The sequence below is a fragment of the Chelmon rostratus genome, chromosome 19 (assembly GCF_017976325.1).
Source record: "Chelmon rostratus isolate fCheRos1 chromosome 19, fCheRos1.pri, whole genome shotgun sequence".
NCBI classification, from domain to species: Eukaryota; Metazoa; Chordata; class Actinopteri; order Chaetodontiformes; family Chaetodontidae; genus Chelmon; species Chelmon rostratus.
In genome coordinates this window covers 4911406-4982314 of record NC_055676.1, presented here as the reverse complement: position 1 = coordinate 4982314, position 70909 = coordinate 4911406, and the positions used below count along the sequence as shown (strand labels likewise).

General features: G+C 42.4%; 1 protein-coding gene across 1 annotated transcript; it reads right to left on the bottom strand.

The window, feature by feature from the left end:
• Positions 1–14541: 14541 nt before the first annotated feature.
• LOC121623038 (ephrin type-A receptor 5) lies at positions 14542–70459 on the bottom strand. The gene is made up of 19 exons (XM_041960161.1): positions 70360–70459; positions 64247–64311; positions 55024–55744; positions 40696–40851; positions 40228–40566; positions 31847–31971; positions 30370–30459; positions 30114–30183; positions 29922–30024; positions 27127–27194; positions 26395–26520; positions 25601–25786; positions 24536–24597; positions 21507–21574; positions 21265–21406; positions 19803–19952; positions 16629–16822; positions 15204–15368; positions 14542–14653 (listed from the first exon to the last, which is right to left on the bottom strand). Exons 1-19 carry the CDS (start codon positions 70457–70459, stop codon positions 14542–14544), a joined length of 3042 nt encoding a protein of 1013 aa, XP_041816095.1.
• Between the last annotated feature and the right edge of the window lie 450 nt (positions 70460–70909).

The window sequence follows — 70909 nt, the reverse complement described above, 5'->3', positions numbered from 1 at the left end:
GGTTAGGCGGATGTGCCTGCAGGGGTGGCGCAGCATGTGAGTGATGTCTGTACCTGGGAGCCCTTACCGAAAGAATTCAACATAGTAAAAGGTGTCAAATAACTATAGATTTCAAAAGCTTTTCCTAAAAATGTATGAATTATGCAGGGGGATTCACATGAATGCTGTATGAACACAGTTAACACAGTTGTTATTCATACGAGACTCAGCACTATACTGTGCTTTAATGCTAGCAGACTCTTCATTTAGGTGTCATGGTGATTTAAAGTGACAGTGTTTGACAAAAATACATATCACTTTTCAAACAGTACAAATATGTGGATATTTGTGCTGATGAGTTTATTTATGAGCATATTTTCACATATATTCACCAATGGCTGGCCAGCGCACACCCCCTAACCGCCCACCCTCCACCCTCGCTGCCATAGGGACCATTAGTGGAAACACCATGGGGACACATAGATAAAGCCTCTCAACGCCAGAGTACTGATCTGTAATCACAGCTGTCTTTTAACAAGGAACAAGACAAACGAGGCCCAGAGGACTGTTTTTTTTTTTTCCATATATTCTACAGCGGTTTCTGTTCACTCAGTCTTTGTGCTGTTGAGAATAATTTGAACTTTTTGTAAAATATCATTTTTAGACTTCAACTTCATTTTTTTATTCCTCTGTATCAATAGCCAAAAAAGAGGCCATATTTACTCAGTATCTAAGTAATGTGCCAGCATTTGAATAATTAATGAAGTGAAGTCAAACTTGCTTGCAAAAATGGTTAAAACTCACTTATTTGTGCCATTATATACAAGCCTTTGTTGATAGAGGATCAGGCTCGGAGGATTTCGGCCAATGAGGTCAGGAGGTTTGAAATTGCAGCCCCTGTATTTGGTCCTATCATGGTCTATTTTAAGTTTTGCTCTGTGTTAAAATTTGTTCCGTCTTGCCTTTGGTGTCAGCGAGCTGATAAAATATGCATGGTTTGGACTTTTCACCTTTCCGATTTTTATTCCTTGTATAAATCAAAGGAAAATGGAGCCTTTTATGGTTGGAGCTCATCCATGTTTGATGTGCAGCCAGGAGGGAGACCTAGATAATAGAAGCTATCAGAGACATACAGCACTCTGTGTGTGTGCGTGCGTGCATGTGTGTGCGCGTCCTCTTTCGGATTCTGTTTCATTCCCAGGCATTAATGGACTTCAATGTATTACGACATACACTTTCCGAAGGTCTGACACAGAGCTAAACCGGTTCATGCAAACACACATGCCCACGGACGCATGTACATGCCTGTGTTTAATAACTGTATTCACAATCCGACTGCAGTGAAATGCAACAACACGAGATGGAATCAGCCATAATGAGATCAAGCCGTCGGGAATTTCTGACAGATGTTAAAGCAGACAGACGCTTGAATTGTGCGCTCTAGAATGCGCTCCTCTTAAACTTATACATCATTCATCCAGTCCTTATCCATTCAGACAAATCATCCATTCAAAGTATCTCAAACATTCATTGATTTTTCTGTCGGGGAGAGTACAAAATAAGACGAAAACACCTCTAGGCCGATACCACTAAGGGGAAAGCACAAAGTGATCAAAGTCGAGCGAAGTGATTCATCATCAGCTTGGGATGATGACTGATCGCCTGCTGGGATTGTCTTTATAGAAGCTTCACTCATATCTCTATCTGGGCGTTTCGTTGTAGCCCTCAGCAGCTCACTCTCGCTGTGGGACAAAATCAATAGTCATTTTAGAAACATGACTTAATAATGACTTATTACACACTGTAGTGAGCACTACTCTTGAAGCAAAGGTCAGACTGAGAAACCATTCCTCTGAGATTTATGGTCATATGGACTATTTCATATTAGCCAAATACATACGTACATATTTTATTGAATCAACATCAGCATCACCTTCATTATGAACGTACCTGCAAACTGTTTGCATTTTCTTTCATTACAAAGTTTAAGAGTTTTATCTTTAGGCAACTATAACCAATAAGATAAATTGAGATCAAGCGCTTTTAAGATCTGGGAAAAGATTGAAATCAATCCATCGATATTACACATCAAGTTGTGAGCTAGTAGCTCAAGGCCACATTAGCTGCTACTAGCATAACACACCTGAATGCTGGACCCAACGGTTGACAGTGGAGTTGCATTGTGGGTAATGTAAGTGCCATATTTTGACAAGGAAGAAGAATGAGTGGAATAAATCTTTGGTGCAGCTGCATCGATTTTGATCCTTACAAAAACAAACAACAAAAAAGAAAAACCCTTTTCATCGTGAGTGAGCGTTATAGAAGCACAAAGCTAAATCAGAGGAATATTCCTTTAAAGTTCATGCCCAGTCATACATAATTTAGTTTATTTTTTTTGCCCTTAAGATATTTGTGCTGCTCCCAATAGAATGGAGGTGAATGGAATTTCTGTTGTGTTGCTGGAAGCATTGAAAAATGACCAGCTTATAAAAGGGCTATTTCTTCAGTAAAGAGTAATTCCAACAAAAACAGCTTTAACAAATTTCCATTAACCTCCACTGAAATTCTGTAGTGGCAGACATTGAGAAATCTCAAAACCTGCACCCTTAAAACTATCTGCATGGTTAGATACCACAAAAGGTAAAGTTTCTAGAGATCTGAGTGAACCAGTTACTTGAAAAAGTCAGTGCTTAGTTTAGGTATAAGATGCAACATGAACCCGGGCCTCAGGTGTTGAAGTGGCACACTTTGTATGTTCAACCTCCAGCAAGCGTTCACTTTTTCCTCTGCTGCAAGAGTGTCACGTTACTCTGTGCATTAGCGAACAATGTTTACCGGTCAGTTTACGTACTTCACAATTCAAATTCACTGCATGAAGGCAGGATTAAACCGAGAGCAACTTCATCACATAAACTGTATATGATTCATGTGTGATACTGAGCAAAATACTTGCAAATGTGCTACAGACGTGCGGGGAGACTAACTGAGAAAGAAAGTGCGTACCCAGGTGATGCATTGCAGCCATTAGTGTGTCTATGCAGAGCACAGTAAATATTAAGAAAAATGGCTTTATCAGGCATTCTCGCAGTTATTAACTGCAGTTTATACGTACCTGAGGAAAACTACACATTTTCAAATCATGTACAATAGAAAGTGGTGCTGGTCCTGGTTTTTCTATGACATTACTAGGAAAATGTATTTTCATGCAGAAAATACAGACTCGCTGCATTACATTTTTGTGCTCTATTGTGAGTTGAATTTTGATTGAACTCAGATGTTCAGGATGTGAGCCTGCTCGCATTCTGTACCAGCGCTTTCTGGGATCAAAGCATTTGTTGTTTGCCGACTTGATCTGTGTTTACCGGAATTACATGGAACTGATTGGCTTGTAATGAACAGAAATCAACCTCATTGCAATCCACCGCCCGGATTTAACTCACGTAAACTAATATGAATTTAATTAATCTATTAAACAACGTGTTTATGCAGATTTCTGCTTCCAAATGACGAAGACCAGGATGAACTACTTGAACTATACGAAAAAAAAAATCTACCCTTTAAACTTTTTTTTCTGTTAAATGTTGTGACATCTGGCCTTACCCTCCCTCAGGATGCTTTCCGAGGGTCTCTGCTGCCGTTGCTGCTGCTGCTGCCTTGCATTTCTGTATGCAACATGCTTAACCCAGTCAGAATTATGAGTAAGTACACTGTGCAAGCATCACAGCGAGGGATATCACATTAATAAACAATGTTATGTGGCTTCGCACGTGGAAGCGGCAGTGTTGTGATGAATCCGATATAAAGAAGAGCAAAAACACCCCTAATGAAGCCTCCAGCCCAGTTATTTGTTGGTGTTTTATTGTAATTGTCTCCTCCCACCCTGAAACAGAACATCCTATTTCCAATATAAGACCAGCCTTGCCATTCTGCAGCACTAACATTGCTGTTTTCATCTGGATCGCATTTTATTACTGCACATTACCTAAACTCTAAACCTGCGTGGGCAATTCACCAAAAATTGAATTGAATCATGCAGCTGTATAACAGTAAAAAGTAAAGAGACTCCATTTGTAACATGCATCCCCAGCTCCACACACACACACACACACACATTTTGTGATGCACAGTGCATGCGCACATTTATGCATGGCGAGGCTGACCATGGAGAATGTATGGCAAGCAGACGGTGTGGAGGATAATTTCCTTCCAGTAGGTAATGTCAAAATAATTATCAGACCAGACAGCTCAGTGGGCAGGCAGCACCTCTTCATTATGGAGCAAGGTTGAGGGGGGGCTAACAACCTCCAAATGTGGCGGCGCACACCACACAAGGTTTGAAGTGAAACTCTTCAAATCCTTTTCACATTTATCCGCAGTTTGTCACTGCTCTTTTTTTAGCACTTCTCTTACATGATCCTTTCATGCTCACAAGGGTCATGTCAAGGCCGCGTGGCCCTCGCTTTCCGTCTTCTTGTCGAGTGTTCACTTTAAGGTCTTTTTTTGTTGAATGACAGCTTTCCCCAGCTAAATGTGTGTTATTTGCACATCAGTCATCTGTGGATGCAAAATATATATCACGGCCACTTTTGTCTCATTTTTTGGAGCTGCCTCTGTATTACATATTGGGACCAAACAACCAAAGGTTGCAAAAACCCTGTTTTGAAAAAGTATGAAGGTTTATGATATGTTTATGATGAAATAGAAATATAATTACTTATGTTGCATTTTCGATCACTGGTCTGACAACAAGATGACCAGGATTTATTGATTTGTTGTACAGATCTGACATATTAGCAATAACTGTGACACGTTCGTTTTGCATCACTGCATTTTCAGGAAGTCATTGCACATGATTTCATCACTTAACATGGGAATGGGTTAGTGAGCATTCAAGAGAACCGTGAATGAAATTGCAGCTGATAAAGATGCTCGATTTAGCTTTTACGGAGAACGTAGGAACAAAGAGCGCGTTCCCAGCCAAGTCAGTTAAAAAATGTGTGTGTTTTTGTGTGTGTGTGTGCCAGAGTGACAGACCTCATTAGACCAGAGAAATAGCAACTGTATCTGTGTGTGCAGCGTGTGCGATATACTGTAGTTGTTATAAATATATTACCTCCCTGCTCTCAGGTTCATCCACTTTCATCTCACCTTGACTGACCTTCCACACACACGCATGGCTGCACACACACAAACTTAAGCACACGCATGGAGCCATTGCACCAAAGGGACTTCACATTAGGGACATTTCTGCTCATATGATTGACTGCTTCGAATGAAGGACCTTGGAAAAACATCTGGGCAAGTGACAAATACGTCCCTCTGGCTGCCGTTGTATGAAGGAGACAGATACTGTGGGCGAGAGAGAGAGAGAGAGAGAGCCAGTGTGTGTGTTGAGTTATCTCCAGCGCTACACAAAGGCCTGCCAGACTACTACCGCTGTCAAGGTTTCTGTGTGTGTGTGTGTGTGTGTGTGTGTGTCTAAATGTGTGTCCTTGCCAGCCACTTGACATCACACAGCCCTCTCATGGCAGGCTTCTCGGATCAGTAGCAGAATGGATAAGGCTATTTACCGGCAGCTTATTTGGTCCGGGTCAGACCTCCTGTTACAGTTTAATGGGTGTTGAGGGTGGCTGTTACACGAAGGCGAGCATCTTTATCTGGCCATGTGCACCTTGTGCTCGCATCTGCATGAGAAGTGATTTTTTTTTTTTTTAAATTACATTTTGACAGCTAGCAAGCCATGACCTGGACATACTTGGAAAATACATTTACTTAATGAATTTTAAAAGTGGAACTTATATCAATGGGAATATCATCCCCCAAAACACATTTAAGAGCTCTTTTTAATGCTGACAGATGGCATTTTCTCAATCAACTGATTGTATGCTTCAGTGAGTGTGCTATGTCAGCAATGTCTGGAATTATGGATACAATTACATAAAATGAATAAATCTTTCCAAATATTCTCAGTTTTTAAGTTACTCTTCCTAAAGTAAAAAAAATACTGCATTCCACAGATACATATTGCAATTGAGATTTTAATGCAAGGGAATTGTTCTAATTGGCTAATCTACGCAATCGGCAATCGTGGTCACACAAATAGACCCACACACACACACAATCGCCACTTCAGCTCGGAGAATGACTCCTGTCTGGGAAAACCAATATACAGTTAAGTGTGAGGTGGTTGTAACCCCACAAAGCTTCTAATTTCCCTGCAAGTTTCTGCATTTTTAAAAGGCTAGGTCAAGTCTGCTTCAAAATAGCATTGCCATTTTAAACACCCAACCGACTATAAAATCTGCACCAGCGCCAGCTTTTGACTGCAAAGTACACCCTGCAGCCCTTTCCTGCAGGACTCTTAAGATAACCTTTTTTCAGGCAAAAAAAATTAGCATAAAATGCCACCAGCAGCCTGCCGAAATCAAACATCAAACACAAAAACAGGTATATGTGAAGATAAGCATACAATACAAGCACATACAAGAGAACCGCATTCACATGTCCACAGACATGACTACATTCTGACATACTTACACAAAAAACTCATAGATTCAGAGACACCCACATAATCACACCTAAACTGACAGCGAAGGTGTTGCTGAAGGTCATTCATAATGATTAAAGAGGCATCTCCGCAATGATTTTCAAATGACCCCCGGGACGCCTCGACCACTGACACCTCTTCAACAGAAAATTACTTTATCGCGCCCTGGGACACCTGACTTTAGACTGACACAGTGACGGTCTAGACAGCCAGACAGTTAAGACAGGCAGAGAGATGTAAAGGCAAACAGAAAGCCAGACAGGAAGCCCTAATGGTCACAAATTGAATGTCATGCAGATATGGAGATGCAGAGCCACGTAGCAGACAGGCAGAGCCGGCCGAAACAGTGAGAGGCAGGTATGCAAAGACATGCATACGTGCATACAGACAACCAGGCTGGCCCAAAGCGAGCAACCCGTCCATTCATTTGAACAATCCCAGTCAGCTCCAATGGGAATACGGCCCCCAGCATGCATGCGCACACACACAGACACACACAGAAACATTCCCTGCAGCTCTTTTCTTCAAGCCGCTGATATAGAGGTTTTGTAATAGCCACGCTGATGGTGTGATGGCTAATTTCACCTTCATATGCTTTATGTGCGCGTGAGTGTAGTAATCACCTTGAGCCAAGCAGGCAATGGATTCCCCCAGAGATCAGGTCTGATTTGACATCATAACACACACACTACCACACACGGCCATTTGGTGCAGATATTTACATATAAACTACTGTAGCACAGTGTCACCTTCACACATGATTCAAGGTTATCACAAACATCATGAACAGACGGGTGAATTAGGGATTTCTTTTATGTATTACAAAGGAGTTTAAGTGAATCAGTGTCTATTGCAAACCCTGACATGAGGATTTAAAGAAACAACCATTCACCACATTCTGTATAAGACTTTGTAAACAAAATCAGATATACTAGCAATTTAGAATACATTAATTGTTAGCGAGCCTTTCACATATTTGGCTCTTTTGTAAGAGAGGGATCACACAATATCACGAGCTGCTGACATCAGCAGCTAACGCGGCTGACAGACGCACCATTGCCAGGTCTTGCATCATCAGGATTTAAAACACCATGCATTTTACAGAACCTCACAGCTCATTATCACCATAACCTCGTGATGAACTGTATTCCGCTGGATTCCGTTGTCAGCCATGATGCATCATTGGCCAGAACTTTCACCAAATAGCTCGACACATGGACGAGGGCCGTGCTAATTAGGGTGGCTTTCCTCTTAAGAGCGGTGTTTGATTTGCTTCCCAGATCAAAAAACGTCCCCGTGTTCATTTATCCATCGGCCTCCATCTATCCCTCCCCTCCTCCCTCCCTCCCTGTTTCCATCTAGACTGAAAGAGAAAAAACTGCTAACCAGCTCCCTTGTTACCCTGACAATTGGTATCTCAACTAATAAACCATGTCTAATTGCATTGCTGGGAAAACATCTTTCAGCAATTACATTGTTTGGCTAAAACACAGTAGCTCATTACATACAAACCAAAAAGGGAAGCAAACACAGACAAAGACAGATCCTAACGAAGTACATTACAGCAAAGTTCACAGCCTGTAGTTTGGTGTATAAACTGGTGAAGGTGTAAGGCAATAACAGTAAGAAGTTTCAACGTACACAGCCGGATCCATGAATTATTTCATCACTAGCTGATATATCACTGCTGAAATTGGAGAGTAAGTGTTTGTATTTCCAACATTTGCCACTTTCCATAAGGTAAATGTGAAACATGCATGGCTTTGTCACATCGGTAAAAAGGACAAAGAAGCTACTACCATTCTAGCGGCTCCCTGAGGCTGTACTTACTCTGTGTTAATGCTGTCATGCTCACAGATGAGATGAGGAGATATTTCACTGGATAACTGAACATTTTGACCTGCTGGTTGCACCAGATGAAAGGTCAGGGGATCCCCAGAGGCAGTAGGATTGGGCCTCTGGAGATGGTGAATGCCTGCACACATTTGAATGGCAATCTATCTTATAGAGTCGTGGACCGACAAACCGAAACATCCTTACAGCCAGCTGCTAGCACGGCTAAAAACAGCTAAACATGTGACGTAGCAAACATTTTTGCATTAGTAGAACATAAGAGCCCAGATTTTTAGGTCATCCTAAGCCCCGATAGCGCTGCTACATATACAATAAAGCAATAATCAGTGAAGCCCCTACCTTTGGATGCGTTGTGTCATGCAGTGGTGGATATACGACAATGGAAGCTATTAAGAGATTTTTAAAATGTTTTAATGCAAAAATATAGAATTTGATAACACTACAAAAACATCAACACGAACATAATACATGACAGTCTCAAAGACAAACCAATAGCACATCAATAGCTAAGTATTTTTACTGTGCTTTCAAAGAATCACAAAAACAGTTATTCAGTTGTTTAAAACCTTATGTGTGAGTTACTGATAACATGATCGTCGTCTTTGACCTGGGGAAAACTCCATAGCCACATACCTGCTTTCTTTTGTTGACACTTTGAGTGAAAGCTGCACATTTTACCCGAAGATCAATGCATCATGAATAAATGTACCTAATTTCCACTTCCTGAGAAGTTAACTGTACAGTTATGAAGTGGGCAGGGCCATTGGTAACAGAAGTATTTTTCCCCATAGCAAATTTGCATTTGACAGTTTACTTATAGGAAAAATCTTAATGTTACATAACACACATACCTTGTACCGGTTGTTTCAGCTCACTCTTGTCAGCTAACTCGCCTCATTGCTTGTTGCCATGACAAAGGTATCAGCTAGAGATGTGAAATCAGTTCAAGCTTAACATCTCTGCAACCAGGAACAAGAGGTTTTCAAAGACACCAACACTATGTTTTCCATCATTATACACTGTCTTAAAACCATTAAGATGTCAGTGCAACCTTCTATGGTAGTTATATCCCCACACATCTGTGTATGCACAAATGATTTTTTTGCTATTAATATTAGGTATTGCTTTTGTACATTTGCTAGAATTCAAACCTCCTATCCGACACTTTATGCAGTGCTTTTATTACAGAGCCAATTGCAACAAATCCAGCGTGAGGTTGTTATGGAAATTTGTGTATATTGATGTGAAAAAATTAGATTACCCTCTTCTGGAAGTCAGTTTCAAATAACAAAGTTGTTGATGCAGATGTTACATCAAACCTATTATGTAACTTAATTTGACACTAAAAAATTGGCTGCTGCATAAACACTTCACTGCATGGCTGATGGAGTCCCAGCTGACAGTCATTGGAGAGTAACAACACATCAATAAATCTGGTCTCTGCTGGTTTGCGCTGCTTTGTTTTCTTCCTGCTAAATGAGAAATGCTTGATAAGAGACGGCCAGGAAAGAATCACGCCATTGCAACAGTGCTGAGAATAAGCCATATGAATTACTGACCATGTTTTGCACAGCAACACCTATCAGCTAAACTGTATATTTATTGTTGTTTGCAATGACAATAAATCAATACCTGTTTTCACACTTTTGTACTTAGCAGTGGTAATGCTAAAATGCCACAAACACTCAGACAAAGTGTCTGAAGCTGAAGTCTGTTGACATCAAGGGCTAGTGCTATTGACCTTTGCACAAAATCATATCATCCCCTCACTGTCCTGAAAGATTTCTGTCAAACCCTGTGCTTTCGTTCTGAAGGTGTATTGTTGTGCCATACACAAGAAAACGGTGCTCTATATCAACAATGCTTTAGTTTTCCATATATATATATGTATATATATATATATATATAGTTTTGATTTGTTTCTAAAAATATTACCAATGCTTTGTGCTTAACTGTCAAATTCTACACCATGGGAAGCATTGAGAATATGAAGTGATATTATCATCTTAAGGGAACACAGTAATTATAGTAATTATATAGTAAATAATTAAGAAAAACCTTGATACTAAAAAGTCAGTCACCTATAGACATTTTTTGTCAAACAAAAGGGCAATAGATTGCTCATAAAGTGCAAATTAAATTAGTTCCAACATACACATTGTCTGACATTCTTCTTATTGCCTGTAGATATTGTTGGCAAAAGTAAATACATAAAAAGTCGGGGCACAATTGGGGCATAGTATTTTGGCAGGGGAGGAAATAATGGTGCTTGAAAGATGAGAGGCACTTGTAAGGGTGTACTCTTCACCAATTGTTCATGCCCCAGGCATAGGTTTTAAATTGAAAATCAAGCTGAAAAGGGTGGTTGCAAAAAGCCAATACTATGTATTTTGGGCAGGATCAAATCACTGTGAAACTTCATCAAACGCTTACCGTATTCATATGACTGAGGAAGCTGTAATCGAAAACATGCTGGGTGGTAAATTAAAAGCACCCAGCACAACATACTTTCACTGTACATGCCTTATATTGTTTAATATAAAAGATGCACCATACTACTGATGCATTCCCCCGCTAAGTTAAAGATCTGCATAGCCACAATAGTCTACATAAGACTTGGTTGAATTTTTGAAGACAAGAATAAGACCTGTTTTAATTTAAAAAAAAAGCACAATGTGGCTTAAAATGGTACAAATCCACAAATGTAATGCTAAATGGCTGCTGTTTCCCACGGCTAAAGGTACAATGTGTAAAAATTGGCCACCTGCTGAAGGTTTCTCCAAACACATAAGGGGGCAGCATACCGCCAGAGTTACTGCGAACCGGGCCTCCCAGTGAACACGACTGGAGACCAGAGGAGGCCAGTTTGACAGAAAAGAGGGTGCCAAGGTGAGTTACAGGGGCTCCAACCAGAAACTTGAATTCAGAAGATGTGGTGGTGTATTTTTCTCTTAAATACAGAAAATATGTGTATAAATATTTCCTTTACAGTATAAGATTCATCTTACACATTGTACCCCTAAAAGTAAAATATAGTGTATTAATGTACAAGCTGGAGCCAAAACCTCCAAAGTGATAAATGTAGACTAAAGAGACAATGCAGATGTTTATCGTCCAAGCAAACTTTCACTCTGGTAGAACATTTCCACTTTTTAAAACACATGGAGAATAACACTTGTGACCTTCGCCCACTCACTGTCTTTCATGGGACCTGTCAACAAGTTTGGTCTTGGTCTCGAAGGCAGGCGGAAAAGCTTAAATTCCACAAGTGAGGTGGCTTTCTACCACCGAGGCCTTTAACTTTGACTCCTCTCGAACTCAGAGGGACGTCCGAGTGTTTAAAAGTAAAACATGTTTTCCAAAAAAGTGAAATACCCCTTTAAAACCTTACATTCTTCTTATGTGCTTTTCTATGCTTTTCATACAGTCAAGTGATGCCACCTCTTACAAAACTAACTTTACAATCTCATTTCGTTTCCACTCTTACGCCCAAGCACCAGCAGTACACTGTGTACAACCAAGAAAAATACTAGCATGTCGCAGACGATATATATATATATATATATATATATATATATACTGTCAGAATTCAGTTCCTGCTTAGGTGAACACAATGGTGAAAAGGGTCAAGTTTTAGCAATAAAGCACTGAGTAGCAATGTATAACATACCATACCAAAGAGAAGTAAAGCAAGGGCTTGATCATTGACATCATTGTATACCTTCAAACCATACCAGAAGTTCACATATCAATCCCTGTGCACACTTCTCCATCTTTTCGAGACAACAGAGTACTTATTGCTGTCTCATTTAGGGCCGCTGAAAATATATCTAGGTCTTGCATTAAAAAAACTTGAAATGAAACACAATCACCAACAACATAACATGAATATCTGATAATTCTGCATACCCTTTAGGGCACCCTTATATGGGGACAGATGTGCTGGTTGCCCCCACCATGACAGTGGCCCAGGTCTAAGTAGCAGGAATGCTGATTTAGAATATTTGTCACTATTTACTAATGTGTACTACTCTGAGATGCTTGATCAATACCAACTGGTCCACATGATGGTAGACAGAAGAACAATGCTCCCTGCGTTAAATATATAATACACTATATACATGAAAGACATGTAGGCAGAGCTGCTCAGTAGTCCAAGAGAGAATATTAAGATGAAACACAAACTGTCTACATCATTTTTGCTCATTTTTTAAACAAGTATAAATAAATAAATGATTATCAAGTTGATCAATATTGCCTCCTTATTTTCAGCAGTCCTGTAAGAGTGAGGTTTATTGTGGTGTGGCAGACGTGGTGGAGAGAGACTCTGGTGAATTGAACAAAATGCTGAGGGTTTTCTGCGGTACCTGAAGGTCGTTGGTTATAAGTGAAGGCTCCATGAAAATCTGTGCACTCTTGAGTGAAGGCTGCATTGGGATCCTACAAGAGATTCCATTAGAATCTGAGCCCAGGCTCCATTCGAAGATCGTGAAACAGTCCCGCTAGAATCTGAGTGATCCTTTCCATGACAATCTGAGTGGCTGTTCCATTATTACATGAACACATGTTCTATCAGCATGGACTGAACTTTCCATGAATTCCCATGAAGGAACTATTTGGATTGAGTTGTTTCAACTCAATCCTATTGGAAGTGCCTTTGAGCATGATGTTACATTTCCATTCGGACCTGTGAGACTGTTCCTTCTGAATGTCCAGCGATGAACATGCGTGAGGGTCCATCAGAATCTGGGTGAAAGATCTGTTGGCGTCTGAGCAAAGGTTCCGGTGGAAGTAAATAGTTCTGCTGCACTGGAGTGAGCTGTGTGACTGACTTGAATGTGCGATGTTAGATGCTAGAACCTACATGAAGGTCGCCACCAGAACATATGCGTATCCAGTATTTGAAGCAACGATTCAGGAGTTGATTGCTGAGTGAGTTTTGTAGGAGCCCATGGAGATCTCAGTGGGGATTCCTATAGATTTTCAGAGCAAAGATGACAGAAAGGTTGAATCTCTTGCACAATCTGCAGCTTCATTCAGAAGCCGGTTTTATGGAATGGCTCCACTGCCACATTCTATCCATATTTGACAGCATTTACATATCAAACATAACAGGCTGATGCTGCAGCCGAGCGTTGTGTTCTGTGTAGTGCTATACATTCAACCAGAAGAACAGATATAGAGTATCCAAATGCCTAAACCCTTGTACTGTTGTTTTGTAGCTTCAATAAGATCCTTCTGGACGAAGTCAGACCCAGAAGGTTTCTTTGTCACTGACTTTGCTGTATTTTAAATCTCAGTCTCTTCACACAATGAACGTTGCAATATGTACTCTTGTCTTGCATTGCTTTGGAAGATAATGTCGTATATGATGCTGAATAAGAGTCTGGAGCTTCCGTGAGCTGTACAGCTGAATTACAACTGCAGTCAAAAGGTCAACAGCAAAATCCAAAGCACATCAGCATGAAAAAGCACAGACTAAAACTAATAAAGATTTTGCTCTTGGTCTATTATTACATGTTTGTCCTGCCTGAGGTGTTCATGGTGTTCAATTCAATAACTTGTGATGGAACTGTACTTCCAGAGAAAATTGCCAGAATAAAAAGTCAGTACTGTTCAGATCCACTGGGTTCAGATCACCTGAGACAGGCTGAAAAAGTTCAGTTTGAGCCCGCTGCATGAAATTCCTATATTTGTGATACAGCCTAAAAGTGCTGGTCGCTCCCAGAGCCAGATCTGCAGTCAGTGTTTCATTTTTGATCTGAGAGAATCCAAACAGTGCACTGAGATGCCAGAATCCCCAAGATTCACACAAATGGAATAACTGGAATGAAAGGTCTTCACTTGAGTCCAGTTCAGTTTAGCTCGCCGTCGTCTTCCCTTCATGTAGCACCACTCAGCTCAGCTCAGTTTGGTTTTAGTGCTGCAAATGTCAAATATCCCCAATGACACCACACGCAAAACTCCACACACAAGAACCACAAAAATGTGGATCCTCCAGTTTAGATCCATAAACACTGGCTTCCGTTGTCAGTAGAAAGTGCTTAGCCGCTCTAGGTCCAACAGCAAATCTGAGTCTTTTTGTCACATACTAGGTCCATATACTGTGTGTATGTTTGTGTGTGTGTATGTGCGTGTGTGTGCGTGCCTGTACATATGCATCAGATGTTTACAGTAGAACTGGTGTTGTTCATATGGACTCTCATCTCCTGAATACTAGTGATGATTTTTTTCTGATGTCCAGCCAGGTTCACTCCCACTCTTCGCAAATCTCTGAAAAACAGCACACAAGCAACAGCCACTTGCTTATCAAGCAGTCTGAAACGATTAAAAAGAAATGTATGATGCAAGGGATTACAATTGACTGTACCTGAAGGTCTTTTTAAATGTTTTCTATAAAAGTTTTATTTCTATTGTTTTAGGCAACTAGCATTTTTATTGATGTTGCAGCGCAGTGTTGTCCCTGAGTTATACTGATTTTCTGTCACCATCTATATCCCTACAAAAGTTCTCAGCTCTACAAAGGGTGTAGAACTTTTTCACAGGCGTGCAACCTCGTGATACAGCCTGCATTCTCATATTGCTTTGGCCTTCACAGCATTTTGCGGCAATGTTCATTGCTTCTCTAACTACAAAATATGCACAGAGGGTACATTGTCCAGACTAACAAGCTGTAAACTCCACAAACAACTCCAGTCTAGCAGCAGAAATTTAAGAGATATCTAAAAACTAAATCAAACTTTTAAATAATAATAATAAAAAGATCTGCATGGCAGGATTTCTCCGTACTTGTTTATGTTTGGATGTGCGTAAGCGGTCTTACTCTGATGTCATCTGAGCCACTGTCTCCAGTGAAGAATAACCTCCTTCCATGAAGAGCTCAGTGTAACGACCCATCTTGATGGAGTCCAGCCACTCCCCTACGGACTGGCTATGAGTGCTGCAGCCCCCTTCTGCACTGGCATGCTCCACGAGCAGGTTGGAAACTCTGGAAGACAGATGAAGATATAGAAAATAAAAGAGGAAGACAGCAATCAAATCAAAGCACAACATAGTGCATGTAAGACCTCAGATAGTACCCGTTGTCAGGATGTAGTAAAAGAAGTTTTAAGGACTTTATCGGCACCGGCTGTGTTTCACATCATTATCATAAATATTAAGGAGTGGATTCACTGTGTAATCAAATACATTTTGAAGCCCAGGGCTGAGCTCAAACATCCTGACAGTTACCAGTGAGGCTTCATAATGCTAGTTATGCATCATCACGCCAAGCTGAAAATGATGTCCACTCAAAACTCTTTGTCATTCAGATCACTCCTCATGCCAACAAATAGAGCTCTCCATGCTATCAAACAGAAATGTTCATGCTACCTAACAATATTCTCCACGCTGTGGCTAGAACAGGAGCGTCATGTGGAACAAGGACCCACTGCTGGCATCCCTTTAATCTGGCTAACTGTCATATGTTATTGCACGGGCTGTTAGATATGGCACTGATTTATTAATAAGCGTGTTCCTGTGTGTGTGTTTGTCAGTGTGTACCTGGAAAAGAGAAAGGAGGATAAAAGATATCACACCATTTCATTATCTCTGCAAGACAGTAAGGTAATGGGGTTGTCAGACTAGATGTCTACTTCAGAGCACTTATAGCCATTTGATGCCATTATACACTAATGCAATGCATATACATAGTGGGTAAATACTAATTGAATGTTCAAATGTTACGATAATCAAAAGATACCCCACTGAATACAATTCACACTAATGCGTACTTTTAAGAAAATCAAGCTACTTTCATTTATTTCCCTCCACTTCTTTGCCAGCATGCAGCAGTTAGTGACTATGTCCATCTTGATTTAATTATGCAGCTACGCGAGACTTCATGAGAGAGGCTGTTTGCATTTCATCGGAATGATGATGAGTCTATTAGCCTGCAGCGCTGGGTTTAATTCACCTAAGAATGAATAGGTCAATTAAAACACAAAGCATTTTCAAGATTAAAAAACTGTTGGTGTAAGCAAACACATATTTCCTCACGAAAAAAAATAAACACAAAATTACATTTAGCAGTCTTTTACTAGAAGTGGGTGTAAGACTGATTCTTGGAGGTTGAATACATTGAATTTTATTCATATTGGCAAATGTAATCAAAAAAAAATCTTTTCTTCAAAATAAAATCAGTTGGTGTTGGGATCCCACGTTAAGATGTAAAGCCACCTTTATGTTGCTTTTCAGTGTGAAACCATACCTGTGCGAGGAGTTGACTAGTTTTTTTAATGAGCTGGGGTTACGAATGAGTTTGTCTAGTAGACAGACAATCTCATCAAACTTGGGGCGGTTGCTGCGTTCCCGCTGCCAACAGTCCATCATTAGGTGGTACAGAGCCTCAGGGCAGTCCATAGGACCCGGCAACCTATAGCTCTCCTCTACTGCTTTTATTACCTGCAGACAGACAGCGGGATGGAGAGAGACGGGTGGAGGTTAGTTTTCATGAGTTTCCATGAAGTGATACAATACCTCAGGACAGTCCAACAGATCTGCTAACAAAAGACATGTCTTCATTTAGGAGTTGAGTAAAGGCCATCTTCATCCCATCAAGGTGCCGAATGTTAAAACAAGATCATCCTCATCATTTTATGGATGACTTATGACTCATCCTGAGCTTTAAACACAATCAATTCTCACCCTGTAAAACCCCAAGCCGTGCAGTCGCTTAGTTAATCTGCTGAGGGTGTGTATTTCAAGACGGAGTAATGAGTAATATGATGATGCAACATACACCACCACCACCTCTTGCATAGACAAAGCCTTAGCCCTGAATCATTGTCCAGGGTATGGAAAGGACACAGCCTGTTTGACACCTGAACATGTAAAAGCTTTTTCAGAGCAGGACCGCAACAAACTTCAGCCAAAGTAATGTAACATCCAATCTGAGTTCTCCCGAGCAAGGTCCTGAATCCTGATATTTCCTCCATTGATGCTCCTGCGCTCCATCTGACCCCACACCCGATCCGCCATGAAGTTAGCAGGCAAAAACCGACCCCCTGCGAGGAGCAAAACTGTTTATCTGGTACGCCGCATAGCCCAGTTGATCATTTCCGCAAGTAAAAAGATGCAGGACTGAATCACAGAAATGTTTTTTCTTTTTTTTTTTTTTTTATTTTGTGGGAGGGGGTTAGAGTATAGATGAATAATAAATAAATCTGGCTCTCTCCGTTAGACCCTGCAGTGGAAAGCAGGCTGGAGTTCTCAGCCTAGTTCTGCCAGTGCAAGACACTGGAGGGAATTGATTTGTCGAGTTCATGACAGCCTTTACTTGTGTCAAATTCACACAAAAGACAGACGTGATGGCGCTCCAATACACGCGCATGCTTAAAAGCGACGTGCGCACGCACCAAAGCGCGAGAGAGGAGCGCAGCATCAAATCATTGCTTGCGTGCTGAGAGGGAGAAGAACTACACACAGCTGACTGGCAGGGAGGAAAGAGCAGAGAGAGAAAATGAGAGAGCGAGGTGGGAGAAAGAAAGAGAAAGCGGACGAGAGGCAAGAAAGACTACAGACAGAGATCGCATTTTTGAGAGACAAAGGAGAGGACGAGGGGAAGAAGTGCGGAGGAAAGGGGTAGAATTGGGAAGCAGACGGAGAGAAGCTTAAAGGAAGAGAGTGTGAGAGCCTGCACTTCCTTGCGCAGATCAGAGAAAATCCAGCATAACGCTTTCAATTAAACATCAAACGTCCTCTCCTCTCCTCTCATCCTCCTCTCCTCTCGTTCCCTGTCTCTAGACTTCTCTGAGACAGACAGCCTAATAACCAAAAAGGAGGAGGGAGGGGTCTGAAGCAGGGGATGAAGAGGTCACTGGAGGGCTGTGCGTGCATATGTTGCCTGTGTGTGTGTATGTGTGTGTCTGTGGGTGGGAAATGAGTGCACGTGCGTGGTGTCTGCATCAAATGTTATATCTCAATCCGCCACATGTGACAAAATTGCACTTATCCTCATTAAAATGAACTCCGGGCTGCACTAGAACGTAGGTGCTACCCTCTCTTTCTCTCTCCATCACCCTCCTCTTCCCTGACTCGCTTTCTTTCGTCTCCTCTCTGATGAACAGACGGGTCATCCGGGCACTTGTGATCCAAAAAGAACTAATGGGCGATATATAGATAGCCGAAGTGATCGTGCAGCCTGCTGTTTTCTACCACGTTTTTCTGCTTAGCACTGCACCTCCATGAGTATTCACCTGTTTCGCTCTTTTGCTTACGTACACCTTTCTCTGCACCACACAATGCCTCTGTGTGTTTCCATTAAAGCTATTCATTCTCATTGTCCACACTTTGCCGTAATAGATGTGTAATAATAGCTTCCCACACAGCCCTCCCTGTTCCAACCCACATTCAGCCTCCTGACATCTCAGCAGCATGTCTTTTTTCTCCCTCCGTGTCTCCATTGCCGTCTTCATTATGCACAAGTCACAAGTTCCCAAGGAATAACGGAGTCTGCCTTGTGCTAACATTGTCTGCTTCAATGGAAGGTAAATACGTTGCATGCAAACTGAACTGACAGACAAAAAATTTATGTGATTTTATGCAGCTGTTAACATATAAGTTTATAAATATTAAACAATGGATATACAAGGCTGAGCAAGACTGCACTTGCTGAGGTAAAAGTCATTCTTGATTTTGGGAACAGCAGTTGAGAAAAAACGCTGTTTCAACCACTCAGATGCAGTTTCTGACGTCCTTAAAGCAAGAGTTGGAAATTTTGGGAAATAAATGTATTCGCTTTCTGTCAGTTAGATCAGAAGATTGATACCACTCTCACATCTGTCTGTTAAATATAAAGCTAACATCATGTAGCAGCGCACAGACAGAAGACAAACCGTTTGCTTGGTTCATTCAAACAGCAACAAATCTCTCCACCAGCACCTCTAAAAGCCACTTATTAACATGCTATATCTCATTTGTTTAATCCGTATGTTAATGAGTAAAAACAACATTTTCCCTTTTCAGGGGGTTATGTGCTGGACTATTTCTTGGCAACCAGACTCCAGTAATTTAATGGTTCAATGGCAAGTTTTCCATGTTTACACTTTTGTACAGATTAAACAAATAACATATTCCATGTCAATTGCGGAGTAAATAAGAAAAGAAAGATGAACACGTACAATTCCATGACAACTGGGCAAACTCCACCTGCTGAAAATGAAATCATGTGATATGACTGAACAGCTACTACATGAACCTTGTAGTGAAATTGTTTTTTTAATTAGCTGTTTCCAGGCCTTGTACATCCCTGCTGTCTTTGAATGCACCACCTACAGGGTGAAAAAAGAATTCCACTTGGCGGCTGAATTGTGGGCTGAATAGCTGAAAATGGGACAAATTCAGACCTACAAAATACACAAAAACAATGTGACACCAAACTTACATCTTGATTAGACATCTCCCAGTATGGCCTCTCTCCGTATGACATCACTTCCCACATGACAATCCCGTAACTCCACACATCGCTGGCTGAGGTGAACTTCCTGTATGCGATCGCCTCTGGGGCCGTCCAGCGAATGGGGATCTTCCCGCCCTGAGACAACATGCGAGAACATTTACCAGATAAAACACGGGCCGCAACTTTCCATCTGTTGCTGCGCTACGATGTTGTTTACATCGACAGCAGCACCGCACATGTACAAATGACCTTCCGGTGTATAAATACAGCTGCAGCTGTTCAAAAGTTTTCAGTTTTTTGTGACACAAAGATGGAAACCACGAACAGACCTTAATTGAGACGCTTCTACCGCATGTGGTCCAATCCACAATTTCACTAATGAATACCAATTTGGGAAGACATTCTTGACACCAAGTTTCACTTTCTCTTACAAATCCTAACTGTCGGCGGGGGGGGGGGGGGGGGGGGGGGGGGGGCGAGATTTCTCTACTTGCTTTTCTCATCTTCATTATCGCGCTTTCATTGCAAAGATAGGAAAGTTCACAGGATGACTGCTGAGTTCCAGAGGAAAATGTGTTTTCGGCTGATGAGTAGTGAAATGAGCTTGATGCAGTATTGATGAACACAGCAGCGGGATATCTCAGGGTCTGATTATTTGAAGGGTGTAAATTACGTTATTCTCACTGCTCTGTCAGGGAAAGAGAGCCAGACGAGCCAGGACGAGAGAGAGAGAGAGAGAGACGAGGAAGAGGAGATGTAGCCAGGCAGTGAGAGGTGAGTGACAGGATATTTGGCACTAAGACAGCAAGACTCACTGCTAATTGAGTGTTGCGGAGACTGAGCTGAGTACTAATTGGCCCTCCTCCTGCAGGAAGCAGCCCGTCTCTGGCTGACAGGACGCGACTCAGCCTGGGACACACAGCTCAATTTAAAACCCGCTGCTGCCATCCATGTGTGTGTGTGTGTGTGTGAGTACAAGTATTTAAGTGTGTGTTCGGTTTGAGTGAGACTCTTAAATTCTTAGCTCAATCCAAAGTTTGATATATAACCACATTTGGCAATAATCGATTCATTGTTTAAATCAGGCATGTCCAAACTATTCCATAAAGGGCCGTGTGGCTGCAGGTTTTCGTTCCAACCAAGGAGGAGCACACCAGCTTAATTAGCTGAGCTCAGTCTTCAGCTGATAACTCAGTGATCCCTTGATGTTGATTGGCTGGCCTGGTGTGCTCCTCCTTGGTTGGAACGAAAACCTGCAGCCACACGGCCCTTTATGGAATAGTTTGGACATGCCTGGTTTAAATCATCAACAAGAACAAAAAAGGCTCTGGGAACTTGAAAACAGCCTTTTAGACTCAACTGAACGAATCATCTGCAGATTAACTGACAGTGAAAGCAATAATTAACTGCAGCCCCATCATAGATACACAAACGTGCACAGTCTTACCCGTGTGGTGTACGCAGCCTCCGGGTCATCCTCCAGGACTCGGGACAGGCCGAAATCAGACACTTTGCAAACAAGGTTACTGTTGACCAGGATGTTACGAGCTGCGAGGTCACGGTGGACGTAGCCCATGTCGGACAGGTATCTGCATTTATCAACGCAAAGGAAAGGATTAAACCAAAATGCTGTGCCCTAATGATGTGTTCACTAATACATCGTATGTCTGTGGGCACATGTATGTGTACCTCATGCCAGATGCAATGCCACGCAGCATACCAACCAGCTGGATTACAGTAAACTGACCATCATTTTTCTGGAAAGAAGACAAACAGGACAAAGAGATTCTCTTTTATATCTGGTTCCAGTGATTACAGTGTCATACATCATGTCATGGCAATGATGATAGCCATCCTTGCTCTCTCTGTTTGGTGTCACCTTTGTGCCGTTGTACCTCAGGTCGCTCCTCCCGCACGTACCCACATGTGCTCCCCTGCTTTATGGGCAGACCTGAACCAAGATTAAGGATTCCTGTAATCCTGCGCAGAGCTCATTGCTGCCCTGCTGCCCAGAGTCACACCATGTTTTATGAAATCAGTCTCTGGTACAGACACCAGCTGAGCTGTGTCTCCCTTGAGCAAGTCGCAGCCACTTTTTTGCTTTAAAGCCTTGACTTCAGCTTCCCTCTTGAGACCGTCAAATCTCTGTACCCCAATGTTAATAATTAGGTCTTTCACTGACCGAGGCAAAGAACTTTTCGCCAAGGACGGAATGCGTTTTCTCTCTACCACTGCATGCTGGTCAGGGGGTGGCTCCTTGAAAGAGCCTGCAGAGTTAAAGGACTACTGCACTGATTTAGCATTGCACTCCTATAACATTGTTGGAGTCATGATGGACCGTTTAAAAAATGTATTAAAATCAATGCAGCAGAGCCACAGATATCGTTAGTCTTTTCAATTCACACAGTCTTCTTCCCTGTCCCCGTCCCTTGAGCAGGGATGAGGAGAGGGCTTCAGATGTCTGATAAACTCACTTCTTTCTAACACCACAATCTCTCTCTACAATCAGCACAGTTTCAAGGTGGACGCTCATGATTAGTGTCACCAATTCAGCCTCTGATCAACTGTGAAACATGGTCACAATCTCCCCTTCTGTTCCTGAATTATGGTGCTGAATAATGGCCAGAATAGTGTTTTTGCAGAAGGTGACCTTTGACCTTTTGGATATAAAATGTCATCACTGCAACTGCAACATTTTATCCTATGAGACAATTGTATCATAATTAGTGTATGAATACTTGCATGTCTTTTCAGGTCACAGGGACCTCTGACCACCAACTTCTAATCAGTTCATCTTTGAGTACAAGTGGATGTTTGGGCCATATTTGAGGAAATTCCCTCAAGGCCTTCTTGAGATATCACGTTCGCAAGGATGGGACAGACAGGCAACCCGAAAACATGCCTCTGGCCACAGCTGTCGCCGGAAATGGAGGCATTTGACTGACTGCTTAATGCCAAAGGAGAAGCTGTTAGCTTTCATGCATTACTTATGAAAACAGTAAATTATCGTGCTAACTGCTCTTTCCCTCCTATGGAAAACCCTTCCACTCGGCCTCCTCCTAGTTTTCCCCCGATGACAGCTAAGCCTCAGCTCCTTCCAGTCCGAATGTAAACCGTCTATCTGCGGCACAACATCGCACTTACATGTGAAATGAGATGTTAAGCCACAGATGTGAGTTATGAGCCTTACAGTGCATTGTCCATAGCTGTGACACTTAATCCAGGAGCCAGTCCAGCCCCTGCTTCTCTCATGGCCGTGTCATTTATACCCGGCCTCAGTGCACCAGCCATCCATGTAATTACTTCACAGGGTTTTCTGTGCTGCTCCGCCTGCTGGTTCCCCAGCTCCTCTATCCCCCCTTTGCCATCCAGGATTACTCCCAAAGGCACACAGGGCAGTCACGTCAGCAGTTTCCAGTGACCACAGCCCCGTAGCACATCTCCTCCAACCTTCCTGTGCCTTTTGTCTCACAGCATCCTCTCATTTCACACAGCTGGGGTGAGAGAACATCTTGTTCAGGTAGAGGTCTTTTCCTGTCTGCATTGCCTTTCAAGCACGGCTACCCCTCCAAAAACCACTGCGTTATTCTCACCTTCCCCCAAACCTCCACGGCTGCTTTTCTGAAATATGCCTTTACCATCTTGCAAATGTATGACCTTACTTCTTTCGTCTCTCCACTAGCCATCTGCTGCAGGAGTTTACCCTTTTTTTATGCAGGATCAGGGACTTGTCTGCCAACTGAGCATCTCGCCATTGTAACCAGTGAGTAGACTGAAGCGCACTGGAGAGGGATCACTTAATTCAGAGATTTGCCAGCCTGCCTCTTCATTATAGTTCACCTTCTCCTCTCAGTCAAGTCCAAATTGTCTAGACAGAGCAGACATGATTCCAGCCCTGAGTGCTCAGAGGGCTTTCATATATTCTGGCAAAGTGATCCGTCTCGCAGTCAGGGCTGGAAAACATTTCAACTTTAAAGCAACTTTAGAATCTGACACACTCAGAAGTGGGCTCCTTTCAGAATTATTTATTGTTGCTCTCCTCAATCTTTAATCTTATGTATTGAGAAATAGCACTCACTGCTTTCCCCTTGAAAGATGTCGGCGTGACCGCTGCCTCGGCTATGATTTTACACAAACGTTCATAACTATCAAGTATTCTTCTCTAGCTGGCATCTTCTTGAATGATGAGGTATTGAACTGGAATAACGATAGCTTCGGTGGACATACTCCTACTTCACCTCCACCTGATTCTCTCTGCCCACGTTGGCGTATCTCCACAGCAAACAGCTCTCATAAATGTATTTTTCATTCCAGGAGATTGGATGTTTTTCCACCTCTGTGATAATTGACCTCATAATTTGGAGCATTAGTTAGTAGTGGCACTCCCCCCCTGCCTGTTTACCTGTCACTTGCTTCAGTACAGTACACTGACCTAGTCTGAGAGCTCATGTTAATATATCCCAAATATGTCGCTAATACAACTACTTTTGATTAAGTCTTGAGACTAGTTTCTCCTACCCTCTTCATCTTCTTCACACCCCCTTTTTTACTCCCAATCATCCTACTTTTCCTCCTCTTTATCTATTGCGTCCTTCCAATCATTTTCATCCCACTCTTTCTTATACTCTTCCTCCTTATCGCCTTACAATCCCTCGCTCCCCCTTCCCTGGATTCCCAATGACCCCTGTCTTAAGCATCCTTGCCGCCTTCTGTCCTACCTTGAGGAAAGTGTCCAGTGATCCATTCTCCATATATTCAGTGATGATCATCACTGGCTTGCCTGAAAAAGCAAAATATGAGAACATATTTCACTACAAAGACAATAATTCATCAAAAAAATTCGAAAATCTCCAGGGAAAGAAAAGAACAAGTGTTGAGCCATTGTCTAATATTAGATATAAAGTATCAAGTGCTCAAGTGTTAGCACATACAGACAAATAGAATATTACAAAACTTGCTGAACTTCTCATGTTCAGCTTTTCATTGGTCTAAACTGCTGCACCAAGAATTAGCTCAACATCTCTCAGACTCAGCTGTCCATCAGCACTTTAGACGTATCTTCTCAGCTTCAACATCTCAGCCTCTCCACGTCATTGCATCATGTCAAAGTTCCCATTGTGAGACATCCGGTTCCCGTGCTGAAATAAATGGTACTTTCAGATCTGACTGAATCTGAGTGTGAGCTCTTGAGATTATTTTAGATGAAGATGTAACGATTATAGGTGGAGAAAATGGGTTAGAGGTAGGTGTGTGGCTTTAAAATCTGGTCCCCCTAAAAAAACAGCATTACAGCAGAGTTATTTTTAATAAAGATTCTGACATGATACTGTCTGTATGTGTTCCAGACCCTTCTGTATCAGCTGTTTATGGCGCTATTGGAGATATCTGAACTATATAACATTTCATTTTGCGGTTCTTGTGTCACTCGATGACATCAACGGTATGTAGGAGTCAAAAAAGGTCATTTCAAAAGCACGACCGAGCTTGGTAAACCCCATTTGAAGCTGTCAGAGCACGTCTGAACCTGATTGATGAAGTACAGCTGAGTGTGATGGATGCTGAAAAACCCTGACAAAGTACAGCTCATTGACTGAAGAAATCAGAGCAGACTCTGACAAGTAAACCTGAACCTGACAAGTTGAGCTTGAGATTCCCAAACATCTAGACAACTGCCATACAAGTAGTCCCGATAAAATGTACTGTGACATATAAATCACACAGGACTCGCCACCAAAAAGCAAAACAGAGTGTGCTAAATCTGAGTAGACATGCTGATGACTCACTCTTGGTGACCACGCCCTCCAGACGGATGATGTTCGGATGGTTAAACTGGCCCATGATTGATGCCTCCCACAGGAAGTCGCGTCTCTGCTGCTCCGTGTAGCCTGCTTTCAAGGTCTTAATGGCGACCTGGATCTCTCGCTTCCCTGGCAGCCTCAGCGGTCCGCTGCACACCTCGCCAAACTCCCCTGAGGCAGAGAGACAGAGCTCGACTGTGGCCTCGACACTTCAGCCCACCTTGATCCGCAAAAGTCTCGTCGAATGTAGAGACAAACCTTTTCTGGAGACCTAAAGTTGACTCTGTACTGTTGTGTTGCTCTATTATCTAAGATAACGAGCTGTGGAGAAATAGAACACCTCTAAAATAATCCAACCAATAAGAAGGATGAGGTGCTGTCAGTTCTCCATAGAACGCCTGCCTAAATGTTCGTCTATACGGTGTGCAGTTATGAATGTGACAGGCTTATGCAGGTTGCGGAAAACATGATGCACAATTGTAGCGCTAATGAGAAAATGATTAAATTCTATGCAACATGAAAAAATTAGGCAAGACCCATTACTGCACACTGAGCGTGTTTTCATACAGTGTTCTGTGAAATTAGGCTGTTCCAGGACATTAGAGTATTCTACCTGAGCATGCTTGACTGAACAGATCCTCGTCAGATTTAACAATAATGTATGCTGTGATTCATTATTCTGGCCAAATCAGCCCCAAACTGACGCTCAGAATAAGAATCAGCGCCTCTGTGAGACACACACACACACTGACAGGCACACAGAGGCACAGTTGACTCACCAGCTCCGATGATCCTCTCTATGGAGATGAACGAGACGTCAATCTCCTGAGCAAATTCATGCACTGCCTGGTTGGGATCTTCATAGGTGAGGGGGTCAATGTAGGTTCGCACCCCTGGGAACTTTACTGCAGACACACATGCGTGGCATCATGACCATTTAGATCTCATTTATTAGCATATATGCAGGCTTGCACAGACAACACTGTGCATACATACATACTCAATGTTAAGTAGTAGTTTGACTTTCTGATTTTGCTCACATTTCCTACCCTATTTCTTCCCCCAAATTATTTATTTATGTTGTTGTAAACACTTATTTCAAAACATTGTCTTTCTTATCATACATGCCGGCACTGTGGTATTCCCCCTGACTTCTCTGGGTAAGATGTGATGTACTCGTCGTGGCCGGCTGTGATGCCGACAGATGGATAGCTGGATACAATGCCAAAAATGTGGCCAAATATATTAAGCTGTCATGGCCTATAAATCATTGTAGCTTTGTGCGCCCTCCGCCAGCATGGCTGCCACGGAGCCGGTTTGTTGCCGTGTCATTCAAAGAGTAGCTGGGAGTACAAAACATCAACTGGACTGGTAACACACACGTGCCTACCGGGATGAACAAACTCATAGAGACATGACCGCCGTCTGAACCCTCTACTGTACATGTAGTGTAAACTTTGGATGAACTTGCACACACACTCGCAGAATGAATTTGGGCTTTCTAAACTTACGGTGACCGTTGTGGAAGTGCATCTTCTCCTCTTCAGGATCCTGCTTTGCTTTGCTGTAGCCACACCGCCTGAGAGGGAGGAGACACAAACACATCCGAATCAGTGTCGTGCCACAATATTGCCACACACACATTTTACATGACAAGTGTTTATTGTTATTCCAAAAAGCCTTACAATTACACTTGCATAAATGATACATACTAATGATTTAGAGGGGGAAGACAACAATGGAAGCGCCTCATGGGAAAGGACTTATAATAAATTTAATCAAACCTGCTAAAAGGTGAGGCCAATTGTATTTTCAGCAGTAACACAGTTCTGGCAGTCATCACCCTTGTTATTATTCTAATTTGAATTTAATGACATGTTCGGAAACATTCAGTGTAAGACATAAATTGCATCTGCTGTTCCGTTTCTGCTGGTTTATTTACAGTAGCATCATTTAGCAGCGATTGCACACAGTCTGTTGACATAATTTTCCGATTTCTAGCACAAGGTGGCACAAATTATTGTGCGCCCTTATGCATTTTATCCTCCGTTTATCTAGAGCAAACAGTGACATTTACATGACACAAGAAAGGGCAACAGAGAAGAGACGACAGTAAAGGCACCACAACTCTGTCCAGACACGGAAAAGCTAATCCTGCCCAACAGAGGGCACGATAACACCTGGATCCAGCTGCAACATAAGCTTTTTATTTCCTCGTAGGATCTGCTAACTTACCTTTCAAGCTTTACAAAAAAATATTGCTGAAAATGCTGAAAGCTACCAGCTTTTCAGACATTAGCAAAGGACTGCAGTTTTAAAATAATAACATTTTTCCAAGAAAGCCCTTGTCAACAGAACAGCCCTGACTTTTGGCAGAGGAGAGTCGCCAAAAGAAAAAGATCACATGAGAGAAATTCTTGAAGTCACTGGCTTTTAGCTGCATCCACAGCATATCCTTTTCTCTTATGCTACTGTGAGAGAGCATGTCTGTGTTTCCTGTGATGTATAGGCCAAAACCTGCATTCACTCTGTTTGCCGTGCGGATGTGTGTCTGTGTGCTCAAAGCTTCTGTACAGTACCAATATTTGGACAAGCGGCATCAGAGGTAATCACAAGCAACCCAAATTAAATAGGAGGACTGATTTTAACATATGATGCAGATCGAACGGATACAACTCAAACTACCCTTTTTACATTTTTTTTTAGGTAAATGCTTTAATTTACTTTCCTGTGTCTGTAAAACCAAGAGTCAACAAACTGTGGCTGAGTTTTCCTTATTTTTCCATTCTCCAAGACAAAAAGCACACGAACACATCGACAGCGCACAAACACACACACACACACACACACAGGGGTCATGTCCAACTCATTCCCGTCACGGCTCTCTGTAGGACAGCCAGGCTTCGCTGGAGGGGTTTGGTATGGGCAGCTGGATAGTCTGGGGGAGGGGAGCCTGTGTGCGTGCGTGCTTTTTACATGTGTGTGTCTGCCTGGGGGTGTTTAGTTTGCCGGATCTGTTGAGTCAAGGGGTTTGAGCGCGCTCAGTGCCCAGCCTGCCCTCCAAACTTCCTGCATGTGTGCGTCTGTGGGTGGGTGTGTGTCAACCCATGCATGCGTGCATCAGCGCGTATGTGTGTGTGTCTACACATGTGTGCTGTGTCTGGATGTCTATGCATGCGTGTCTGGAGGGTCATGCAGGAGGAGGGGAGGGGAGGCTGTAGACAGTGGATGGAGGGGGTTGTGGTGGTTGTGTCCCAAATCCATCACTGGAAAATCTGGCATTCCTCCATCTCTCCTCCCCCACACGAAACCCGAGCGATCCTCGATCCTCATCCCCGTCCGGCTAAACCAAAATCCCCACTGTGGCTTTCTGATTTGCTTTTTAATCCTTGAACATCACCAGCACCCCCACGCTTCATTCATCTGATCATTCTGTCGTATGACTGCATATTCACCATCTTTGTGAAAGTAAATGACTAAAATGGGGACCTACTACTAAAAGAGATTGGGGGGTTAATGGATGAAGGCGCGACAGATCCAACAATTGATGGATGGATCATAAAATTCACACTTTGAGCCTTGTAACTGTTTCATAGCTAGTAATTAACTTAATTAGAGACACATCACAGGGGCATGTGGTTAAAGATGATGAAAGCAGGAAAACATTCAAGAGTTCAAGATACTTTTCCAGACAAAAGAGTTTTAAGGACATAAAATCAGATGAGGACAGGTGGCTGAATGTCTTCACAACAACTCTTTACATTGTTTTGCTCTTTCCTCTCTGTTCTTTGCATGTGTGTGAAAGCTTTGTTTGCTACATACAATATTTGCATTCACATTTGGATGTTTTGTGTGTGTGCAATTGAAGTTAAAAAAACAAACTGGTTGTAACAATTACAGGACAAGGTTAGATGAAGGTCATATGAGCCCGGACGCATGCAGACACAACATTAATATAGTGTGCAACGTATGGAGCACAGTCTGCTAAATGCTGATGTGTAACAAGTCACCAGACTTGAGGAGAATCCACTGGCTTGTGTGCATCAACTGTAAAGCTCTAACCTAAAAAGCAATCCTTAATCCCGACCTGTTACAAAACGCAAGCCATCTACAGTATCTAATCCCATAATGCCTCTTAACGACACAGAAATATCTGGGTCAGAAATTAGATTTGAAATTTGTTAGTCAGCAATAGGTCAGATGAGGACAAGGCGACGTCCTCGCTAAGCTCACATTTGTCCAGTCCAGTATATACATGCTTTCCCGGTTATGCCCACCTGTCGTCCGGTGTGTATGTAAGTCTTACCGTCCACTGAGCAGGAACCCAGCAACTACTGCCAGCAGCACCAGAGCCAACGTGATGGCCACCACTACTATCGAGGCTTGAGCACGCTCACTGGTGGCCGTCACTGCCGAAGACAAGAGGCGGCGAGTGAGTCACGTGAAAGCTGAACATTGCTGCGCCACCATGCTCTCTCTCTCTCTCAGGTGTACTCACAGTAAGGGCTGGTCTGGAATTCAAAGCGTCGGCTGAATGCGCCATAGCCTGCCGAGGTCCTGGCTCGCACCTGTAATGCGTCATGTCCGAATAAATCACACCTGAGGTATATATATCGCATAATAATTGCTTCTGCATCTCCTCTCATCTCAGATTACACTAAAATGCTTTTTCACCATTCCAACATATTTGTTCATTTTTCATTTTCTGTCCACACGTTGCTATTTGTTTAAGCTGTTTGGATTTTTTGTTTGACCTGGAAGATGTAGACTGAAGAGGGCTTCAGGCCTTCCACCACCATCTCAGTCTCCTTGGATTTTATAATAGTGTAACTGGAATCCTGCTCCTGCAGGAGGAGAAAGGAGGAGGGGGTTATTGTAATTCACTCACGTTCCTTACATACATTTTTGTCGCCTTGATGATTATTTGTTGTTGCAGAAATTATTCTGCACATGGGCATCATCCTGCCTGCGCCCTCTTTTTATGGTTAAGCCACCTGTGGTGTGTGTGTGAGTGCGAGCGTGTGCGTTGGAGTGCGTGCCTGGAAGGATCAGTTTCCCAACTGTAACCACATCAGGTTTAAACAAAGCTAAATGGCCCCTCCATTAGCCAGGAGCCATTAGCTAACCACTGACCACAAACCCTGCTCTGCTCTCCTGTGTACCTTTATCCTGACCTTCCCAGAAAAGCAGGCAGCAGAAGATGAAAGAGGGAAAAGAGACGAAGGGCACAGGAACAATGACGTGAAGACAAGCATCAAGTAGCTGTCTCTACCCAGGTCCAACTTAAAAAAAAAAAAACACACACAGCTTTAGTGCTGTGTCATGAAAGACTTGTTCTAAGGTTGAGGTTTTCTCAGTGGCCACTTCAGTACAAATACTTCAAGATAAAGTGAATGTACATTCAGCTGAATCCTGAGGGCCAGTTTGAACAAATTAAATCCCTGAGTGATCAGGGTTATTTTACTGTCATCAGATTCTCAAATGCATAAAATACAGATTTTCAACTGTTTCATCAAAACAATTAAAGTTCACTTTCAACCAGGTGACTTCATAGAATATTTATACGTCCTGTGTCCTGGTTTATGCTCAACACAACAACGTCTGTCTGTGACTATGCAATTTGCATTTGGGTGGACAAAAAAACATTAAATGAAAAAAGATTTTAAATTTGAGTCATATGTGTCAACTTTAAAACAGACATTATAACAAAAAGTTACAAGTAGCATTTTGTTTAACGTTATGTGGTAATTAAAACAGTTTCCAAAGAGGACAATTCTCCTCATAAACCACAAAGCTAAATGATCTATAGCTGCTTGTTGGTACATGTGACATAGTAGCAGTTTTTATTTTTATAGTTTTTATTCAGTCATTCCACATAAAACAGTATATAAATACTATGCACAGTATGAACAAAGCCAGCAGTCTATACATGAAGTAGAATTTGAACAGGCTCAGGCAGAAGCATAATGCTTATCTATGATTGTCCTACATTCTTATCAATGAAAGCTGCCTTCCAGAAATCAAAAAAACATTCACATTTATAACCCTCAAAAAAAGGATACTGATGCTGTGATACTCATAAGCATAAGAGTGGATGCAAAATCAATACATCTGAGACAGGCTCAGCAACATCTGTATAATGTGAGCTATAGAGGGGGACTCACAGGTGGCCCAAGGCCAGTGGACAGAGACACACAGCTTCATATAAGGAATCTCTAGATTTTTTTTTACCTTTTCAAAATACTTGATCTCGTACTCTAGGATGATGCCGTTGGGGCGATCGGGCTCCGCCCAAGAAAGGCCGATGCTGCTCTTCCCCGTGATACCTTTCCTCACCACGCTCACTGGGGAGGGTGCTGCACACACACAAAGACATAATGACATATGCAATTTCAAACACACTCATTCGCTTGAGTAGCAAAAATCCAGCAGTTTGATATGATGCTCTTCCACTCCAGCATTCAACTCGACTGACATAACATCCTGATTAAACACCAGAGGAATGGAGCCAGAGTTGTAAAATCTGTTGGGTACAATATGCGTCTGCAAGTCCTTTATTGATGAGACCTCATCCTTTGATGTTTACACGCACAGAGCTAATTGTAATGCTTGCTGTTGTATGTTATGAAATATTAAACTAAAGATGAAACATGAGAACAAAATCACATTTTTTTTTCTTTTCTGTTGTGTTATTTATGTCAAGCTGGGTGAGGGAAAAAAAAAAAATCTGCCATTTTTTTCATGTCTTCCCTCGAGTTTTTTCTTCGGAATTCAAGTTTGTTAGTGACCAAAGTTCCTCTGAGGCTATTAACCGCAGTCCACTGAGCTTTAACTCAGCCGCTAAGATTATTTCTGGTTCCAAAGCAGCTCTGCCTCTGAAAAAAGGTTTGCAATCTGGCAATGAGGTGCACCTGTGCCTCATTAAACTCTCCTTTTACATTTTGCTATTCAGTAGGTGCCGGCAACGGAGCCCATGTTGTCAACTATGACTCCACATATCTGGCACAGAGCTTCTGCTGTCCCACGTTTGGCAGTCTGCAAAGGGCATAACACACACATTTTAAAACAGTTCTAATATAGTGACAAAGTGAAAAGTTTACAGGTGATGTATAGATTCTAAATATTTCATTATTCTATTAGGGGTTACACATATTTAGACTTGCATTCCTTTGAATTTTATCCTCTTCAATAGCAAAAGCTGCAATACTATCACAAGAGAAAGCTTTCTTTGGTCTTACAATGCATTTCTTTCTGTTTTTGACTCTTTGCACGATTTCCATTTCCATTATAGTTCTTTTGGTGATTTATTCCGTAAGTTCTGAAGGCAAGTGAGTGTGAGTTTGCATCAATCATCAAGCCATCCTGTTGTAACCTGAACTGTTGGCCCATCTCTCAGAGGGACAGTTGGAGAGTCTCTGACACATTAAGAGCTTTTCACCAAGCAAAATGCTCCCTCAGGCAACATCCTGATAGTGTGTGTGTGTGTGTGTTTGTGTGTGTGTGTGTGTGTGTGTGTGAGCCTCGACTGCAAATGCTAAACACCGTATAGGTTTCAATAGCCTCAGCAGAACTCCACGGGGAACAAATCATCGCAACAAACACAGTAACTGTATCCTGAGTGGATGGTCGCACAGAAGTGTTATCTGCAACATCTTAAAAGCCTGAAACCAGAAACCGAATCACACGCACTCAACGCTTCAATGGTATAAATGCTGGGATGCCATTATGAGAGATAAAGCTTCTTTTCCCAGCAGCTTAACGGGTAACAATACAACAAAATCTAAGTATAAATCCTCTGAAAATGGATGCAGTGTGCCATGCTATATTTAATCAAAAGTTGAATAGAAGGTGTTACATCAGGGTGTACAGAGTGTAAAGCCCTCTGGTGTACATACTTATGATTTTGGGTTATATAAATTAACCGGATGTGACATTCCACATATGAAATAAATAGAAATTTGAACAAGGGCTGAGGGTGATAATGTTTATTTATTTTTTTTAATAAGTGATTAATGTGTAAAATGTTCTTCTAATAAATAAAAAATCTAAAACTAAAATCCTTATTTTGCCCAATGCAAAGTCCAAAAACCAAATGTATTTTCTTTACAGTGATTAAAAAAACACAGAATTGCTTGATAAATTACTGAAATGATTAATCTGTTAGATAAATTGTTTCTTTTGATTAACTATTTAATTAATTATTTCAGCACCAACTCCAGTAACACGTGTTCTTACTTTAGTAAGAAAGTTTGACGCTTGATGTTGATGGAGCTGATCTAGTCATCAGATCATTTCTGCCTGCTCCTTCTCGGTCAGAGCTTTCCCTTTTCACCAAACACCGCAAACAGCACAGACACCAGGCGTTCATAAATAACACCCGAAGCAGGAGCACCTTTCAGCCAATGTGACGCCTTTTAGTGCCACCACTCAGCGGCTGCGACTAAACAAACAAAGTGTTTTCAAATCTGACATAACTGAGAAGCGCCAATGCAGTGAGAGAATGGGAGGTGATGGAGGAGAGGAAAGGGGTGCTAAAGAGGGGGTTGACAAAAATGGGGAAAAAAAAAACAGAGAGATGAAATGTGAGAGAGGGAGAGATGTTGAAAGAGTGTAGACAAGGAGCCAGAATCATTTCAATTTTAGCAACAAGGAAGACAGTGGAATCACACTTCCTGTGTTTAAACACTTCCAGTGCGTGTTACATCTGCTAATGAACACCACCAGTACGGCGAGGCAGACCTCAAATGAACATGAACTCCTGGCATTTTCCCTGCAATTTACATCTGTGATGCCATTTTCTGTGTTGACACCAACGTGCAGCTGTAAAACATTCGACTTTGTGAAGAGAAAGGTTAGAAAGAGGCTGTGAGAGCTGCTCAGTGGACGGGTGCAGCCCTCCAGTGTAACAACTCTGGCCTCAGATAAAAGCAACCGTTATCACCGTGCAGAACATAAGCCTCCGAGACCGCTATCTGTCTGAAGCATCAGCAAAATCAATACAGACCTTCAACTATCTGGTTTATTATCCTTTAACTACCCTCAGAGAATGACAGAGAGAGCGATCCAGACACCGAATGAAAGAGAGATAGGAGACACAGAGAGAGAGAGAGCGAGAGATGGCTTTCTTATGGTTGTGAAGTAGTAAAGCTGCTCTCATCTAGTCTGTTTCCAACTTAACCCCCCGTCTTCCTGCTTTATCTCGTGCCACCTTTGCAACAGTGACAGCCATTTGGCAGCCCAGAACCGATCCGTCATACAACGTATTGTGCTCCTATCAATCGAGAGCAGCACATTTCATTCACTCAGGAATTCATAAAAGTTGTAATATGAATGCTGAAAGCACGAGCCGCCGACTTGGTCTGAGAGTTTAAGGTGTTGAACTGTGTGAAATACACAATGCTTTCTTTTGTCCTCTCTCTCTCTCCCTTTCACCTATGTGGCTTCTGACCACCAGGGGCAGCACTGAGTGCACTGCTTGAAATGAGTAGGTTCCTTCTGATAGCTGTCCTGGACCACGCATGATACATCAGGATTGTTGAATCAGGGCTACTGGCATACTCAAATTATAAGATGCCTCTTAACCCAAAAATGAAGCCATGACTTCAGGTGCCACATGATCATCTCTGCTGATCGACCAAATATCTGACTTCTTCAACCTCTTCTGCTCTGACCTTGTGTGGGAGAAAATGACCAATTAAACTGGCTGCAGCCTCTGAACCAACATGGCTATATGCATAAAAAAGGTGTTGCCAGGGCAGAGGCCCCCTAAAGTGTGTCACAAACCTGCCACTGCTAGAGCTAAAATATTGACAAATTTGCAGTTCCAACTTTTTAATTCCTTTTTGGCACTATTCCATTTCCACAGACTATATGTATGTAGAAATATGCATAACTGTTAGATAAGCATGATCAATGCAGAAGTGAGATCTAACATTTACGCTTTGTGTCATAAAATGCATCGAAGTGTCCTGGTTCACGGTGGTTAAAAATTATTTTTCACATGCTGCGTTAAGGCGTCTGTGGCGTAAAACTCCATTTAAATGGATGCTACTTTGTAAACACAAGGTCGCACAGCAATTGAGTTTCATTCCTACTGAAAGGGTGTGACATAATAAGGCGAAAAGATGAGGGCGAGCCAGCTGGGAGAAGACGGCGTGTCTTGGCGGAGTGAATCCTCTCACTCAAGTTCAATTCATTTCGGTTTCAATGCAAACACTCGAGTGAGCCCGCTCCTTTTCTATCGATTGCTTAAAACAAAAGTAAGACACAAGGGCAGAGCACCAGGCTGTGTGCTTATTTTTACCACCCACAAGGTAATGTGTCACGATTCATTTGACTAATAGCCTGTAACAGCAAAAACAATGTATGGAGGCATTTAGGGTGCAGTTACCACACAGTGCTCCCACACTGTGAACAACATGAAAAACAAATGGCCAGAAATGAAGAAATAACAGAGCTGAGCTACAACAGAAACTCTCAACGTGCATATAAAGCTCATTGTCTTACAAAAGACTGGATTTTCTGTGATTATTTCTGATTAATGGCCAATTAGATTTCAAAAGCTTGTTTGCTTTTATGATTTGGATCCATGAAGGACATTTCCTCCATGTCTACACTGAACAGTATGTTGAGTCCTGCCACTCAAGCCTGCACAGTTTCACACAGAAAGCATGACTGCATATCAAAAATGTAGCTATTCTGCTGCAGGAATAGTTCTATAGTCAGTTTGGCGGTTTTTATTTTTCTTTTTAAATGAATTTCTACAATTTAATGGTGGTTGCTAGCTCGCTACCTTATCAAAAACTATGTATGGGTGTGAAAGGCAACATCAAAGCAGTGCAAAATATATGACTTGCATTTCTAAAAACTGTTAAGCTGCACCAGACCTCTGAGTGCTTTTGAATGTGAACAAGCAGTTAATGTCCACCCTCTTTACTCCTCTCCCTCCTTTAATTCCTTTTTGCTTACAGCTTCTTGCAACCTTACCCCCCTCTTCCTCAGTTGTCCCCTCTACCTCCATCCTGTTGTTCTATCCTTCTCTTTCCACCTTCCCTCCTGCCTTTCACCTCTCCTCCTCGCGAGTACCCAACACTTTATTATTCAGCAGGGCTTCACAGGGACACTGTGAAATCACCTATTTCATGGATCCCTTATCGAGTGTGACACTTCCCACACATCAAACGGCAGATCCTCTGACTCTTTCTCTCTGTCTCTGACTGAGCCTCCCTGTCGCCCCCGCTTCTCGGTACTTTTGTCTCGGTACCTTGTTTTTGCCTTTTTACCCTCGCAAGCAGAAGCACAGTCAAAACGCGCACGCACAAGACAGGGGGAAAAAGCAGATGCTTACAATGCGGATCAAAATGCTTATTGGGTAATTACATCTGTGATACAGAGGTGAGGCAGGATCAGAGTATGCTAAACTGTTCATTACAATCACCTCCGGATTATTGATAAAACGACTCTTCTGATTACTCTGGAAAATCACTTGACACAAAGTCCGAACCGTACTGCAGTGACATGGCATCACTGTTGGGTGTGGGTAAAAGCTGCACCACAACTTCTGGAAACATCCGTCAATGATGCCCAGCATGGTCAAAGGTGGAGGACACAATGAACTTACAACCAGAAGAGATCAGTTAATTAATGATCGCCACCTTGTGCCAAGGGACTATTTATGAAAGCATGTAATTTTAGTCACACTAACGGCTGTGGGGAGGCGTGTCACATGGAGGAGGAATGTAAAGCAAGATTGGAGAAAGAGTTGCTGTGATCAGAGGTCAGATTAAGTCAATTTAGTCTCCTTTAAGTGCCATGGAGCCCTCAACATTAAGCTGTCGATACCTGTGACCGCTCATCACATGTTGCATTTGTCAGTGACTGAGGAGTGATTTGCCCTTCGACAGCGTGGCGATGTGTGAGTCTGTGTGTGTGTGTGTGTGTGTGGCCATGTATTGCTCATACAGTCACATCGTGGGGACTCGCCTTCCTTATGGGGACAAAATGCAAGTCTCCATAATGTAAATCATTACATTTTAGGACGAAGACTTGGGTTAAGGTTAGGTTTAGGTTACGGTTAGGATAAGTCTCCAGGAAATTAGGGTTCGGGTAGGTGATGGAAACACGACTGTGTGTGTGTGTCCATGTGTGTGTGCATGTTTGCGTGTGTTTCATCGTGGCAAAATGTGGTCCTGCAGATACCTACTGCAGCTGGATGACCACTGAGTTGATTTTCAGTGGCAGGTGTTTACATATCTGTCTGTCTGTCCGTCCGTCCGTGGGCAGATTTGGTCGACATGACAGCATCACAACCATTCAAGATACAGTCACAAAGCTTCACAGGGGCGCAGTTGAGATTATAATGAAGGCCAAGTTCATAGCTCACATGATAATCTAGTAATGACTCCTGAATCTCAAGTATCGGCATGGCAACATGTTGACAGGCATTGCGGCTGGTGTGATCCCCGAGTGAGAGGGTCTCTAGTTTCATTTGGTTTCATGGGGTGAAACTTTCCCGTATAGTACAAGAAAAAAGCAAAGGTTTGAATGTGATGTGTGTTTCCTCTTTCTTATACTGCAGTCATCACATTTATCTTGTGTTGAGAAGCATTGACTATGAAGATGAAAAAGGTCTGGATGTAACAGCTGACGGGTCTGAGCAATTCCTTGCTAATAATAGAATAACAAGTATATTAATTTAGTATAAAGCTTCCAATCCGAATCATCTGTACTTTCTGTTAATTAAACTGATGAGTAATGCCACAGGTAAGAGATCTGCAGGACTAATTTGTACCTCATTTAGTTGGCAAAATATCATATTTGCTGCAGAGTTAACTGGTGGTTCGTCTGAACACGTTAAGCATGCGCATGTGGGCACACATGTTTGCACATATGTCCTGCAATCTGTATTCCAGATATTTGGAACAGCTAAACAGCTCTATTGGTACAGCTGTTCAAAATCTGTCAACCTTCCAGTGCTTCCAGTTTATTATCCTGTAAATGTTATTGTGCTTATTGCCGCATTATCTCCTGCAACAACCTGACTCACCATAAAAGTCTGAATCAATTGCTATTATTTTCTGTACTGTATTGTTTTCACTTTTCTCGTTTAACTCATGTTCTGCCTTACTGAGGTGATTAGTATATTTATCTTATATCAATAGATATAAAAGCACGTCTTTGCCACATTCATGCCAAAGAGCAGCACATTTTATCTGTCTGTGACTCTACCAGCCACATGTAATCTAATGTAATCCCTAATCTCCATTTGGTCCAGTGACTGGCCAACTTTAATCCAGCTACAACTCCAATAGACTGAATGCGAGTTGTGCAGTCTGGTATAATCCACTCAGTCTGCTGACAGCCACAGTGACAACACAGCTAGAGGGCCGTCAGTACTTTCTGCTGTCAGGCAACAGTCTGTCTCTCTCTCCTACACACACACACACACACACACTGTATCCATCCTACTACTACTACAACCTACTATTAACAGGCTGCCACTGGACCATCTGTCCAGCAAACAGGAACAAACATGCGCCTTCAAAACATTGTTTTTTTTTTCTAACCTTCCCTACAGAGGGAAGACTTGGGAAGGAGAGCATTAAGCTCATATTTTTTCCTCATTTCATTACACTGTGTGCAACCCATTTCATTACAATCAAATGAAATAAGACACACAAGCACATACCTCCCATAAACACAAAAATGGGCTCCCAAAGCAGAATTTTAATCTCAGTTTGAAAGGAAAACCAACAACGCTTCTGATATTTACAGCTATGGGGAGTAGTTGCATCCTTTTATTGTCCAATATTACAGCGGTCTTTTATGTTTGGCCACTGTGCCGCTCATTTTGTGTTGCTGGTTTAGGGCCTTGCTTAAGCACTCTTAATAATTTTTGAAGCTGCTCTGGCATCGCAGATAATAAAATACTCCCAGCAGCTACAAGAGCAAAACATCATACCAGCTGAAGTTCTTTCTTTGCTCAATAATTTATCAATAATTGTATTTCCTTGCCTAAAGCCAACATGTAAACTTGCAAGTCATCAGCCTGATTCATCACTGTTGATAGGCATGCAGAATAACACCTGCTACCACAAAAAAACCCAATACACAAACAGCCTGCGAATCAAGAGCTTTCATTATGCTACTGATTCCTGCAAATGTTGCCGAAGAAATGTACTGCCTAATTGAGGGGACCAAGCTGCTTTTTCAATGACAAATCTGGATGCAAAAGCAAAAAGCAAAAACGCTTTCCACTGTGCAACGTTCTCTCACTCGCTCCAGGGAGGGTGCACAAGGGAAGATTAATGCAGCGACAGATTTGTTGGACAAATACTGTGATAATTTGATCATCTGGTGTCTTTGTTATCAAACCCAGATATTCACGCCCGGAATCCAACACACAGGTTGGTCTGTGGCAGTCTCAATAAAGGAGCAAAAAAAAAGAGTCATGACAAAATGGTGATGATTTCTGTTGGGAAATTCAGAGCAAGTTTGAATACTGTGGGGGAAAAAAAACGGGACAGCTGTGGTGCTGATTGGAGAACTCATGGGGAGGCTGTGATTGGCAAAAAAGCAAGTATTGACAGTTGTGACAGATCTCCGCAACATACCTGCCTGATTGGTCGTCACATTAAGTGAGACATACTGCTTTGCATGGTCTTTGGCCAGCTCTGACACCCCGTTGACAGCCTCCAGCAGGAAGCTGTAGTTGGTGTGTGACTGCAGGTCGGCCACCATCACAGAGGTGTTTGACAGGCCGACGCGGTGTGGCAAAAAGCGCACGTTTGGCCCGCATTCTTCCAAGCCCCTTCCATCAGGCAAGACCCGTCTGCACAGGATGTTGTAGCGCACATCCTTCCTGCCGCCCGTTTCCATGGGGACGGACCACTCCAGGAAGACACTGGTCTCGTTGACATTGGAGATGGCGTTGCGTGGAGCGGAGGGAGGGCCTGAGAGAGATGGAAAGAGGTTAAGGAAGACAATCTGTTAATATTATAGAGTATAAAAGTTCTTTGGTGACAACTGAGTAGTAAAATCACAAGTAAACTTATGCAAATATAAAGGTGCTCTATCCTCACGTGTGCAGGCCATATTGGGAGGGTCGGAGTCAATCTTATAGTATCCGTCCTCACAACTGCAAGCAGCGGCTCCTGTCTGCCGTGCCACACTGTGGGGTGGACATTTACTGCAGGCCAGAGATTCCAGCAGCGAGCGGTAAAACCCCACTCTGCAGACTGGGGGTGGGTACCAAGGGGTGTTTGGAGTTGGATAAAGAAGAGATGAGATGATAAGAGGAGACATACAAACGGGAAAAAGGGAAGGGGATCATGGGGAGAGAGGGGGAGAAAAAGCAGGACAGCATGGTTAGTTCCTTTGGAAATTAAAAAAAAAAAAAAAAAAAAGGAGGTCAGCATCAAAACAGTGGAGAAATTTCCCTGGGTGGTTGTGGCTGTTTTGAGGTTCCTCATCAGAGATACTACTGTAGTTGCAGAGCTGAAATTAAAAGAAGCATTTGTCACCTAGTTTTTGTTGTCACATTTGTATTTTCTCTTTGTTCCTTCCGAGGTCTGATTTCTTCTCATACCCCTCAAGGGATTTCTTTCATCCAAACTGTGCAACCCTGCTCCCTTCATGTTTTATTTTCTTTTCCTACTGTGGGACTTCCCTTCCTATTCATGCTCAATTCAGTGATTTGTGACCAGCACTTGATTAAGAATTTGCTCTCGCATCGGCTGCACGGTACAGTACCCGCCCGGATCGTATGTGAAACGTATATAAACAAACACAACGAGCGCAGACACAGACATCATCTCTCTTCCTCCCACACAAACAAACAGTCAGGCGGTTGATCTAAGTGGGGCAGGTAGACAGCAGGGCGACACACTCAGAATGCTAACACGAAAGAATACATCAACAACCTCTGTCGCCATGGCTGCGCCCCCAAGCCAACCAATCACTGGCTTATCAGGGCATCATTTTCTTCCTGATTTTGCTGCTGCACCCAGACAGATACAAATAGACACATGCAATAGAGGATGAAACACTAATGGGATATTGCACTTTTGATAAGCAGAGTTCTATAGATTACTGTCTCTACAGATATTGTGGAGTCGACAACAAATTTCTGCTTTATTCATTGTTGAGGAGAGAAGAGGCGAGATGAAGGCACCAGAGACAGGAGCACAGGACAGAAGAAAGGAGATGTTTCATCTGTGTTTGTCCTCTAAGGTTAGGGGCTGTTGTTTTCACCAGTTGTTTCAGGTAAGGGGAGAGAGAGATAAAGAATGTGGGAAGAGGAAATACGGGTTAGTAAAAAGGAATTAAGGTGGGAGAAGGGAAGAGAGGAGAGGGGGCAGAAAGCCAAGTTTACGAGGAGAGACGGGGAGAGAAAAGAGGAGCCAGGATGAGACAAAGGAGGAGTGGAGGGGAAGATTTGTGTGTGTTCGCGCGTGTGTGTGTGTCAGGCGTTAGGAGGCAGTGGCTCTGATTCCCCTTGACGGAACCTTGGTCCATTGTCATGGAACATTAGGCCTGAAAAATTCTCCCTCTGCCCTGGATCGCTCTTGTGTCTCACCTCTGGCTCACACACACATGCACGCACACAAGCAGACACACACACACACACACACACTCTTCTTTGTCTTTGTGGTATTGTAAGGACACCAGACCAAAACATGCAAACTGGGAACCACGGTTTCTGAGCGCTGTACAACACTGAATCCACACACACACACACACACATAGACAGGAAGCCTTTCATAAAAATGTACTGGACATGCCAGATGCCACACATACCCTAATTATGAGTTCACAGACATTGCTTTTGAGGTATTCCCGAGCTCGGCCTAGTTTTGAATGAGCAGATAGTAATGCTGTTCATTTGATAATTCACAGACAGTAATGTATGCCTTTAGGGTTTATTTTATTCAGATGTGATAAGATGAACTTATAGTTTGTCTTGTTTTGTGAATGGAATAAATACAAGAGAGAATGGGTCCACACCTGTTGTGTTGATGCTTAATTATTTTCGACATAAACAATTTCAAATTAATTTTACTGTGTTGCAGTCTAATGATGTACAACCTTGCTGCCCTCTACACGTGTGCGTATGTGTGATGTGAGCAGGGATGCAGCATTCAGGGCAGTAGGACACACCTGATCCTTTGTCTGCTTCGGCCCATTGCCACACACACACATTTATGGTTGCATACAGATTTATAGCCATAGTCTGGTGTCTAGCTCTCCTTGACTTCATCCTCCAAACCCCCATGGCCAAATCAATAAAAACGGGGTGGCAGCTCATTTCACATATACAGACACACGGGCACAGAATGAAGTAGAATGAAGAGCAGAGAAGAAGCAGCAAGGGAAAAAAAAATAGTGAAAAATAAAAACCCCTTTGAGCATATTAATAATTTGAGATACTTTGTTCAGCGATTATGCCAGTATAACTATGATTATTTCTCTTTATTTTTGGTGCTATGCGCTCACCGCCTGGTGTGTTTGTGCTGCGCTCCCCAAAGATCACCTGTCAATCAAACAGTATGCTGTGGGCACAATGTGGTACTATGATGACTCCTTATTTGAATTTCCTGTTGATTGAGTTTTGAGTTTCTGTTGATTTTTTTGTCACACAGTGGCTGTAAGATGCCACAGCTGATGATAACTACCGTGCAGTAGTTTTTCTATTTTTTCCACACACACCTGGAACATATATCAGATAATATTCCATACACACACACACACACACACACACAAGTGAAATAGTTATACGACTCTTAGTCAATGAAAAAGCGAACATATACACTTTAATTTGTCATTAACTGTATATGAAAAATACAATTGCAATTGTTTGCTGAAAAATGTGACTGTAAAAAAAAAGATGCAAAGATAGACTACCAGCCAGCCAGATAGCTAGACATTTGCATAAACAGATTATCAGACATATCCTGATAATGTGGTGTCAAAGATCATATGATGTGTTTTGAAATTAAAATAATGCATTTCCTTCCCCTGAAAGTTGCAAATGATTGTGAGAATGATATAAACATTTGCAATTAAAATGCGCTAATTGGTGTGAAAGAAAAAAAGAAATCCGTTGCGTGTCACTTCAGTCAAATTCAATTCCAGTTGACTAACAAGCAGCAACAGTGTGGACGATAAGGTATTTATTTTCATTAATTCTAGCTTATTTCCATTTAGGATAAGTAGATTATCCTCGCTCTACAGGGAAAGTGAACACAGAACACATGCGGAAATTAACTCAAAGCATGTATTGTTAGACATGACATAACATGACAGATTGAGAGCAAATGACTACATAGATGTAAAATGCGCCAATTTTGAAAGTTTGCTTTTTGTGTGTTTAAGGATTTAGCACACACAGGGGACACAACAAATGCAGAAGCAGTTCAACAGTGGGCATAAAGGTCAGGGCAGCAGCTGAAGCCTGAAACTGGAATGAAGCAATTAAAATGCCGATTAAATGTTAAATGGCAACTGGATCAATTTACATGTGACTTAGTGATCACTCCTTTCAATTAAATTGGAATCACTACTACTGCCATAGTGAAATGTAAGTTTTTACAGCAAATGACAGACCTATGTACCCTTGGTCAGTGGCAAAAATGAACAATGCAAATACTTTGCGTTTCATTAGCAAACATAGCAACATTCTAATGTGCTAAACCAAGAAGTTAACGTGACAAACATGACCTGCTAAACATCGCCATGCTAGCATTGTAATTGTGTGTATGTTAGCATGTTGATGTTAGTATTTAGCGAATGTGACCTCTGGACAGAGAAATGGATTTTCCCATTTTTGAATCATGGAAACTTACGCAGCCTACGCAGTTTTACCTTATTGATCACTATCTTAAAAATTCTGTATATACATTCTTTGGGTGAAATTTTAAATCATTTCATTTATTTTTTTTATTTAATTTAATCTCTTCTTAATTATTCATCTTGCTCGATGTCCTACTATGAAACATCTCCAGACACAAGGACAGGCAGGCTGTTAGATCAGGTGCTTTACTTGCTTAATTGTCTGGAGGGGACACACCCACTCATACGCATACATACGGATAAATCTTTATATACGAACACACACAGACACACATACACTTCCTGTGGTGAGATTAGTTATGGTCATGGCTGGCTGACTGAAATGGCTCATTCCTCATTGTGAATGCAATCTGAATAGGCTGCGTTGGTGGTTTTAGTGTGTGTGTGTGTGTGTGTGTGTGTGTGTGTGTGTGTGTGTGCGTGCGTGCGTGCGTGCGTTGCCCTTGGGCAAGCTGTCTTTCTGATGCCACGCAGCTCTTAATGCACAGCACAAAGGGTAATAGGTAATTAATATGCAATACACACTAATGTCCCTGTATGCATTTGTGTGTGTGTGGGTTTGTGTGTGTGAGGTTAATACGTAATTAATATGCATCACACACTGGCGTCCCAGGCAATTAAGGATCCAGCGGTGTCCGTTGATGCTTCTTAACGAGCGTCCTCTTTAATTGGAAACATTTCATTGTAAACATGTTGATTTATATGACTGGCTGTCGTTTGGTGGGATTAGAGGGAGAAAAGCCATGAAGGCAGAGGGAGGGAGACATACTTGAAGGGGGAAGGGGGTATAAAACTGAAGTTAAAGTTAAGGACCCCATACTGTGTAGCAACACTGCACTGGATTTAAATTCATTTATGTGAGCATAGACACAGTGTGGATCCAAATATTAAAATCCATTCTGAAAACACAATCATTGGGATAGAACAAATAAATAAAATATCAGTATCAATATTCAAAACATTGTGAAGACATGACTAATGTCAGTTAGTTTGCCAACCAATGAGTGAACTGTGCTTTAAGTTCTAAAAACTAGAAAACAGAAAATGGTGTGCAGTAATGGACAAGGAATCGACGCTGTGTACATAAACAAAAGTAGGAATACCCAGTCCAAGTACTTTTCACTTTCCAAGCACAGAAGCATTTCCATGAAAATGTACTTGAAAATGTGTCAAAAGTACTCAATATGTATGAATCGTTATATAATAACATAGTGTGTTATTGTCCTATTACTTGTGCCATGACATGTAAGCATAATTTTAAAGTTGAAGCTGGTTAAAGTGGCACTAATCTGATCTATTATAGTGTTAGGTAGCCTAATCGATAATGTGTCAGCTTATCTTAGGTTGTGCTAGTGAATTTCTCCATTGTGAGATCAATAAAGTCTGATCTAATCTTTGTATGAAGTGCTGCAGAGATGCCCTGGCCTGTAAATCCTGTTCTCCAGATTTCACAAATAACGCATCATCATGCTTTTCACTGAAAGTAAATTGAGATGAAAAAACTGATAACTGATAATCAAATCACACTCGTAATATCTGTCAAGATAATTGCAATGATTTTTATTTTTACCATCTTGCAGCCCTAAAAAGCACAATATTTTCACCGACTACAGTGGTGTAGAAGTACAGTGTAAAGCAGCATGAAACGGACATACAAAAGGAAAGTGCAGGTTCCTCAAAATTATACTTAAATACACAATTTGAGTAACTTTTCGTACTTTCACCACAGAATATCAAACTGAACTTCACAATCAGACAAAGTAAGAGCAAAAAGCCAAATGGCTCAATGGCTTCCATTATGTGTTGCACGTAGCATCCACTTATTTCTCCATCTTTCCTGAAACTCCTCCAACTGTGCCCGGATTCAGCAGGGCTGACATAAAAGTAAACTTTTACAGAAGAAACACAAAACTGGTAAGGCTGAACTTCAATACAATGCCTGTGTTGTTAACAGATACTATTGTGAACTAATAAACCAGGCAAGGAAACACAGTAAATATCCTCTTCCTGTATTTGTCCCACAGCGAGCTACTGGCCTAAGTAACATAAACACAGCATGTGTGTGTGCCTATTTGTGTGTGTTCATGAATACGAGTGTCATACCTTCACAAATTACTATTGCATCACTGTGTCTGTGTGCATGCCTCTGCGTGTGCGCATGTGTATGTGCCGAAGCGTGCTCATTTTTGTGTATGTCTGTGTGTGAACACAAACAAAGCCAGATGATAATACCATAATAATATACAATCAAGTCAATGGGGTTTTCCTGTCTGTTGGATGGCAGAAAAGGTCATTGTTCAGCAACCATTTATTCTCACAATCGGGCCACGAGCAGACAGCAAGAGGTCCAGCAGGTCACAATTGCGTTCAGACATAAACCAAATTATTGCTCCGGTCAAAGTCGAGTGCGGGAGATTGCAAATTAACAATCCATCATAATGATAAATCAAGTGTCAAGTTATGCTGACCAGATGTGTTGGGAAATAATTCAACCGACTGAATAACTCTGACGCCAGACAACATATTCCATTGCTATTTCAGTATTAAGCTGACGCTCATTTACTTGAAAAGAAAATGACTCACTAGCAATAGACCAACAACTGCGAACAAAAATTGCAAGCACTCACACATTAGGCGTACAAAGGTCGGGATCTCAGTGCCATTATGATACCCCAGGGACATGTGATCTCAGCAAAAGGTGGAGGCCTATTGAATCTGACAAACTTGAGCAATGCAAGTGCATGGAATTGGGTGTGAATATAACGTTTCTTTTGGCCTATTTAAGTACAAGTATGCAGACTACTGCAGATTATCCTGCTATTTTTTTCATAACATTTACCAGTTTGCATGTGTATTAAATTCACCATCACCTCTTTCCAGACTTCTAGACCATGTGCAAGGAAAAAATGTCAACAACGTGTAACTGCTGCAAAAACTGTAAATGTTTTGTAAACTGTATAATTTGATAACCCATCAGCTGACCTACATGCATCAGAAGTGTCTGTAACTACCAGTCTGACCAGTCCTACAATTCAAGCCACTGCTGACTGGGACTCTGGAGACAGCCAGGCTTTCATGGAAAGAAGCTGGGACTGCTGAATGAAGCATTTTATTAATATTTCACCAAGTGCAGGAATGTGTGTGTCTATGTGTGTGTGTGTGCTCTTGTATCGTTGTGAGGACACAGTGGCTGGCCCACATTTCTTTAAGGAGGTGTTTGAGGGTTTAGTTTTTAGTGGAAAGGTTAGAATTAGGCTTAGGTCAAGGTTAGGGTTAGGGTTAGGGGCTTGGCAATGTGCTGGGCCAATTAGGTTCCTCACAAGTGTAGAGAAAAAACCATGTGAATGTGTGTGCACGTCAGCAGGGGGGAAGGGTAAAAGGGAGGAAGCACTTCTGGGAAAGTCAGTTTACCCAACAAGCACTCAGGAAGCACTTTAGTTGTCATGACAGCATCACCACGTCGAGATGATGGGGTGATGGAGAGGGGCTGGGCATAAAGATGGAGGAGGGAGAGAGATGCAGGAGGAGAGCACAGAGGGAAAGTATAGTGAAAGAAGGCAGCAGCAGCAGCTTCCAAATGAACAGGATCTAAAAAGATGAATGGCAACTCTGCCGCAATATATCCAGTCGATTCATATTTCAGGAGATGATGATATTAAAGGCTTCCTGCGACTGTCATTCACCCTGCTCGTCTGTCTCTTGAGCAACTCGGGGATGAGGGAGCTTCAATGTTTGGAAAGGTTACTCAACACCGTTTAACTCAAACGATAAGATTTTCAAATACACGGGGGCGGAAACATCGGAATTGTGATGCCATTGGATCTTTCGGGTCCCGTGAGCGCGAATCCATATTTAGCACCCACAAGTTTAGGCAGCACTCTTGCATCCATGGCAGTGGAGCACATATAGATAACACTGGCTTTAAAATAAACAGCCATCAAAAGTAGATGATTGTTAAATGAGGACAATGTTGTGACCGTCATTTTTCCACTGCCCCTTTCACTGGGAACCCGCTAAACTTTTTGTTTTTAAAAAGGTAAAAGAAACTAAACAGATTTGTGGGGACTCCGATCCTTATCAGGACATATGGCCGATCATATTGAAACGGCAGACGCCACCATGATCATGTGTGTGTATGCAAGTGACTGCAATACCCTTGTCACCACACCATCAACCACAAGCCCCGCACTGCGAGCTCCGGGCCGCTTGTTCCCTCGAGGGAGAAGGCAGAAAGCTTCCTCACATTACTACGCCAGTGAGACAGTTTCTGATGGCGGCGCCACCACCATGACCAGATCGAGTTTGACATATGCTGCAGTGACGTCTGACAGGCAGGCAAACACAGAGGAACGTCAGGGGAGCCCTGGCACTGAAACAAAGTATTGTCAAGGGAAATCCAGCTCTACCCACGACACACATGACACTCGCTGAATAAAATGTTCCGTGGTTTTATTATCTACCAGTAAGCAGCACTTCATCATTCCATTCAATTCTTTTAATTGATGATACCAACAGTCGTCTTCGTATTCATTTGTGTTCCTCATCTGCTGTCATCCTTTTCCCTCTTCTGTGCCTACTTCAACCCTCCCCCAACTTCCCCTCCTCTCTTCCCCCGACTTTGCTGCCCATCTCTTACACCTCTAAGTCTTTTTTTCTTCCGTCATGTGAATTCTGTGCAGCCTGAATCTGAACATCACAAAGCTGTCACTCTCGGGATCCATTCAGCCTTTATTACATCTTCCCAACGTGGCATTCGGCTCTTATACTCATCATTGCAACGTTCTAGTGAGCCCTCATTCCATCTTTCCGACATCCAATTTAGCCCATATTCCATTATTCCAACATCGAATCCTGTCCTTATTCCATCATTGAGTATGTCATTGAGCGCTTTGACTATTATTGAAACTATTCACTCAGCCGTTATCCCATCATTCAAGGCACCTTATTCCAGCCATCATTCCATTCACCCTCTACTCTATCATTTCATTCCACTACAGCAACATTATTCAAGCTTAAATTTGATCATTTAAACAACCTTCTATGCCCTTACTCTACCATTTACTTTAATGTCTTGTATATGTAAGGTTTTGTTTTAATTTCATTGTTGGATGAACTGTTAATGCTGCAACTTTTACAATTTACTGTATGAAGTGCAAACATTGTTGGCTATGTATCTTCCTTGATCATGGACCAATAAAGAGTAGTTGTTGCTGAGGCAAAAACTGATGGGGGGATCCCAATAAACACTGAATTAATTTCAACATTCCTGTTCCACTGACTTTATATTAACAAGAATATCTTGGTCCTGGTACAAGTCCTGGCAGCTGGACTACATATTTGGTTCTCCCTTAACTGCTGAGAGAACACAGCTGATAAAAAAAGACAGAAATTGATTAAGGATAATGTATAAAAGGATATAAATAACGTATTTTGTCATGTTCCATGTAAATGTCCGTCAAATATGATCCAAACCATTCAGCACTCAAGCCAGTTCTTATTCCATGAACCCAACATTCAGTTCAAACTTTATTTCAATTCCAATGTTCAGTTTCTTCTAGCATTCATTCAGCCTAGGTCACATCTGTGGGGCTAAACTCAATCTACAATCTCAATCTCTCCCCCCACTTCTCATCTGTCTCTTCATCCATCTGCCCACTTCTATCCTCAGTTATCCTTCTTCTATCGCTCTCACCACTGAAACAACACTCATCCATCTCTCTGTCTCTCTGCCCTCACACCCTGTGGTGAGAAATCTTCAATTTATCTTGCATCCCCTTGTTTTGCCATCACTTCTCCTCTCTGTAATCCTTCCGTCTATCCATCTATTCATCCACCCATGGATGTACCCCCCCCCCCCCCCCCCCCTCCCCCATTCCCTCTTTTCAGTCTTGTTGGGCTGACAGTGCTGCAGGCAATCACCAATTATCTCAGCTTAAGCTGTGCCTACATCCATACATCTTACACAACCACATACAATATCCTTAGATCTCATCTGACTTATTATTTATGTCATAACAAGACTGGATCACCACACACTTTATATTAAAATACAGTCACTTTCTGTGGATCCTTCACTCTTGATAGGCTGATACAGAAACCATGGAAATATTACATCCTGTGCTGTCATATGAATAGAAAAACACATAAATAAATAAATAAAATGATCAAACCCAGATGCTGGACAACACAAGTTCAAAGCTTTGAATAATAACACAAAAAACGCCACATTGCATTCCCATACAGATTCTGCTCTACAGTAAAATAGCTGTGTCCAGTATTCTTCAGTATTTCTCCACTTTGGAAACCCCTTACACTGTGCTGGTACACTGAGGCTGAATGTTTTCTATAAATACAGATGTACTTTAGAGAGAGATGTGTGTGAAGGTGTGTGTGTGAGAGAGGGGGATGGTAAAAAAAGGACAGATTTAGATTGTTGATGAGGAAAGATTATCAGATCTTTAAAGAGGGGAAGGAGAGGGGAGGAGAGTGAGAGCGGTAAGAGTGTAAAAGAGAGGAGAATGTTGGTGGCAGCAATGAAGAGGAAGAGAGAGAAGGGGTGAAGAGGCAATGAATGATAGGCAGTCACAGAAAGATAAAGTGAGAGAAAGAAAGAAGAAAAAGGAAGGAAACACAAGAATGAGAAAGATGGGGGAAATGAGAAACTGACGTTTAGACAAAAAGCAAAGGCATTAGACATAAAGAACTAGAGATGTGAGAATGAGCGACAAAAAGAGAGGAAGAAAAAGACAGAGAGGAGGAGAGAGAGCTGTCCATAACGAGTTCTGCCCTACATTCACAAAGGCTGCGTTAAATCATGCTCTACTAGGCAGCACACGCCGCCGATACAGCCAGGATCCACACACACTTCAGCATTTTCTCCCATATACACACATTGTACCTGCGACCCACTGATTCACAGCCTAGAGGAAGACAAGCATACTTAAAGCACTAGCTGAACAGGCTGAACAGGTAATCAAATAAAATTTGGTTATTAACAATGCTGCACGTCTTTTTAAACAGCTCTACCCTTTTTGAAAACACATTGACATTCACCGAGAGGGCAAAATAGACATAATAGCATGGAAATTAAACCACTAAACCCAGCGCACGTTCTCAAATCCAGATCGGCAGATGTTCAAAACTTCCACATCTGAAAGGGAACCCGAACCCCTCCCCCCAAAAAAGACACTGAATACATATCTTGTCACAGTATGGAGTCCAGGCACTCTTGCAACATCTCAAAAACAGAATTCAAAACTTCACACTCCGATGTGAGAGACTGAAATGCACATGAGAAAGTGTTTGCTAAAGCACTGAACACATATGGTAACAAAGCAAAGGGAGAGGAAGCCCTGCCATGTTTCTCTCTGTAGACCATTTCAAAGGCTGTCAGTCTCATCTGCATATGAAACTAAGAAAAAAAACAATCTTGTAGCTTCATTAATTACTGGGAGTGCGTTCTATGCTGGCAACTTACTGTTAAGTTTGTTTACTTCATTTTTTTGTACATATGGACCAAGATCAAAATATAAAAAAAACTCTATTTTACTGTGAGCACTGGTGATGTTTTTATTCTGAAACGTTTAACCAATGGCAAAAATTTGCATATCACACAAATTCATCTTCCTGGAAAGCAAAACACCGAAACCCAGGCGTACCCACAGCTTCTTGCAATACACGGTGGCAGGGTCAGAGTTTATCACAGTGTCATCGAAGCAACACCCTCACTCTCCTTTGTGAACAGCGGCACAAAGAGAACGGCACTTTTTGGCTGGCTCTTTCAAGCTCAGTCTACACCAGAAAAGACTTAGCTGTGTTTTTCTTTCATGTCTCATAAAACAAAAACACTGTTTTAATCTTCGCTGCTGTCCCCACCAGCTCCGTACAGACACAGAACACTTCTTTGTTAGATGCTTAGCGAATCTTTTCATCTATGGTAAGAGTGGGAGCACATTTCAAATTAATGATATAGGATTCTAAACCTTGTGAATAACAGTATTTAGCAAATTGTCATCTGCCCACTTCAAGAAAATGGTTTCATCAATATTACTTCAGTTGCAATATAACACATATGAAAAACTATATGCACAGTATGCAGATGATACTGTCATTCAAAGGCGAAAACATACAAACATTATGCTTCCAAACCATGCAGTTTTATTTCTCTTTTCCCAGTGCAAATTAAGATTGTGTGCTTGATTTCATACCTTTTAAAAGTGCTACTACAATCATGCATTTCTAAAACTGCAGCACAGTGTGCATAGTATTCCACATGCAGCTGACATGCAGCTGCAGCAATGCAGCTGATGTACAGTAAATAATGCATTACTGTTGCTGCCATCAAAGTAGGCCTGTGTTCCTTTTACTTCAAAGAATCATACTCTTAAGAATAACAAGACTGAGAGACTGTGGCCATGCCAGCAGCTCTGTGAGGCTTACGGACACTTACACACACAGCAGTGCTTTGAACTAAAATGCTAACGTCAGCTTGCTAAAGCTGAAAATGGCAACAACACTTTATCAGGGTATAATGCATGCTAATATTTGCTAATTAGCAGTAAATGAGAACAGTTAAGGCTGATGGTATTGCCATCCAGCTTGGCAATACCATCAGCCTTAACTGTGGTCTACCTTTACTGAACCCAGAAGACAGTGTTCTCATGAGACTGGACAGTGAGAAACACTAAGTATTGTCTAAGGAGCCGCTTCCACTCCCAGATCTTACGGTTTGTGGTGGACATGGCTTAAGAGGGATAATGCAAAACCAACCTCATCTGTTGAGCGCACCCACAATGCCGACGCACACACCTACATCTAAGGAGCATGTTGCTATTGAGGTGAATAAGGATTCTGGGACTGAAACAAACAACGGTCACACAAACAGACACCTTGGCTGGAGCAGCTGTTAAATGCACACAATGGACCGCTGCTGTCACTTGCTCAGGTCAAGTGAGAAAGGAAGGATTATCACCCGCTGTTAAAAAAGTGTTGAACTGTTGAAAGAAACAAACTTGTTAAAAAAAAAAACTGTTAAGAAAAAAAGTGTTGAAGTTGTGTTATAGAGTGTTGTGAGAACGCATCTTGAGAGGGAGATGTGATGTTTGGAATTTCCTAAGATAGTAATAGTACCTTGAAGGTGTCGGCACATGTCACGATACTTCAGTGTGCGGGAGTTCCTAGGCTGCACAAATTTGGTACAGAATGAGCTCTCATGTATTACTGCTGTACACCACAATGATTATTTTCCAGCCTTGTCAGCCACAGATGTGGAACAGTCTGACTGTACAGTCTGAAGCCGTGCGACTCCAGGCAGGCCAGTGGCATACTGACAGCTACTTCCTAATGATCTCCCCGCAGAGACTCCATGTCTGACAAAGTTAAGCTAGAGATGGTGCACACTTTGTTAGGCAGCTACTAAATTCTAACATTTGATTATAATGAACTGATCATAGCTAAGAGATATGCTGGTTCTAAAAGGCCAGGGTACAGCCGGATCGTCATTGTGTGATGGATGCAGTAGAAAACCAGATGAGTGAGGAGCTCCTTGAAACCACTGCTGCCACGCACACTAACCAACCGTCCTCCTCTACCATTCAAGCCAGTGTCCATTGTTTGTAATCACACAAGCTTTGCCTCACAGGAATAACAAAGTATATGTGGTGTGTTAGCACACACACACTAACTCATACATATGTGCAAATTCAAAAAGCAAAATGAAGTAAATCTCCGCATGTGCTGTTCAAGAGTTGGCCGACTGTAGCTGAGCATTTGAGACCAATCTTTCGGTTCATGGTTTGAGACTGACACTTCGGGAGGGCATTGTGTGAAGACATGAAACACTCAAGAGCTACCAAATGATCACACGTTTCAAATTTCTCGAACACCCAGCTTCATGCAGCTATAATAACTGTTCTCTGGAACTTTTCTGAAATTTCACCGTGCCACTCAGAGCTGCTCTTGCTTGCACAAGTAGAGTCTAGTGTGCAAGTCTGAAAATTGGGTAATTTAAAGACAGCACAGAGGAAGATTGGAGAGGAGTGAAGGAGAGAGAAATAGAGAGGCCCTGGGTGCCCGTGGAAATGGCAGTTAAGGTCGGCGATGGGAGTGTTTGGGCTCCAGTCAGAGCAGAGCAGCGGCTGCATGAGAGCAGCAAAGTGCTGCAGGGCTCCGGGGAATACCCTCCACTAAGCTCGAGAGAAACAAGACACACACTCGAACAGTAACAAACACTTTTAGTTGAAGAATAAACAGATCCGTGCACACACTCAAGCGCACGATACTAAAAACAAACATGTGCGTGGATATAAAAATAAAGAGGGTGAAGATGCAACCCGGAGGAAACACATGCAGGTGCACTTACAGCACGACTAAAAATGTGAACAATGCTTTGAAAAAGCAAAAAGCAGAGCATCCTCATAAGAATGAGGCACTTTTGTTTGATAAATGACTGAGATGACTCACTTATAATCAAATGATTTTAGACTCATTTTTAACTGATTCACTAATTAATCAACTAATTGTTTTAGCACACTCCACACACACATACGTTCCATTCTTACCTTGACAGGATCCGTTGATTTCCTCAAACCCTGTCTGGCAAACACACTTCCCGATGGGCACCAGCCATTCTCCCTCTGTGCTGCAATGCATCCTGGGAGGCTCATACAGAGGGAGGGAGTTGTTGACGCAGCGGCCCACTACCTCCACCAGCTGCGAGGCCTCTGAGCCCGGGATGGTGTCGGGGAACTCGGCCAAACTCTTCACCAGAAACGGGCAGCGCTTGTAGAAAACACGCACCGAGACTAAAGCAATGCAGGCCCCCAAATCCTGAAATGCCAGGTAGAAGCCCTTCCGGGTCAAGGGACCTAAATCGCGGACTTCGGTGTTGAGCTTCATCACGCGGTCCCCCAGGTCCAGCTCGGTGAAGCTCTCATCAGCTGCTATGGTGTCAATCTTGATGTATCTGCTCTCTTTCATCGCCCTGTCTTCCTCCTCCGTCATCCCGGTTCCATCTCTCATCTCTCCTTCCTCCATTTCCTCCTCGTCCCCGTCCGTTTCGTAATAATACATGTTAAACGTCTCCTTGCAGGTCCCGACCCCCCCGGGCAGGCTGTTGCAGTCTCTGAGGGTGAACTTCAGCTCGATGAAGACCCGCTGGGCGCCCTCGGTCAGGATCCAGTTGGTGTGGAGCCAGTTGTTCTGGTTCTGCTCCATGACCCGGCACACTTGGTAGGTGTGGATGGGAGCGTAGTCCTCGTCTACTTCCCCGATCTCCTCCCACTGAGGCACAGAAAAGACAGATACATGAAGAGAGAGCACAAAAGAGGGCGAAGATGACAAAACAGGATCACTACCCTTTGATAACAGCGTGGAGGAGCTGGGTATCGAACCTCATCTCTTTCTTGGCGCTGAAGAAGTAGTTCCTTTACTTAAGTAAAAGTACCAATAGAACAGTATGAAAATACTCTACTAGAACTAAAATTCCTGCATTTCTAAATCCTAATTAAGTCAAAGTACTACAGTAAATCATCCTCCGTGATCAATATGTTATTATACAAGAGATTAGAAGAATGTCAATACTGATGCATAAATGTATATGAAGCCTTTAACTGTTATGTAGCGGCTGTTCATTATAGAGCTACTTTCAACTACTTTATAAACACTAAGGTACTTTAGTCCAGTGATTCCCAACATAAGCCCCCTATAGAGGGTCTCAAGAGTGACAACAGTCAAATCTATAGTCATATTTTGGACACTTTTTGCAATTGCTGTAAAATATTGGATCATTTTTCCCCTGTGAGCTTCAAACACGTGTCTAAATGGAAACTTTGAGGGAAAATATCTCTTTGGCAGATCTGCTAACACCTTAGTTATGCTTTTTCTTATTCATTCTTTGATAGGAGAATTTCACATTTGAATTGCAATTTTGGCAATTTCAGATTTATTCAGACAAAAATCTTGTACAGCTGCTTGTTTAACAGTCAAAATATGAGAACTCTCCTTTTGTTTGGGTTTTGTAGAATAACACATGATAGCATTTTCTACAATTTCAGCCTATGGATTAAAAAACTAGACTACAGCTTTTGGTATCAGTGCCAGATCTCTGTGATCATATCTACGTTAGTATCAGAATATCTCAAATGATACCCAGATGTACAGAGAATTGAGAACCATGGAAATGTGGTAAGAATGAGCTACAGCAATGCCTCTCTGGAAGGCTTAACGGTGGCAAGGAAATTATAAAGTGTGTGTGTGTGCGTGTGTGTGTGGCTAGGTATAGATAGCAGAATAATCCTCCTCCCTTCCACCTCATTTCCTCCTATTGCAGCAGACAGAAACGAATCAGATAATGTTATAGGGTATAGACTATATGCATTTACCCTGAACGGGGGTGGAGTTCTTGTCAGCGGAAAAAAGAATTAGCGTGCACTTAAAGGTGTGTTCATCTGTGCATACTGTATAGCCATACCTCTGTAATGTGGGTGTGTGCGTGCATGTATGTAAATGATCCTGTCAGTGTTCGAGCTTGTGTGTGTGTGAGTGTCTGCATCCATGCCTGTGTGTGTGTCAGACAGCAGCATTAATTCCCCATGCAAGTCTCCTGGGACGTGGCTATTATCTGCATCACTAGCACTCTCCCATGGCTAATACAGGCGCTTCATCATGTCACCGTAATATGGCCAGAGGGACCAGACTATGATCTGGTGTTATAGCTTAATAGCCCATATTAATCAATCCTTGCTGTAGCTGTTGTGTACAACCTTCTGTCTTTGTCTTTTCGGTCTCATCTCTCTGGCTTGTTCTCCATCTGTCTTTTTTCGCCATTCCTCCCTGCTTTAGTTTGCCTCTGCTGTTTTCTGGTTACTATTTCAGTTTCTGAATTGTTTGTGAATGAACGAAGGCATTCTCAAGATATTAGGCATTCTGTGTTGATATGCTTAGAGTGTATGTGTGTTTGTATTCTTGCACTTTTTTGTACTGAGAGGAACAACTTGAGTTTTACACCTCGAGGGTGAGGACGTTCATGGAAAGTGAGGACATTTTAACCAGCCTCTATTCCTCAAAGGACTGTTGGAGGGTGAAGGAGTTAAGGTTACTCATAGCTTAGGTTAAGGTTGTGGTTGTAGTAAATGCGTCATGTTAACGAGGGCCCTACAGTACACACTGTAGATTCACAGACCAATCTGTGTGTGCTTGTGCGTGACCCAGTCCCTATCTCTCCCAGACTCCAGCCCAGTCAGTCCCAGTGCAGACATTAAGCCTCTTACTGGTTAGATCACACACATCCACCAGCCTGTTCCGAGCTTTACAAAGCTTAACACACACACATAGACACACGCATACACACACACAGACACTAATGGTTACTGGTAGCCCAGCAGGGAGTGTAACAGACGACCTTCTCTAGCGTTGCCTGGAACCAAATGGGTACAGTTTAAAGAGTGGTTGCCATTGTTGCCACTGGAAATCCTCCCACTTTGCAGCTCTGCTGTATTAACAGTGTTTGATTACTAATGTAAATGGGACATGACGCTTGCTTTAGCTAAATCTTCAAACTGAGTCATCAAACAATGATTTAACATGAACAATTTGCAAGCAAATACCATATGAAATGCACAAGTCCATTAAAGTTAGCAGGGGTTTCACACCGTCGCTTCAAAACGGTTCTGTAAAATCATGTCCTATGTTATTTCCTTTTAAAACAGGAAGTTTGGGAGTAGTAATTAGACATCTGAAGTATGAAACAAAGGGCTCATATTTATAGAGAAAAAGACTGATTTGTTTCAAGTGCCTGTTTTATGGGATCTTTCAGTGGTATTAGGTGGATAGGGGCCTCCAAGGTCAAACACAAGGCTCAGTGCGGAGAGCAACATACTAACACTGCGGGGTCAGGACCACCCTTGCTAATGTGAGGCTCTGTAGAAACAAAAGCATGCACTAATACGGTACTTTTAAAGACCTAATGACTGTTACAGTCGATGTCTTTCTGCTTTCCCTCTGTAAAGAAATTCACCGACCACTTGTTTTAAACGTGATATTAAGCGAACGCACCTCACTTTAATGCAGTTCACACAACCTCTTCTGAAAGGGTCAGTTCAGCTGAATTCCAAGAAAAAGACATTTTTCCACTGAGCCCTTGTGGTATCTAACCATACCTTTTACTTTTCAGATATCTGGTGCTGAGATTTCTGATGTTTCTTTCCTGGAAATAATATCCCAGTCACTCAGAATAATGCACAGTTTGCAGTGGGTAGCTCTTACTGAAGCTGTTCACTGCAAAGAATGGGAATTATCTGGAGTAAAAAGGGCATTGCTCCTTAAAAGGAACATGTCTGATGTATTTTTGAGCAACACTAACAAAATTCCATTTGCTCACATTATATAAGGGGCAGCAGAAGCTTTACAGGCTAATATCTCAACGCCTTGACGTGTAAAACCAAAACTATCTGCATTTATTGGGGCGATTTGGGTGATTTGATGCTTTAACAATGAAAAGTCCCAGTGCTGGTGAATGGTCCCAATAATCACAGCTTCTTAATTTCACTCCTCACTCAGCCCTAACCTCACTTTCACCTCTGCATAGTCCCTTCTCCACTTTGCTCCCTCCACTGAACTGTCCCTATAGGCGTCCTTCTAGCTCCTCATTAGTGTGTGTTTGTTTTGTTGAATGTAATGTGTGTGGGTGCGGGTGTGTGTCCGTGTGTCACATCCGTCAGCAGACCCCCTGTGGCTGTGCTGAGTGCCCTCCTGGCTCTAAGTCTATAAAGCTGTCTCCAACTTATTATTACCACCCATTACCGCTGACCGTCACGACACTGTAATAGAACTGTCCCTCTCACACCTTAACCATACAAGACCCCCACGCCTTTTCCCCCCTTTCTGCCTCCATCATTCTCTCCAACATCCATCTTCTTGTCCCTCATTCCTCTGCCTTTCCATTTTATCCATGTCTATCATCATTTTCCCTCTGTGTCCTCTATTCTTCCTTTAATTATCTAATCTTAACTCTAACCCAGAAAGACTGCGCGACCACTCCCCCATCTCCATCTCGCCCCCCCCCCTCCACTTGCAGCTTCAGACACCTTGTCTTCTTTCTTGTCCCCAATTCCTGCTTCTGTCCGTCTTCCCTTGCCCCGTCACCCCTTTCCTCAGTAATCTCTGCCACTCTCTTATCTTGCTCCTTTCTTCTGTCCCTTTTACCCCACATCATCTTCCCCCCTTCACGGCATTACAACCCTGATTCCAAAAAAAGTTGCAACGCTGTAAATAAAAGCAGAACGCAATCATTTGCAAACACTGTCTTTACCGACAATGCTTTTACAAAGTGCTCCTGAGCCCATGTAGTAACATCCTTTATCCAATCATGTGTTCACAAAGTGGTGAACCTCGCTCCATCCTCGCTTGTGAACGACTGAGCCTTTCCAGGAGGCTCCTTTCATACCCAATCATGATGCTATCACCTGTTACCAATCAACCAATTTACCTGTGGAATGATCCAAACAGGTGTTTTTGCATTCAACAACGCTTCCAGTCATTTGTTGCTCCTGTCCCCATTTAGTGTGACCACCTTATTTTTAGTTTCCTTTTTGTTTTTCTTTTAAAAGCATGACATTGTGAGCGAGGCAGTGCTGAATGATTAGCTGATCACCTCACGTCGATTTCGTAGCTCAGTAGTGTGAAATGCCGACAGCTGGCAGTTAAACTTTCAAGCACTTGATATCGTTGTTTGAGCTCATCGTCTGTAAAGCTCTTAATCAGGACCTCCAGTTTTCAGAGGGGTGAGGTTGTGCGTCCTGCCAGTCTGTGTTGCCAACAGCAACATCAGCTTAAGCAGCTTTAAGTGCAGAGCTGTCAGTTGCATCATTAGGGGTCGTCAATCCAATATCATGTTGTCACATTTCTTTCAGCTTAGTTTTATTATGTCATGAAACAACTCAGACGTAACACACTGGGCCAAACCCAGCAGCTCGTCATTATTACCATATATAGACAAATATGTAGCTGCTGTCAATAACTATAACGTAATGCTTATTAAAACTACAGGACTTGGCTTTCAGTTATAGAAAATAATCACAATTAAATTGCAATCATACTGTTGGTCAGAAAAGAAATCACAATTAGAGCTGCAATGATTAGCCACTTAGCTGAATGGTTAAATAATTGAATCCTCATTTAAGTCATTCTTTCAGCAAAAATACCCAGTATGCTCTGGCTGAAGCTTCTCCTTTGTGAGGATTGTAAACTGAAGAATATTTTTGGGTTCTGGACTGTTGCTCAGACAAAACAAGACAACTGAAGACGTCATCTGGAACTCTGGGAAACTGAGATAATCATTTCCCACTATTTTCTGACATTTTATGGACCAAACAATTAATGGATTAATTAAGAAAATAATCGGCTGATTAATTAATAATGAAAATGATCGTCAAGTTGCAGCCATAATTGCAATGAGATGTTCTCCTCAAATCGTTCAGCCCTGGGGGATAGCACAAACAGGCAAAGCGAAGCAGAGCTTCACAGTCCCTCTTGCAGGTCAGACATATCCTCAGCTTGCATTCTGAGCGTACGTCAAGACCATCTAAACAGATTCTGGTGGGAAAATGGTGGGCTAATGTGGCTTGTTCGTGTTTGTGTACATCTTGAGGTGCTCGCGGTGCATGTCATCCATCAGCCAGCCATCGCCTCTTTGTGTTTTCTTCTGATGAAACTTTGAACAGAAGAGTTGAGGTGACGTAAGACGAAACGAGCCGTTTCGTCAGACGGCTTTTGTCGATGCTTTGAGGTCAGCTTGGCGTGTCAGGCCCAGTGGACGCTGCCTACTCATGTTTGGATAAGGTTACAGCGAAGTGGTTCATGGATTTGCCGGACTGATGGGAGGTAATGATTGCGGATGGATTTGACAGCAAAATAATTCATCCTGTGGGATCCAACCCTTCAATGGCACCATCCTTTCTGACTTTTCTTCCTTTATTCTTGACCCTTCAAGGTGCTTGAAGAAGCCGCAGCTAAAAGCATCCACCAAATGGCACAGGATCAGCAGCCTACCCAACGCATGAACAAACACTGCTCTAATGCAACAGGAACAGGAAGTAATGGATGTATTAGATGACAAAGGGATGACAGCCAAATAGTCCCAATGGGCAAGGAACCAGAATTCCTCCATGCTTCCTTTTCTCACCTCCAGCCTCATGCTTTATCCCTCTTTTTGTCAAACACTCCATTAATAATAATGCTGTGGAGGGAAGGAAGCGTCAAATGTAAAGCTTCAAGTAAGCTTTGATCATCCTCTTGATCCTTTGTCCTGTATTTGCAAAATACCTTATAATGTCCAATGTTACATCTTTACACAAGTGCTAATTAGTTGCTGTGCCCAATTATTTCTCTCAGTTCTTCTGTCTCCATCCCAAACCCTCATCATCTTCATCCGCATTGCCACAATGAGGCACAGGAAGGAGACAATTTTAGATGCTTTAAATGTCTCAAAGGCTCTCATCTCTTTCTCCAAATCATGGCTGCCTTCCTGACTGCCGTGAGGACTTGTAATCCCGAGGTCACAGGCAACTGGTTTCTTCCAAGCCCTCTCTCTCTCTCTCTCTCACACTCTTTGTCCATCCCATGCTGTTACCTTCTGACTGTCCTGCAGCTCTCCATCTCTCTCCACCTCCGTCCACACCTCTCTCCACACTGCCAGATTAACCTGCAAGGGGGCCCTCGAGGCAAAGTCTTCAAGAAAGACTTGAAAATTAGATTTAAAAAGGGCACTTCTAAAGGCCTTCATAAGTTCAGTTTATATCATGCTTCTGTATAAAGAAGGCTGTGTGCGGAGAAGAGAAGAAGCCTCAAATCTGAACACTGAAGTTCAAGGAGCTTGTCACAGATGAGGAGAGAAGGGCTTTGAGTGACAACTTAAGCTCTTCAACCAAAATATTCATGTTTTACAATCTACAGTCTTCACTTTCAAGCCACTGTGTCAGTGTCGCGCTGCTCATTGAAATGTGTCATAACATTTCAAGGTCATCCATCAAATTTCAAACACTTGTTTTACTCCATCTCCTTTTTGCCTAAATGCGTGTTTCAAGAACTTTCAAAGCTCAGTGAGGTTTTGGAAGGGGAGAGCAGCGGAGAGAAGATGGTGCGATAACAAGAGACAAGCACATGGCAAGAATAAGTGGAAAATGGGGGGTAAGGAGTGGAATGAATGTTCGGGGACAAGGAGGGATGGAGGGACGGGGAAGAGAGACGAGCCGGAGAGAAGTGAAGAATGAGAGGAGAGGCGATGATGGGGACGGAGGGGAGGGGGGGGTGGAAGAGGAGGAGAAAATGAGGGATGAGACAAACCATCTGGAACATGAGACTAAAGGGAAAAAAAAAAACTTCTGTGCCTCCTCAACATCTTATTTAGCCACGGAAGACTGCAGCTGAATGTGTGTTTGTGCATGCTGCACACTATACACACCGGACACGACAAGAATTATAAAGGACAACGATGATAACGTCTACTATTTAAAATGCCAAACAGGGCCTAAATTATTCATTTTGTCAGACAACAAGTTCTAATGGAAAAAAAACCAACCCTGAACTGAAGCGGAATAGAAACACAACGGCTAACAAGAGAGGACGTCATCATGAGATCTGTACATTGTCTTACCACGTCTTTCATTTTCTCCCCCTCCGCCTACTCTGAACGCAGTTATTTATGCAGTGGCATTGTAGAAACCACACACCATAATCACATCTTCATTAATATGATTGCGCATACAGCTGCTTTTGTCAGCACTATCTCTCCCATCTACATGCAGCCACGGAGTGGGCCGTGATTTGAATACCCGGAGCTGAGAAAACGCCATGGTCAGCACTATCAGGTCCGGCGTGAATAGCTGCATATTTGCCAACAGGAGTTGTGACTATATGAGAGATTTTCAATGTGGATCAAATGGATGCACAAATGAATTCCTGTTTAAACCAACCGCAGCACTACCAACCCCCTGGAGATTGGGGAATTTGATTTTTCCCAATTTTTTTTTTTTCTCACCATTAAGGTAGTGTTGAAACTCCAGAATACATTAATACATTTTTTTAACACCATTTCTTTTTTCATTAAAATACACGATATAATACCATGAAATAACTACATTCCAACTCTAGTAAGTCATTCTTCAATTAGCCTTCACCGTGGGAATACTTGGAAATGGAAACTGAATCGCCGGCTTGAGAGTGATATATTCCATGGTGACTTTCAATATCTTATTCATGAATTCAATTTAACCTGATAATGAACTGAGAGTTCTTGGAAATGAAACGACCTTTGACCTTGATTAAACAAATGAGGAGTCTTAACTTCAGGGTAAAAAGTTACAGGTGTCTTTCGTCGTACACAGAAAGTTGAGTTTACAACCTAAACTGTGATCACTAGCAGTATCTGATCATTTAGATGGACACAATCTTTATTCTTAGATATTGTCAATTTGTGTTTTTTTCTTAATCATCTTTTGTTATCACATGATTTTGATGATTGCTGATGGGTAACTGTGTTTAAGCAATGCTCTGAAACACTGCAAAGATATTTGAACTCCAAAGGTGTATCAGCTGTGTCAAAATGCATAAAAAGCAATGCATCTGAATACCATGTGCCTCCAGAAACACAAGCAATCATCATCACTGACAGCTTTAGATATGACCAACAACAGGTGTGACAATAAATGTGCTTGTCAGTTTTGATTCTCAATTCTGAAAAAATCAATCAACAACTTCATCTCAGAACTACATGTCAGAAATACTCACCCCATTCTTAGGATAGGCCACCCATCCGAGGTCTCCCATCACAGAGCGAGAATCCAGCAGGTTCACTGTTAAAGGTGACAAATACAGACAGCGTTAAGTACAGACAAGCAACCAATCAATAAATCTAAACAAAAAATGGGCTATAACTGAGATTTTGACTTTGACTTCCCTCTAGAAGTGCACTCGAAAGCTGCTCTGGGCAATTTTTTTTTTCCTTCAATAATGTGTCCAAGGCCATTTACAGGTGTTATGAGTATTCAGTTAATGAAAGTCAAACTGTTCCAGGTTCATCACAAAGCTTTGTCGCTGTGCAAACTGAGCATTTAAAAAAAAAAAAAACACGTTTGATCGATAGAGATGTTGTAAATTAATCCAGATCTGATCCCCAGATCAGATCTTAGGGCATGTGTCTCTCTTATAGAATATTTGTATAATACACTAAACTGGTATTAAATGAATGGGTGGATTTTTTGTGCACAGTAGCTGAAATGCCAAGAGTCACTTCATGAGTCAGAGTTTACACAACACTTGGCGTGGCCTGAAGTATTGTGCTAAGTGCTGTTATCTATTTACACTCTTTAGTGGAAATGCACTTTCGTGAATCTTGTTAACCAAAAACTGCCGCTCGACTCTGTACTCCGCCACTGCTCCCGGCTCAAGCTGATCCATTAAAATCCTCCTTTCTCAGCTTCTCAGCTGAAAGCTGTCAAGTGCAATTACCTGACCACTGCACTCCTCAAAGCATGTTTCCACCTCCCCTTTGTGCAGCACTGGTGCCAGTGTGGTCTTGCGAGTTCTGTCTTATCTTCCCTGTCAGTGTGTCCAGGTACTTCGACAACAAAATCCCATAATGTTCTTGTCATGTCGCAAAGGTAACTTGTGCAGCTTTTGGACACATTCGGAGGCATGTTACAAAAGTCAGTGCAGCGAACATGTTGTCAAGTTGTGGCCTTCTCTTTGATGGCTCTAGATGGTTTTACCACTGAATAAACAGTCTGCGATCAAGATAAAAGGTGACTTGGCGATATGGCTTGGATGAGTCGAACAGTGTCGACGTGGAGCTCAGCATGAAGCCAGTTCAGCTGGGTGCCAGTTTCATGATAATGTTGATTATGATCAAATAACAACTGGTCCAAAGTATGCTTCCGTTTTTGGATGATGTTTGTACAGCGTGTTACATAAAGTGAAAAATGACTCAACAGCATTTGCACAAGCACTGAATACAGTAAATCACACCAGTGAATACATGGCGTGTCTTATTTTAGGAAGCCTTGTTTGCCTTGACATAATGTGCACCATCATAAACAGCACTCAAGTTCCGCCAGGCCAGGGTTCATTCGTTTTTATCTCATCTATGATAAGATTTGGTTCGTTCTGTGTCTGACACAGTGTGTACTCAATAAAAGAGAAAGTCCAACTGAATGATCCCCTTGTCAAGGATGTCATCTCTACGAGAGGAGATTAAAAGACATTTGAGCACAACACAAATAGAAGCAAAGAAGTGTCTGTTAGGTGCTAGCTGGTCTAAGGAATCCCCCTTTCAGAATGTCTCTGAACCACCTGGCCTGACGAGGTGGAGGGATGCAAGGATCCGACTTTTTCAGGCCTGATACTGACAGCTGGGCTGTGGGGTATTGGCTTGCACTTTTATGTGTAAGGCAACAAGACTAAATCACTGCTTTCCTAACTTTGCATCACAAAATGTAAGAAATAGACACATAGCTACAAAGGTAGTGAATTGTTATTTCTGAAAAAATTGGTATCAGATTAGCCCATTGTTGTCAATACCCAATTGGACCGATATCCAATATCTAGACTGGTATCAGTGCTTTAGTGCTCCTACAAGGTGTCTCTATGTAAAAATTCCAAACTTTTGTCCTTTTCTGCCTTTACAGCACGCTTCACATTATACGGTCACTATAGGAGGATATAAACATGATGAGTGCTTTACCAAAAATTCAAGCTAATCACTAAAACTACATCAGGTGGTGGAAAACGACTGCTGGTTGATGGTTGCTACTCCAGTATAGTTCATCTACACCCACATCATCCACAGCGAACACACCTCACACGTGTGATCTAGTCTAACTCCAGTCAGCAACATGTTCACACTAATATTTCAGTGCAGCCTGCATGCTATCACGCCTGATTTCCTCTCCTTACCCACTGTGGATTTAAACTGTAAAACCTTCCTCTTAAAGGGAACCTCTGGCCACTTTAGATTGCTATTTTCCTGGAAATCTTCCTAACTTGGTCACACACACAAGAAAGTTACCCAACAATCAACACTCAACATCATCGATCCATCCATATACGCAAATTCAAAACATTTTATATGCAAAACATTCTCCAAATAAGTGTGATATTTTTGTCTTTTCATAAAGTCAGCATTGAAATTTCCATGCAAATTACTATTATTGTCTTTGAAAAGGCTGAACCTAGTTCTTTTCTGACAGGAAGTGACAAATTAAAAGTGTGTGAGTGCTCAATACGGAGGGCGCCGGACTCCACATTATTACATGTTTTCCTTCTCTCTTCCCTTGAAATTAAAAAACAGATCACAGATCATCCAGGTTGGTATAAATTAGAATATCTTAGCCCGAGATTTCTGGGCAGGAAAGCGAAACATGTTCAAAGCGTTACTTCCACTGTTTGAAGCTGCCAAGAGGAGAAGCTTCCTAGTGTAACATTAATACAGAGCAAACACTGCTGCTGTGTGTATGAGCTTCAGTTAATCATAAATTAATCTCATAAGTAATATCCATGTCTGAAACCAGCTGCTGACATGTGATAAGCCGTGTTATAAAACAGCCGATCCTCATATGAACCCTGCCCCGATGTCAACGAAAGAACAGGCATCTGCAGTGAGAAGGTGGAGTAAGCAGAACAAAACATGAAGCAAGAGCTAGTTCAATAACTGAGACGCACTCACGCCGCATACCCCTCCCAACACACACACACACACACATACACACACACCACACTAGTCTTAGTGTCTGCACTGCTCTGCAGAGAATAATAAAAGATGTCCTTAGGAGGCGATTAGACAACTAATTAGGCCATAAAGAAGAGATAAGTGATGCTGAACTAGATCATAAGGGATACGTTACCTCTTTCTCTCTCTCCCACTCTCTAAGGATCAAACCACCTAACAAGTTAGAGCTCAGCCGTGACAATGATCTACAGAACTTATTATTAAAAGTCATCACCGCTGAATGCGTGGGGTGATTTAAAGTCTAGTACTGACATTACTTTAAGGATACACCGAGTATTTCCTACAGGTTGAAGAGCAAGTGGATTTTCAGCAGTGGGAATACTGATAAAATTCTCCTTGAAATGACAGCTGAATATTGGATCTGAGAAGCACAAGGCTGCCTGGGTATTTATTTTCAATTGCATACTTTTAGCCCTCTTGCAGGTGATGGATGTAAGTGCCAGCTTGACCCTTGGCAATCCCTAGTACGATCTTCTCGGAAACCTTTACCTCCTACTTATGAAACCGATGTTTAACGTGTCAAACTTGTAATTTCCCCAACACATTTGCCTCTTTACGTCTTTTTCTTCCTGCGTGTGCGTCATGATGTTTGATTGTGGCATTTACATGTTCGCTCGGATCGCTCTGGGCTTAATGGCCTGCCTTCTCTCCCTCTCTCTCTCACACACACACACACACACACACACAGGAGACCAGGCAAACATGCACTTCTTTCGAGCCATTTACAGTGCTATAATTAACCTAAATCCACCATCCTCATTTGATCAACACCATTACCAACACAAAGCAAAGCGATGGGTTTTAAACTCCGCAAAGCACAGGCTCACGCACCCGAGATCAGCCTCGTTAGTCAGACGTTATTATTAATCGAACGCAACAACAATCTCTAAAACAGATGTGAGGCATCTGGCTCCGCACCGAGACGTTCTCAGAAATTGAGCAATTTAAATAAGAATGGATTGGCGTCAAGAGGGGAAATTAATCAGTGTGGCACAGTGTGTACAGTTTTCCTCAGTAGCATTCATCAGTGGTGGAGCCTCACTGCAGGATAACTGTCCTCACTGCTGGAGAAATGGTAATATAATTAAGGAGGCATCAGGACTTTTCTCTGTTCACTTTCTTCCCCCAGTCAATTTGAGGTACAAACTTGGCATGCAGATGCAAATGAAAGTCTGCTGTGCAACGTTAACAGCAGCATGTAGCCTGATAGGATTTTACTCTCATATCAAGACGAGAATAGAGACAGGCAAGTGGCCAAAGTCCCAAATGATTCCTTGAAGATGTCTAAAGCGAGCTGAGAAATGGTTTAATTTTACTTTTCCAATTACAACAAATCCAGCCCAATGAGAGAACAGCGGTTATTTTAATTATGGGCTTCACCGTCCTCTCCAATTATCCACACGATGCAAATATGTGGCAAATTAATGTCAAATTTGTGTTGAATGGCAGCCTCTGACTCAGTGTTTCACTGTTTATTTTACGTGTTTTCAGAAGTAGGCTAGAAGTTAGCGGGTTTTTCAGTCAAATTTCATAGAGAGCACGAATGAAACAGCTTTTTTTTTCAACAATGTGCTGCTGCAGAGCACAACAAAGGACAGGTCTGATAAATGAAGACAGCAAAGATAACAAATGTTGACGGGCCTTTGAGGACTTCTCCCTCTCTTCATTCACTGGAGTCAAAGCCCAAACTTAAGATCCAGTCTGCCATTGATTCTCACAGCCTAAAACTTGGCTTTAACAAGGCGTGTGTTTTCATTTAATGGGAATTAAAGTATTTAACAACAGCAAACAAACACCATAAGTCATTAATTTGAATACATTTCAATACAACACTCCTTTCAAGTGACTTTGGGCAAATGTTACACTTGTCTCTCACTTTGCACCACTATAAAACGGCACTTTATCCCATGAAGCACCGATCCAAGCACCCAAACCCCTAGTGAGGTCAGTGAATTCAAAGGACACTGACACAAAGAGGTAACTTATGTATTCTAGGTGAACTTTAACTACGTTATGTTGCCCTAGGATACCCTGCATATCCCTCCAGGAGTGTCCCATGGTCACACTTTTGTACATCTAAACTTTGACCAGATAAATCTGCCTCGTGAAGAATACACAGGTTGATGAATGTCCTCTCCTTCCCGGATAATGCTGCCTAATAGCTCCAAACAATGGCTTTCATCCCTGCTGCTCAGCCTGCGGACAATAGCGTGGGAACAATATCCGACACTATGTTTCGCACATTTTGCGCCTTTTGTTTTTCTTATATTCAAGCCGCTTGGTAAATGTCCATATCTGTTCATCTTTTTCTTCTTCTTCAAATCTATCAGGTAGGAGTGTGCAACCCGCTGCACGCAAGTGGAAATATGCGCCAAATTATGAGCGGTGCCAAATGAGACCGTTAATGTCTGAAAGGATATGCAACATTACTGCGAGGGAGTAGAACATGCCTGACTGGCTCTCAGGCATGTTAACAGGATCCAGGGGTTAAAAGGATTCAGCCCGCTTCTCTTATTGACAGACCGGCAGAATAGACTAACTTAAATCATCTTAAAACGGAATGAAGCTGCCATTATTCTAAGAGGCAGAAACTGAGGTCAATTAAAACTCTACAGACCGCGCCATGAAGTCAAGGATGTGGGTATTCCTATCGTGATTTTTTTTCTCTTTTATTCTAAAATACCATGTAGTGCGTTAAGGCCAATGTCATCTCAACATTGTGAGCGCATTAACACGCTGCACAGGACACCATTTAAGATCAATACAGTGATTTCTTTGCAGCGCACTGTGCGTCTGACGGCGCTGTCAAACCCTCAGAGGACTGGTAATCTGGAGAGACGCGTGTTCTGCTCAAAGGTCCTTTATTATTTCAGCTTTTACTGTTCCGGAGCACACAGTCATCACAGACTTGGGGGACACGAATGTCATGAACATGATTAGCTTAAATTCATTTCGCAGGCGACCTCCTTTCCTGTTCAACCGGCGTCGGAACCGTGCAGACCGACGGTCGGTGGCACCAGAGGCGAGACGGACCTTTAACCCGTCACACTTGTCAGCGCCAGTTAAAGCCCAGGCAGCGGAGCCATTAACGCAGGAGTGTGTCAGCGGCGTGTTTTACCTTCATTTGCGGGGATGCACCGCGCTCCGAGCAATGCCACACTCCAAACCCACGTCCATGCCACCAGCCGAACGCCACAACTCCACCAGCGAGATTGCATGGCGCATCCGAAAAAAGAAAAAAAAAAGACACACACACACACACACACACACACACAACCGGTAGCGGGGGGAGGTTTTTCCTAAACAACAGCAGTTTCGGTCAGCATCAAGCGGGATACCGTGATGAAACCATCTGTATCGTTATGCGTCCGCGCAGAGAGGAGGGAGCTCATAGCCTGCTGAGTGCAGAGGAAGGTACTGAGGAGCAGTGTGCGCTCTGGGTTTTGGAGAGGCGGGCAGCGCGCCGGCGGGGGGGCGGAGTGAAGCGCAAGTCTCTCCAATCACAGACCCTCCACAGGTAAGCCCCAGTGCTGCGGGATTCGTTTACCTGATAATCGATTACCCCTCGACTCGTTACCACTTCTACATGTAACGTCATTACTTTGTTTGCGCCTATGAAGCTTCTCCCTCTCTCGTTGCATGTGTGGCTTGTTACTTATAAACCTTGT

What these genes read in the sequence shown, in the direction of transcription:
- LOC121623038 (XM_041960161.1), bottom strand. Translation starts at nt 70,459, where the DNA reads ATGCAATCTCGCTGGTGGAGTTGTGGCGTTCGGCTGGTGGCATGGACG. An exon ending in TGTGACGACCAATCAGGCAG is followed by an intron (nt 31,972 to 40,227) that starts GTATGTTGCGGA and finishes GTGTGTGTGCAG; the next exon opens with CACCCTCCCCAGTGAGCGTG. An exon ending in AGAGAGGATCATCGGAGCTG is followed by an intron (nt 25,787 to 26,394) that starts GTGAGTCAACTG and finishes TCTCTGCCTCAG; the next exon opens with GGGAGTTTGGCGAGGTGTGC.